Source organism: Gymnoscopelus microlampas (genome assembly GCF_963454915.1).
Source record: "Gymnoscopelus microlampas genome assembly, chromosome: 16".
NCBI classification, from domain to species: domain Eukaryota; kingdom Metazoa; phylum Chordata; class Actinopteri; order Myctophiformes; family Myctophidae; genus Gymnoscopelus; species Gymnoscopelus microlampas.
In genome coordinates this window covers 12629947-12702035 of record NC_139953.1, presented here as the reverse complement: position 1 = coordinate 12702035, position 72089 = coordinate 12629947, and the positions used below count along the sequence as shown (strand labels likewise).

At 40.6% G+C, this 72089-nt stretch overlaps 4 protein-coding genes across 5 annotated transcripts; 2 read left to right on the top strand and 2 right to left on the bottom strand.

Moving 5' to 3' along the window:
• Window positions 1–5620: 5620 nt before the first annotated feature.
• On the top strand, window positions 5621–24845 carry LOC311062844 (kinetochore protein NDC80 homolog; the record flags this gene model as incomplete). The annotated part of the gene is made up of 19 exons (XM_084082063.1): window positions 5621–5662; window positions 6000–6080; window positions 7108–7238; window positions 11542–11637; window positions 13031–13120; window positions 13245–13383; window positions 13678–13850; window positions 14241–14343; window positions 15029–15124; window positions 15476–15569; window positions 15698–15798; window positions 16283–16427; window positions 16841–17046; window positions 17256–17408; window positions 17744–17833; window positions 18215–18307; window positions 18646–18785; window positions 23932–24034; window positions 24726–24845. The coding sequence occupies 19 exons, from the start codon at window positions 5621–5623 to the stop codon at window positions 24843–24845; spliced, it is 2196 nt and encodes a 731-aa protein (XP_083938189.1).
• Window positions 24846–47639: 22794 nt separating this feature from the next.
• faua (FAU ubiquitin like and ribosomal protein S30 fusion a) lies at window positions 47640–50898 on the bottom strand. The gene is made up of 5 exons (XM_084083539.1): window positions 50826–50898; window positions 49340–49421; window positions 48609–48753; window positions 47976–48031; window positions 47640–47880 (listed from the first exon to the last, which is right to left on the bottom strand). Exons 2-5 carry the CDS (start codon window positions 49412–49414, stop codon window positions 47755–47757), a joined length of 402 nt encoding a protein of 133 aa, XP_083939665.1. The 5' UTR covers window positions 49415–49421; window positions 50826–50898; the 3' UTR covers window positions 47640–47754.
• A 1655-nt stretch (window positions 50899–52553) lies between these two features.
• prpf39 (PRP39 pre-mRNA processing factor 39 homolog (yeast)) lies at window positions 52554–63470 on the bottom strand. The gene is made up of 15 exons (XM_084083204.1): window positions 63342–63470; window positions 60960–61550; window positions 60174–60370; window positions 58981–59106; window positions 58341–58459; window positions 57803–57970; window positions 57251–57443; window positions 56695–56802; window positions 55654–55818; window positions 55076–55202; window positions 54372–54640; window positions 53937–54121; window positions 53767–53841; window positions 53376–53484; window positions 52554–53115 (listed from the first exon to the last, which is right to left on the bottom strand). Exons 1-15 carry the CDS (start codon window positions 63352–63354, stop codon window positions 53026–53028), a joined length of 2535 nt encoding a protein of 844 aa, XP_083939330.1. The 5' UTR covers window positions 63355–63470; the 3' UTR covers window positions 52554–53025.
• Window positions 63471–66172: 2702 nt separating this feature from the next.
• On the top strand, window positions 66173–69407 carry LOC311063764 (ADP-ribosylation factor 6-like). Of its 2 annotated transcripts, none has more exons than XM_084083364.1 (2): window positions 66173–66280; window positions 66737–69407. In XM_084083364.1, the coding sequence occupies exon 2, from the start codon at window positions 67539–67541 to the stop codon at window positions 68064–68066; it is 528 nt and encodes a 175-aa protein (XP_083939490.1). In that variant the 5' UTR covers window positions 66173–66280; window positions 66737–67538; the 3' UTR covers window positions 68067–69407. The 2 variants fall into 2 exon arrangements, with proteins under 2 accessions (XP_083939490.1, XP_083939489.1); XM_084083363.1 differs by having other exon boundaries at window positions 66175–66280; window positions 66757–69407.
• The last annotated feature ends 2682 nt before the right edge of the window (window positions 69408–72089 follow it).

Genomic DNA, 72089 nt, shown 5'->3' with positions numbered 1-72089 from the left:
ACCAAGGAGCAGACTCAGCTCCCCGCTCAAGCCCGAACCAAGGAGCTGGTGGTGAACGAACGGACTCTTTGGGAGCCAACCCAAGGCACAGCTAGGAGGGGAAGGAGGCGCACAGGAGACAGCGGAGGTAGCAACACTGCAGAGCTCTGGACCCTGATGCTGTTGGATAGGAGGGAGTGGGGGGTCCGGACTGAGCTCCCTGCTCACGATCCAGTCGAGGAGGCCGTCCAACTCTTTCCGTTCTTCAGCATCAAGCCGGCGGGAGCTGGATCGACGGGAGACTTTGGCCACGCTAGCTGTTGAGTCTGGATGCTTCTTCCTCTTCAGCCTGCCGCTCTCCTTGACTGGCTGGTTCTGTTCCACGCTGGTGGCTTCATCAAGGCCCCTGATCAGCTGCTGCGGCACGGGCAGGGGTGGGCTCTGCAGGGGAGGGCTCTGCAGGGGAGGGCTCTGCAGGGGAGGGCTCTGCAGGGGAGGGCTCTGCAGGAGTGGGCCCCACTCGGGTGGTCTCTGCAGTGTCGGGTCATCCTGGACGGACTTCATCCACTTGTTGAAAGCCCCGAGAAGGATGCGCTGGGCATACTGCGGGTCGACCGTCCAGAAGCCTCCCTTACCTGTGTTGTCTTCTGGTCGAGAGACACTGATGAACCCCTTAACGGTGGACAGGTTGTGCCGGACGCTGTTCTTCCAGGAGTCGGGTTTGGCGTGGTGGCGGAAGTAGGAGAAGTTGTCCACGAACCACTGGTAAACGCAGGAGACCGGGATGTTGCTCTTCCCGCCGTCTTGCATGGCCATGCAGATCATCATGGGGAAGGTGTAAGGCGGTTTCTTGCCAGGGGCGCCGCGGGGCACGATGCCAGGGAGGCTCTGCTGCTTCCAGATGTAGACCGCCGGTGTGGTCCTGGTGGGTGCGGGGTCCGCGGCCAGAGGGGACACCTCAGGAGAACTCACCGGCTGGCGGCAGCTGAAGACAGGAGGTGGCTGGCGGTGGTGTCCGGGGCCTGGCTGGGAGAAGTCACAGGGCAGTGGCCTGACCAGCCACTGCAGACTGGTCAGGCCGTCGTCCACGTTGAAGGAGGAGAAGGAGGCGTTGTCCATGTCCTTAGTCCGGGTGGCGGTCGTCACCACCTCGGACCACTGGGCTGCACGGCACGCCATGGCTCTACTCTGAAAGCTATCTACTCTCTCACACGTCCTTATTCCTTCTTTGTGTGTGTGTATATGTGTATGTGTATGAGTATGTGTATTGTATGTGTGTGTGTGTTTACCAATTGGTGTCCTCTCCTTGTCCTCTGCACTGTGGAGAGAGAGAGAGGGAGAGGGGGAGAGAGAGACACAAAATTAACACATAGCTCACATAAAAGTGTGTGTGTGTGTGTGTGTGTGTGTGTGTGTGTGTGTGTGTGTGTGTGTGTGTGTGTGTGTGTGTGTGTGTGTGTGTGTGTGTGTGTGTGTGTGTGTGTGTGTGAGAGATTCAGTGGTGGATAAGTCCTGTATTCAAAGTACAATAAAAAAGTAATACAATACAAAAGCATTGGCATCAACATATACTTACAGTACCAAAGTAAAAAGTACTTTGGTAGTAATTATGAATGGCCTGTTTCAGAATAAAATCACTCAAAATGTGTCAAACCTTTTCAAAAATAGCTAAAGTATAAAATAGGGCTTAAAGGGGAAATCCACCCATTTTCAATATTTAACTATGTCATTAATATAGCATAAAGGAGTTGTGTGGAAATAAGAAAAAAGTTCCCCCCTTTCTGGTTTCAGGATTGGCGTGCCGTGCAGCCCAGTGGTCCGAGGTGGTGACGACCGCCACCCGGACTAAGGACATGGACAACGCCTCCTTCTCCTCCTTCAACGTGGACGACGGCCTGACCACAATCAATCCTCCAGTTCAAGGCAACACAGAAAGGGGGGAACTTTTTTCTTATTTCCACACAACTCCTTTATGCTATATTAATGACATAGTTAAATATTGAAAATGGGTGGATTTCCCCTTTAAGTAGTTAATTCTTGTATTAATAATCTAAATCTGCAAAGCAACTAGTAAATAAAGCTGTCAAATAATTGCAGTGGAGTATAAACAATACAACAATATCTTCCTCTGAGATGTAGTGGAGTAGAAGTTTCAAGCAGTGGTTCTCAAACCTTTTCATGACATGGGCTGCTGGTTGCACTTAAGGAGGCACAAGAATACTTTATACCCCGCAGGACAGTAGAATCTACTGTATTGCCAAAAAATAACACATCTACAAGCTTGGCAAGCGACCTCGTGATTCATTTGACAGATTTAGAAGCGGGATTCCATCATCCATTCAAATGAACACTTCAAAGTGATGGTCAAGTTAAATGAGCCACAATGATATTGCTGTAGATAGCCTTTTAACTAATTTCACCATATACAATCAAAAATAGGCCATTATAGCTAATCAATAAATATGAAATGACATTTCCCCTTATATATCATTTATTGAACCAGTAAAAATACATTGAGACAAAGTCTCTTTAGCAAGTATGCACTGCCAAGAGCCCCATGCTTCAAACTGACAAACACAGACAGAAGTCCATAAAACACACTTACATACTGACTACCAGTCACTAATGTCACTAAAACACACATGGGCAACATAGAGCCCAACCAGCCCCACATACGCTGGTAATCCAGCTTGACAGCGTGTCGCGGGTTCGACTCCCGTACCCGACGACCTTTGCTGTATGTCTCACCCCATTTCCTGTCAGCCTACTGTCTAAATAAAGGCTTAAAAAAAAATCGCCCAAAATCACCATAACAGTTCTAAAGCTTAACGGTTCAATTTGACAAGCGACAGGATGAAAACACTAGCCATATCTACCATCAAAACTCACGCAACATCACCAACGGTTCAATTTGACAAGCGACAGGACGAAAACACGAGCCATATCTACCGTCAAAACTCACCCAACATCACCAACGGTTCAATTTGACAAGCGACAGGACGAAAACACGAGCCATATCTACCGTCAAAACTCACCCAACATCACCAACGGTTCAATTTGACAAGCGACAGGACGAAAACACGAGCCATATCTACCGTCAAAACTCACCCAACATCACCAACGGTTCAATTTGACAAGCGACAGGACGAAAACACGAGCCATATCTACCGTCAAAACTCACCCAACATCACCAACGGTTCAATTTGACAAGCGACAGGACGAAAACACGAGCCATATCTACCGTCAAAACTCACCCAACATCACCAACGGTTCAATTTGACAAGCGACAGGACGAAAACACGAGCCATATCTACCGTCAAAACTCACCCAACATCACCAACGGTTCAATTTGACAAGCGACAGGACGAAAACACGAGCCATATCTACCATCAAAACTCACCCAACATCACCAACGGTTCAATTTGACAAGCGACAGGACGAAAACACGAGCCATATCTACCATCAAAACTCACACAACATCACCAACGCAACGGTTCAATTTGACAAGCGACAGGACGAAAACACGAGCCATATCTACCATCAAAACTCACCCAACATCACCAACAGTTCAATTTGACAAGCGACAGGATGACTTGAGTGATTTATAACGACAACATGCTAATTTTTCAAATGTAAACATTCGTTATCTATGAGGCTAAAACACAAAACGGCCGTTTAAATGATCCACAATGAGTTCAGTTAGCTTCTGAACATGAAAATTAACTCACTTCACGGCACAACCAAACATTTTGCAATCGATAAACATAAACATGTCATGTTCCACAGAAAATCAACTTACCTCAATTCAAACTCGACGACGTCAGGCTTCCAAAAACGGAAGAAAAAGTAAATCCAAGTTTAAAGTGCAGAAACAGTTGAAAATTAAACGACAAAACGAATCCGTTAAGATGAAAACAGTATGAATGTTGAGATGTTACAATGCACGTTAAGATGAAAACAGATGAAAACAGTAACAGTAAATTCCTCTCAGTGTTGTTTTTATCGGAGCTGATATGTCATGCGACTGATCAAAACAGTGTCTGAACAGAAGTAACGTCTTCTCTCGACTGGATCTCAATGCACCTGCTTCGCGAGTCCTTCCTGCAACGCCATTGGCCCGCGCTTGATTTGACTTTAAACAACGCCTTCTGATTGGCCCCTGAACCGAACGACCAACCTAGCCTGCTCCTTCCGCCGTATTCCACGGTACCGGCGGTTGGCATAATTCATTATTATAACTATATAAACACGTTCCTCCACGGAGTTTTAATTTGTAATTTGTTTAGTTATGTATTTTTAATAATGATAATAATAATGATAATAATAATAATAATAACGACAATAATGATGATAATAATATATATATATATATATATATATATATATATATATATATATATATATATATATATATATATATATATATATATATATATATATATATATATATATATATATATATATATATATATATATATATATATATCATAATATATTATTATTATTATTATTATTATTATTATTATTATTATTATTATTATTATAAGACTTACTTTTATTTCAGTTTTTACTAGTTTTAGCGTTAGTCTTTTTTTGTTTTTCGTTGTAGTATGAGGTAGTTATTTAATAGGGTCGGGATGAGACTCAAAAAGATCAGAATAAATATTGGATTTTGACAAGGACTATTTCTCACTTTTTTGTTGTTGTTTTAGTTAGTTTACTTTGCAAACACACAGACTTTTCTGTTAGTATTTTTTTTTACTAGTTGTGTGCGCGTTCCATGTGCGTGTGCGTGTTTGTGTGTTTGTGTGCGTGCATGTGCATGTGCATGCGTGCGTGTGCGTGTGCATGTGCGTGCGTGCGCATAAATCCGTATGCGTGCATGCGTGTTTGTGTATGCGTGCGTGTGCACGCATGCATGTGCGTGTGCGTGTGTGTATTGTGTTTGTGTTAGAACTCTTGCTATGGCATGCAGTAGGTGTCGCTGCAGGCTGTGAACTGCCTGTTCTCGACCACCAGTCGCACAACAACAACAAACAGCAGAACTGAGGGAAACGCGAGTAATGACAATGACTCTGCTCTAATAATGTCTGTTTTCGCCAGGAGGTTTTATTTTTGTTGTTGTTCTGAATGAAGAAGGTAGGTAGCTAATGTTGTTGATAGATGCTGTTAAACTTATAGATAAAACCTTCATTTCCATTTTCATTCAGTCACATACATGTCTTCAGTAAACTGAGTGAAGCTGTTTGTTTACTTTGTGTGTAAGATTTTGTCAACTCAAATCAATGGTGAGGACATACCAGTGTGTTTGATAGATGAACCAAGGTGATAGCAGTCCTGTTAATGTTGTTAAATATCATGTACTTTCTGTTTCATTCTATATTTAAACGTCTTTATTCAACCTATTGTTGGATTTAACCTTTTATAATCAACTGGTGGTTTGGGGGCAGTTTGGTTTGGTGCAGATTGGAAGGGCAAGGGGCAGTTTAAAGGGGATCATGGATCATTCATTAAATAAACCATCTTGATTACCCAGACAGGTCAACCAACCACACACTAAAGTTGAAAACCAATATAATATGAAACCTATGTATTGACTCATAAAACTGTCCCTGAGCAACAATATACTCAGAAATGTAGCATGGATTACATCATTGAACACTTCAATGTCGTCTACCAGCAGGTCAGAGATTGAGTCACCCATTCCATACATTTCCCAAGTTGTTTGTCTGTTGGCTTTTTGTCCTATAGATTTGTGGTGAAATTATTAAAGTAAAGGTATTTCTTTTTCTATTACTCAACCTGTCACCACCTAAATATCTGCATAGAAACATTCAATCATTCATTGGTCAGTGATCGGATGAACATTAATATTATGAATAATATATCACTTGTCCTTTTCACCAAACAAACCACCTATATAACCAGTGATCACTTCAGAGGAGAAAATGTTACTTCAGGAAGTATGGGAACATGGCTGTAATGTATCAACTAGTCTACTGTATTTATTGTGTCCCTAGGAAGAGTTCTTCTCTCTCTGTGTGGACAAACTGACAGAGATTCCTGCCAGTGATGATCTCAATGTGACCAAGGAGGAGATGGTGTTTGAGGCTGCCATGTTGTGGTTAAACAAGTGTCCTAGTACCCGCAGACATGTTTTGAAAAGGTCAGTCACTTCTCAGTGTTTCACCTGATTTTCTGCAAAGACCACGGAGAAGTCAAGACAATGTGACTGACTGTCCAAGGCCAGCTTAAAGGGATGGTGTTAATGTTCCATGCTGCTCTTTATACTACACATGACCTTGGATCCCACATCCCAGGCTTGGAGTGGAGTGAGATTAGAGGGCTTATAATAACACACATGACCATAACTATTTCTCCACACTAACCGATATCGATTAGATGCACGCACTCTTGCTAGCTGGGCTTAAGAGTTCAAATGTATGCAATTTTTGTTTGGTTTTATTGTAATTTGATGGTCTAAATCAGAGATCGGCAAATATGTTTGGTCTCGGGCACGGCCAGTTTATTTCCCCAAATATGGTGGGCCAGAACATAATCAATGGTCAATTTAAGAACTGTAACTTGCGGCACTCTCGCTCTCGCTCTTGTTACAATGTATAGAGCAGCCTCTGAATTAATATCTTTCCTGAAATTAAAATCTTTAATCCATTTTTTTGTTACCAAATAAATACATTGAGCTTTAAACTGTAGAACAACGTACTATTTTGTTCACTTTTATTGTTTACTTTACCGTGATGTCTAGAAGACAAGGAGTTGATGTCTTGAATACATGGAGGTTTTTCGTTTGTGTAACATTCCTACGGTGAATGAAGAAAATGTGTTATTTTTGCTTTACTTAGATGGTGTGAAAAGACATGAAATGGAACACAGATCTTCTGCCAGAATCAAATGGTTCATCATGTGGTGACCTCTAGCCAACCTGTTGATCCTGGTCTAGTATAAGTTGGACCCGTTTTCTGTCCAAGTAGCTCCTCTGAGGATGACATTGGCTCTCAATTCAGCTTGACATTAGATTTTAATTTTTCTTTTGCTTCAACATCTGGATGACAATTGATGATTTGGGTCACTGTGATTTAATATCAACCTTCAATGTGTTGTGTGTAGGAGATTGTACTTGAGGAGCAGAAATTGACAGCAGAGAAAGAGTCTGTTGAAAACCACCAAAAACTCCTTGTGAACAAGTTTCATAATGGCCGTGATGACGCGGTCCAGAAACTGAAGACCACACAGCAACAGTTGGAGTTTTCTCTCTGTATTTAACTCATTGAGTGCCAGAATTGCCAGATTTTTTTCTGGCTATGTTGTCCCAGTGCCAGAGAAAATGGGCATTATCAAATGGTTTGCGTGTAGAAAATTTAATTTGGCCACTGCAAAATAAGGTGAGCATTTAAACAGGGTGTATAACTGCAAACTCTTGTACCCCCAACCCCCACCCCTTCCAATCAACAGAAATCCATGGACCAAAAGAAAAGACTTCGAGATGTCATGTCGATGAAAGAGAACCACGAAATGTCCCAGCAGATCAAGGACATGATTGACTCCTTCAATGAAAAAGCTAACTCAATCTAGTTGGCACTCCATAGCATAGGAGTTTATTTTAGTACCTGGTGTCAGGTAGGGCACCTACTGGTTTACGTGGTACTGCCTGAACCTCCATAAGTGAAATATCCCCTGGAAAAGCAGGAATGTTGTCTTGGATGGGTAGATATCCTAGGACAGGAAATGTATGGATTGTAGCTTTAATTTCAACAGCTGATTTACTCATGCCTCTAGTTGTTGTATTCTTCTGTTTTGTATTTTTGTCTTAAACAATGTTCAAAATAGAACTAATTAAACATAAAACTAATTAATTCATAGTAAGTTCAGAATACTAGAGTTCTTTTGAACCAGTGGCGTTCCCAGAAAGTACATTTAGGGCAGGCGAGATTTTTTTCTCTACCCCCCCCCCCCCCCCATCACTATAGGCGACGTCGCTCTGCGGAATGGATACGGCAGTGATTGGCTGCGACGAGGAGGTCCGACGGCCACTATTCTCTTTGGATTTTTTTCACTGCCTGTTTTTCAGTCTTTTACTTTATTTTCTAGGGGAGGCTAGATTTTAGTTGGGCAGGCGGCCGCCTGCCCTGCCTCTATGGTGGGTACGCCACTGTTTTGAACAGGTTGTCCTTTGCTCAATCCAACATTTGTTGTCGTTGAAGAGTTCCACCCAGAGTAACTTTTTGTAATATAGCCTAATGTGCAATGCTATCCATTTTGGACATGTGGGCTACTGTAGAAGCAGTGGTGTGTTCTAGTTTTTTTCAGAGGGTATATGATGCGCGTGGTCGTGGGTATACGCTCTCACGTTTTCAATGGATGAAATGGTTATCTGTTAATCTGGACTGTATACGGCGTATAACGGTAGAACACACCACTGTGTAGAAGTGTCCCACGGTCTACTTACTCATACAGTTTGTGTTCAAAAGGCAGTTTCTAGTATTGATTGTTTCCCTCTGGAGTGTTATGCTAATTGCATTCAATTATAAACACATCTCTCATTGTTATATATATATATTTTTACATATCCCTCTTCTGGTTGAATGCATTAGTGACCTGGGGGTTAGGGCATTGGTTCTCTTTTGATACATTTTCTTATCTGGTAACGTTTAATAAGAAAATGGTCAAGGAAAGTGCAGGAATGACAGCAGATGAGTCTAAAACAGAACACCTGACAATCAACTGTTGTATCAGCTGTGTGTATAGTAAAGGATTTGTGTGAAATAATGCACACTTGTGACATCTTGTGGTTGAGAGTTGCAGGGTGAGTTTTTTAAAGCCTTCTACAGTTCTTGGCAGTAATGCTGCATCATCCTGCCTTGACATGAAAACGTTTGAGAAGCAGCATCTCAGCAGCTGGCTCTGGGCAGGCCATAGAGTTAAAAGAGTTAAAAATGGGGCAGGCGCGTTCATTCATGGTTGCCCTTGCCCTTCAATCTAGGCTGTGTAGTTAAACAAAGGGTAAAGTTCAGCAATGATAATGATGTACCATGAATGTTCAAATCATGTACACTTTACGTTATTTTAAAAAAATGTCAAAGCATACATTCATTTTTTAACATTGAGGTCCCCATTTCAATTTTTTCCCTTTTTGTTTACAGTGTGGTTCTCAAAGTGGGGTCCGGGGACCCCCAGGGATCTTTGGTGTGGTTCCAGGGTCCCCAGCAAAAATAAAGCATACTTCAGCTATTCAAAATAGCAGATCTACAAGCTTGCATTATGAGCTTGCAATTTTTGACCAATTTTGGAAGAGCTTAGGGTAAAATGTTTTGAAGATTTTAAGAAGATTCTAAGAAAACAATGTAAATCTTCTCTTCTGCAGGTGGTCCCTGGCACAAAATGTATTCAGATTCAAAATGTAATCTGTGGCCAATAGCCTACATATTCATTTGGGGGTCCTTCCTTGACATGAAAAATTTTGAGAACCAGCATCTCAATAAGCAGCTGCTCTGGGCAGGCACGCAGTAGTGTAAAAAGTACTCAAATGTTTTATTTAAGTAAAAGCATCAATACCACAATGCAGAAATACTGTTACAAGTAAAAGTCCAGTATTCAAAATGTACTTGAGTAAAAGTACAAAAGTATTAGCATCAAAATATACTTAAAATACCGAAAGTAATGAAGCAAATAAAATGTTAAATGTTGAAATTAGCAGATGTACAAGCTCACAATACCTGGTGATGTGAAGCTTGTAGATCTGTTATGCCTATGTATAAAATAGGACTGAAGTGGTTAATGCATGTTTTATAATATAATTTATATCTGCAAAGTATCAAGTAGGCCTAAAGTTTTCAAATAATTGTAGTGTAAAAAGTGCATGTAGTGGAGTAGAAAAGTAGTGGAAATTGAAAATACTCCAGTAATGATTACTCAAATGTGTACTTAAGTACAGTACTTTACACCACTGCAGGCACGTTCATACGGGAGGCATGCGTTAATCCGACAGACCTTTTCTCCGACTATGTGGCATCCGCGTGCGGTTAGGTCTGTCGCACTTCAATCTAGGCGGTGGCACGGTGCATTCAAACACCTGACACTCTCTCAACCAGGGTTTCACTAAACCACGTAAAAAGGAAGAATAGAAGAATACATTATTTGAGTTAAAAGAAATGGACCGGTAAGTAAAGAGTCAATAGCCAATGACAAATGAAATGCTATACGTCGTCGCTGTTAGAGTATTTAAACTAGCTCTAATTAACCGTGGCTTTGTTAGCCATGCTAATAGTAACTGCGTCATGTCGTCGGCCTCCTCATTGCGCGCCTGCTTGAAATGCTAAAATTAAGCTAACATTAGCTATTTTACTGCGTATTGGCATGAAATTGCAGTGTTACTTCCTTCATAACAGTTGTTTATACCATACTAATTAAGGTTGTTTTATAACAGCTGGGGTGCTGCTTAAGGCTCTATCTATGCACAGCAGCCATATTGGAAAGAAATCGGGCCTCTTCATTACTTCGGTGTTACCAATGATTCTAATGAAGGCTAGTCTGTTCCATTGTGGTCAAACAGACCAGTGCTGATATTGTACATGTCGGCTCAGTGGAAACGCTCTGATCCACCAGTGGGTGTCAATGTCAAAGTTGGGTCCAGGGACCCTCATGGTGCCTTGAGGGGGTTTCTAACTTCTAAATGGACCCTCGCGGGTGTGTAACTCTGAGAGTGTACAAATGGGTCCATATTTGACAAGGGTCCATATTTGTACACTCTCAAGAGTTCTGGGGGTCCTTGAAATTAAATGTTTGAGAACCACTGTGCTACACTAAATGGAACAGAGCCTTCTAGTATCATTGGTAAGACCTGTAAAGGAAGTAAGGAAGAGGCCCAATTTCTTTCCTATATGGCTGATGTGCCCTCAACCCAAAATGAGCCTGATGAGCCTGGCATAGAGCCTATTGTGGACGTTGGCTCAATGGAAAGGCTCTGCAACACCAAATGGAACAGAGCCTTTTAGTATCATAGTTGACACATGAAGGATAAGTGACCTTGAACTATTTAAAGCCAACATGGCTGTGAAAAGGGTCTATTGTTCCTTGCACTAAAGTACATCAAACTGTCCATGTCCAGACTTGTAGTGACATGTCAAAGCATCAATTTTGGCCACCGTGTATCCCAGAGATGTTAATGCATTAAGTAGTCCTTATTCATGGCAGCTATACTATACAGACATGAAATAGTATGGTAAACACAGGTGTAATACCAATGATTATGAAGGGTCCATTACATGATTTAGTGTAACAGAGCCTTTGATAAGATTGTACATGTCCGCTGTTGTAAGCCGGCTGACAGACACTACAGTACATATCCTGTGATGGTATCCATTAACAGAAGTCATCTGTTCATGTTACTGGTGATAGATTGTACATAATACTTGATGCCTATGTTTATTTTTCAGTTTTACCTGTACCTATCCTGTGTTTCGTGTTTATTGCTGGTGCTGCTTTGACACCTGAATTTCCTCACGGGGATCAATAAATGTCTAATGATGCCATTATCACTTCCAGTGTAAAGAAGAGACATGCATCTGGCAGCAGACAGTCAGAGATGCCTTTGCGGGTGGCTGATACAACTAGGAGGAGCATGTATGCCACACCCCAGAGGTAGGTTTATTGAGTTAATTCAGTCTAGACTTTTAAAGCCAACTGGGCCTGTAAATGAATCACATCTAAAAGTTATTTGTAAACATAAAACAAAAAGTTTGGAAATTTGTGTTTGGTAGATTATTACCTCTGTTGTAACAATTCTTCTTGGCAATAACTTTTATACCGTTGGAAAGCCTGTTTATTTCCCTTTTAAATAGAGTACCGAAGTCCTGACGCCACTCGCTCATCCCCTGGGTTGTGGAAGTAATTTCTCTATGGAGAATAACATTGGGTTATCTTAGAATCGTCTCATATAAGAATTGTGGTCCAAAAATAAACAAACTGTCTCTGCGATATTGTCAGGGAGGTGGCTCTGTATCGTTTATGATAGTCAGTCACTCATATTTGATAGAGTCTGTTTCTGGGGAAACTAATTCGGTGGAAGTAATATTAGCGTTTTCTCACCGCCAGTTGATGCTTCATATCCATATGAGTCAATTCGCCGGGATCATTTGTTTATTTTTGGAACACAGTGCTTATTTGACATGATATTAAAGACGTCTATGGGAATTAAGAATGGGGGGGGGGGGGAGGGACCGCGACCCAGGTAGGATGCGTAAATTACGCCAGACTTCGCTGCTCTATAGTGCCCCATTTGTAAGGACCATGCATTTATGGGATGAGCAGCACAGCGGAGTGTGTGTTTTTTTTGCCCATGAAACATTTGTCAAATCTTCTCTGCCCTAAACGGCTTATTCTAATGTTGCTGTATACACTCTTGTGTGGTGTTATTTGGTTGGTTGGATGATTGACGTCTATCAGTGCCAAGGAAGAACATAGTCCAGAATTTGGGAGGACAGAGAATGGAATAGCCTGCCAACCAGTCCTGACCTAAATCAATCAGCTTGGTCTTGCTTTTGGTACTAAAGTGACCAACCACAACCATGTTGGCTGACACGTGAAACAGCAGTGTGAGACCATGCTTGTTACCAGCATGAGGAGCAGGTGCCAGGCTGTTGTGTCTGTGTATGGTTCTTCCATATGCCACTGAGGCTCCTGACTGTTTGTGAAATGAATAAATTGTAAAATTGCCAATTCTTGTTTCTTCCTTGTTACTGATAGACTTCAATCATCCAATCCACCAAACGACAGCAAGATTTGTCAGTCTTTTCATGGGCGCAACCATGAAGTTGCTCATAACATCAAATACAAACATTTAATGGCCATATTCATGATGTTGTCAGGCATTCAGCAGGGTGACGCCAGCCTGAAAATATACTAGGATGCCACTGCATATTAACTGCTTTAATTTAAGTGCCATTTTAAAACTGACTTTGCATCAACTGTATACTAGTCAAAATTTCGGATTGTGTGTGATACATGTTTAATTGTTACCATTGTTCATTTACAGTACAAGTGTACAACCCTCCTATGGCAAGCTCAACATGAGCAAACCCCAGTCTGGGACCTCTGAGAGGAAGACCTCCTTCTTTGGTGCTCGGTGTGTAACTCATACAAAACAGGATTTAGAAGATGTCATTATGCAGTCAAAACAGTGGGCTAATGATTCATTTAGGATGTGCACCCAATGTTAAAACGTTAATAGGTGAACTTGATCACTACAGGGCTAGTGGATTGGATGGCAAAAGCAGCTTTGGAGGACGGAACAGCCTGTTTGGCAGTCTTGGAGAGTCTGGGAAAAAGGACCCCAGACCTCTCCACGACAAATCATACGTGCAGCAGTGCGTCAGGAAGTTGTGTGAGGTACTACGAACCCTTCACTACCTCCAGTGGTGGAAGAAGTATTCTGATTTATTATTTTAGCAAATCACAAAAATACTATCACAATTACTCCATTTAGACCTGTTGTAACCTACACGTGTTTATAAGGCCTGTATATTGAACATTTTACTTAAGTAAAAGTACAAAAGTATTGGCATGAAAATACTAGCAGTAAAAGTTTTCAGACTTGTCAAAGTATAAAACAGGCCTCTTAAGTGGTTAATGTATGTTTTGTGTTATCTAATAATGTAACTTGATTTTCTCTTTTATTTCTAGTTCCTCACAGAAAACGGGTACCCAGGAGGAGTGTCCACCAAAACCCTCCAGTCTCCCTCCACCAAGGAGTTCTTCAAAGTGTTTGAGTTCATTTACCAGCTGTTGGACCCAACTTTTAAGATGCCTAAATCCAAAGTGGAGGAGGAGATACCTCGTTTGCTGAGAGACCTCGGGTAATTTAACAATACCGTGATACTTCTACGCATGTATAAAAAGTAAAACATTCTTCTGACAATTGTTGGTGAGGTAAAAGCCTCTTTAATTTTAAACTCTAAACAAGGGTAAATTATTTGCCTGTATACCTCTATTTGTCTTGTTAAAGAGCAAGATCATATATTTTTTAAAACTAATATAGGTGAGGTAACGCTTAATTGGTGGTGATCATAAAGAAGAACCCTACTGATTTTGCCAAGTGACATCCTTTGGCCAAGATTTCCACTTACATTGCATACAAGATACTGTAACTCAAAATCTAATGGGTGGATTGCCATGAAACCTGTTGAGTGTAGATTGAAGACACTCTGCTCTGACCATCTGTTTCTCTTTGTGGTTTAAACTTTAAGGTATGCATTTCCTCCATCTAAGAGCTCCATGTATTCTGTTGGAGCTCCACACACATGGCCTCAGGTGTTGGGCGCTCTCATCTGGCTCATTGACACGGTCAAAGTAAGGCTTGGTAAACCATACATCAGGGATGGGCAACTTTGATGATGGAGAGGGCCACTATATTTCCACTGTCAGGCTGAAACCTCTTATCTCTGTATTTTAACTTTTTTCGTCATTCTATGTCTCACAAAAGTAGCAAAAATAGCCGATCTACAAGCTCAAAACGCATCGCAGTGCGGCGCGTTTTGAGCTTGTAGATCTGCTATTTTTACATTTTTTTTATTGGAATCCTGAATAAAAAATGAAAAAAATGAAAATGAAAAATGACTGTCAATTACACACCCCGTGAAGCCTTGAATTCATTGAGATTTTTATGTTTTTGTCACTTTCCTAATCCAATAATTTGATGAACGGGTCATCAGTCGGTAGGAGACTCAATAGAGATTCTTTGAGTCTCATACCGGAGACTCCGCCGGTCATCAAATTATTGGTTTAGGAAAGGGACAAAAAAACAAAAATCGCCATGAATTCAAGGCTTCATGGAGTGTGTAATTGATAGAAAATATGTTTTTTTTTGGGTGAACTACTCCTGTAAAAATCATCTTGTAATAAAACAGGTGCAATTATCGATTACAATTGGGTTAATTGATGCAAATAACTACACAAGAAAATTGGGTTTCTTATTTAGTGTGGTGCAGTGTCTGTACTAGAATAAATTTAACATTTAAAATATGTTGTATGTCAGATCTACCGCTGTCTTGAGACTGAGGATGACCTGCTGTTCAAAAAAGGTTTTCCTGAAGACGAGACAAAAGTTGAAGAATCGGTTGAGCATAACAAGGTAAGCATTAGTGTAATACAATACACATCACCATTGATTGATTGATTGAATACTTTAAGATTGTTAACAGTACAGTCAAACATAAATGTCAAACACAAATATGTTGAATGCACTTATTGTAAGTCGCTTTGGATAAAAGTGTCTGCTAAATGAATGTAATCCCAGGGGCTTGTTTCCATTGTGGTCCATATATGAAATACATTTGCTAACGTTTTAACAGTTAGATGGATGTTTTTACCAGCTGATATGAGATTGTAGTGTCTTATCACACTCTTTGTTCCCTTTTCTCCTCTGCATGTCTTTCTCTCCGTCTCTGTCTCTGCATGTCTTTCTCTTTCATTGTTACTTTAGATGTGTCTAGAGTTAATAACTGACACATACGCAAAGTTCATGCAGGGAGCAGACGCATTTGAAGAAGAGGATCATGCATTCCTGTCTGAATTGAGTAAGTATTCAGGGAATATTACACATCTGTAAGAAGAAACATGCATTTATTTGAACAGTTATTATAATGAACTTGACCAGCTTGTTGTGCAAAGGTCAGTTCTTGTTTTTTCTGCATGTGTCCCATAGAGAAGGCATACAGTGTGGATGAGGCCCAGCTGGCATCTATGGAGCAAAAATACACATTGCTGAGTGAGCAGGTGGAGCAGCTGGAGAATGAGAAACAGTCGGTTAGTAGCATTGCAATTTTGAATTCACGCACCTTTACGAAGCCACCAGTGCCTTAGAACTTGTACTGTACATCAATACTAAGCCAGGTTTTACATATAGACCCCCATAAATTAAACTGAGGGAACATTCATAGAAATCGCAAACATTTTCAGGAAGGTCAATCTTTAGGGATAATATGAGCTTAGAGATTCAAAACAATTTTTACTTACTTTACTTAATCTATTGAGTGGAAATCCAGCACCACACTTTTCAGTGCAAGAAAAGAGAAAGATAAATCATAACTCACCTCTTCTATTCTCCATCAGGATCCTCTCATGAACAAGTGGCAAGTGCAAGCTGTGACTCCTAACCTTTTTGTGTAGATAATCTCTTTTGGAACATTTGTTTACTGTTTTCCTTTTGTAGAGGGACCGTGGCACCACATTTGTCTGTGCAAGAAAAAAAAGAGATTAATCAGAACATTCGTCACCTTTTCTCCAACAGGATCCTCTCATGAACAAGAAAATCGAGAAGGATAAACTCCAGACGGAACTCCAGACAATGGACGCCTACCATAGTCAGCTTGTGACCTTCAAAACTAGTCTGGAGAGCCAGGACTCCAAATTGGCTGAAGAGCTGAAGGTTGCTGGTAAATGGCCATCAAGAACTTCTATTTTTACCAATAGCCTGTTGCTTGACATTCCACACAGAAACCTTAGATTTTCAGTCATGTTGATAACGGTATGCAGCCTTGTATTTATTAACCACTTAACCCTATATATTTGTATTTCGGCCCCCTCCTTTTTTCCCTCTAGACCAAATCTCTTCGCCAAAATAGCAGATCTAAAAGCTCAAAATGCATTGTGTTGGGGGATTGTAGATCAGCTATATCTGCCAAATGTTCACTACTATGATAATGAGAATATACTGACGATAGGGTTCCTGTGGTAACTGGATGTGTACAAGTTTCTGCATGCAAAAGCACTGTATTCATACTTAAATTAGTCTCCCCCTACTGAAACGGTAAGATGGTCATCCCTTCTTCCCACACTACCTCCACAGGCCACCATCTTGACTCTCTAACACAGGAGCGGGCCAGACTGCAGCACCTGCTGGCTAATCAGAAGTACACTCCGGCTGACATCGAGAGGCTCAACAGGGAAAAGATGGAGCTCCAGCAGAAAATCTCCAGTCTCAGCAAGGCTCAAGAGGAGGCAGAGCAACACGCATGGCACGAAGAGATGGGTCTGGCCAAGATCAAGGAAAGGGTGCGTATACACCGAGTACACACAGTATAAATCCTGAGCGTTCATTTAACTAGATGGTACAAAACCATTTGTAACCATGTGGTTTGGATGTATGGCACAGGATTCACTATCATGATGCACCTTTCTCCTGAAACAATTAAACAGTGGTGCTGCACAACAATGTTAATGGTATTGTTCATCCAAAAATGACAATTACTTCCCCATCACAGGTTGAATGGAAAGTGGCAGAGTACCATAAAATGGCCCGTAAGATAAAGTTGATCCCGGCATCAGCAGAGAATGCCTGTGGACATGATTTTGACATACAGACCACATCCATGTATCAACCTGGTGCTATGGTCCAGTATAAAGCACAGATACAGGTATGTAATCTATGGATATGAATTCATACTTTCATTTGACTATGTGATGGGACATTTATAGGTCAGTGGACTGGGCAGACCGTTATCTTGTCCCTGAACTATCTTAACAAATTGCAGGCTTGTGGCTTGACTGGTATCGGTCTTCACTGATTTCAGCATTAATTCAAGTCATTACAATTTAACCAACTCAGCCCAAGAATACCTTTCTGTCCCAGGGTTTAGGCTGATGAGTGTATGCGTTAGAGAATCGTATTGTATTCCTATCTCATGCTGGCATTTCTTGTGTTAAAGAATTGCTACTTTTTGGTGCATACTGGTGTATGCTTTATGTTTAGTTGCCACTGAAGAAGATGATCACTGACATGGAGAAGGAGAGTGAGCGAATGGCCAACCAGAAGCTCAGTCTACAGGGGATTAATGAGGAGGTAATATGGGGCCAAGTTATTACATTGTGTTTGTTAATCTCTTCCTCACTCCTGTTTTTTTTACTGTTGAAATAATACGATTTGATCTAGATTCGATGCACAGTGTGTATAGTGTATAAATGTTGCATGACTCTGTATGCATGTGTTTTAACCACCTAAGCCTTGCTATTTTATATTTTGTCATATGATGGTGTCATATGGTGACAGCAAAAAAAGCTCACATGATCGCAATGTCTCGCACAATGTGTTGTGTTTGTAGATCAGCTATTTTCGCTGGCCTTGTAACGTGCCAGGTAATCATGTTAAATGTGACTGTAACGGTATTAAATGTGGCTGTAATGTGGCAGCCAGGTATTAATCATGTAAATGTGTTTGTCTCAGATGAATGGCCAAATCATTCACAAGAGGAAGGAGTTGAAGCTGCTGAGAGAGCAGATGTGCAAACTGGATCTACAATTGGAACATGACATGCAGGTAAAGTGTGTATACGTGTAGAGCAGCCTCTGAATTATCTGTCCTGAAACAAACAAAGAGGACACCTGTATTATTGATTATTTTATGGACAGCTTGATTTAGATGGTGTAAAATGACATAAAGCATAAAGCCAGAATCAAACTGGAATTATGAGGTCAACTTTTTTAAAGTATAAGTTGGACCTGTTTTCTGTCCAAGTGGCTCCTCTGAGGGTGACATTGGTTCTCAACCAATTCATTCGATTTTAATGTTTAAAATTTGTAATCTGACTGAAAATTGTTTATGGGTCACACTTTAGAAATCATTGATATCTACCTTCAACAATGTGTTGTGTGTAGGAGATGGTACTTGAGGAGCAGAAATGGACAACAGAGAAGGAGTCTGTTGAAAACCACCTGAAACTCCTTGAGAACAAGTTTCATGATGACGTGATGAGCCATCATGACGCTGTCCAGAAACTGCAGACCACACAGCAACGGTTAGTGTTTCCCTCACTGTCTTTACTGAGCAACCTAATGCATTTAACCACGTCAGCCCTATGAAACTAGATTTATTTTTGAAAACATGCCCAAAATGCAAGGTTGAAGTGGTTAAAGGAAGGAGAGTTTGTGGTGGAGGGGAGATGATCAATGATGAAGGTTTTTGTGCCACCTGTTACTCATCACGTCCTCACAATATTGAATATTGCAGTCTCGTATATGGTGTCTGCGTGGCTCAATGGGTGAATCAGGGGCGTATAATCCAAAGGTTCTGGGTTAAAAGCTCCCAAAGAGCATTTTTCACTTTCCATCTGAATTGTGAAAGGTGAGTTACTAAGTATTACATTCCCGATTGCGTCTTCCATGCTAGCTCAACTGATAAATCAGGGGTTTATAATCCAAAGGTTCTGGGTTCAAAGCTCCTAAAGAGCATTTTTCACTTTCCATCTAAATTGTGAAAGGTGAGTTAAGTATTACATTCCCGAATGTGTCTTCCATGCTAGCATGGCTCAAATGATAAATCAGGGGTTTATAATCCAAAGGTTCTGGGTTCAAAGCTCCCAAAGAGCATTTTTCACTTTCCATCTAAATTGTAAAAGGTGAGTTAACTATTACATTCCCGATTACATCTCCTATGCCAGCGTGGCACAATAGATGAATCGGAGGTTTATAAACCAAAGGTTCAGGGTTCAAAGCTCACCTAATACAAAAGTCAACTCCAACAACTAATACAAAATATCTCAAACAATAATCAATACAAAACTTCAAAGTGCCTCAATAAAAAAACATAAAACAGTGGTAAAAAAAATAACAAATAAGTCAGCTATAATACTAATAATGTCAATGACATACAACAAAAATGGCTTTGCTTATTATGTAAATGTATTAAGCTCCTCCCACTGGAGACGGGCTTTACCCATGCTCCTCCCCCTCCTACCGGAGCTAACAAGAGGGCGTGAAGAGGGAGGCGGGCTGATTCCACGCTCCTCGCCTTAAAAAGAGCAAAGATAGAGATTTACCAGGACCAAGATTCAAACCCCCAACCTTCCACCTGCGAGGCCTCTCCTTTTCTCTTGCGCCACCAGGCTTTTCACACTAATTAGAAACTGGAGGTAATATTTGAAGTTTAAGGGAGAGGTGGCAGGTCAAAAGTTGAAAGTCTACAGCAAACACCTCTCCCCCTGACAGAATGACTGAATCTACTAGATTCACTGATGATCAGGGTTCATTATGACACAACTTTTTTTGAGTTTTAGGTTATTGTTAAAAAACATCTGTTGGAAAGAAAATCACACCCAGTGTGAAGTGGGCGGTGTGTGGTCATCACAAAATGACTCACTTAAAAAAAAAGGATAAATGACTTTTTTTAAGTCCATACTGCTATTCATAGGGCTGCACATGTGTCATGTGTTTCGCTAGCCAATCACAGTCCTGAATTTGCAAAGTCAGCCAATCACATTACAGTTAGTGGTGATGACACTAGCTGTAATGTGATTGGCTGACTTTGCAAAAGTATCGCTTTGCATTAACAATGGAAGGGTTAGGGGTGTAGACTGCGTTGTAGACTATTGGCCAATCACGGTGCAGGATTGGTCAGTGTCCAAAACTCACTTAAAATGCAAAGGATGGTTGGAGAGCAAACAGAGGGATGTTTAATGTTATCAAAACACATATTCCTTATTGTCATATCTTAAAGTAATTTATCAATTTCAGAAGACCAAAACTATCAGTTTTAATGTGTGAACCTGGCTCAGAGTTCAAACAAAATAAGAGCAATACACTTAAACACATAATTGATGAATATAAAGACAAAGGCTACTTAACTAATTGTTTATGAGTGAGTTAGTCTGCAGAATCTGTAGTGGATGTGTGTAAAGCAGTGGTTTTCAAAGTGGGGTCCAGGGGACCCTCATGGTTTCTTGAGGGGGTTCTAAATGTCCCCTTACATTTCTGTAACTCCCGAGAGTGTACAAAATGGAACCAAATGGACCCCTAATGGTCCATTTGTACACTCTCAGAGATATGGGGCTCATTGAAATTAAAATGTCTTAGAAGTAAGGTGTTGGATGATGGATGCAAACCAAAAGACAAACAAGCCGAGGGGAGAATGAGAGACTCCAAAAGTAATGAAGACTGCTGTCACTATGCGAGTCAGGAGGGAGTGCAGGACAGAAGTTTTCTTTTTTTTATTATGGCAAAAACCAGGGAACACAAGGAGCACGAGAAGGACTAGGAAGGCACTTGGCAAGTTTCACTTGTAAAAGCACAAGAAGATGGCCTACATACACCGAATCAAGGCGACTAGATCAAACATTAAGATACTCACAGACAACTACATACAACAAACAGACTGGCAGTGAAGGGCAAACAGCAACACATTGGAGACACAGGCGCTTATGTATGGACAATCAACACACGATTGGCTAGGGCTAAACAAGACACAGGTGAACAACATTTGCAAATGACAGGGTGAGACAAGACAGGTAGCAGCAAACAGGAAACACTCAGACATCACAACAAAACAAAAGGTACACAAGTGTAAATTAAAACCTGAACTAAGAAGATATATTTCTAGAATATGTAAAGAACACAACTGTATTGTAAAACACCAAGTATAACTAAGAAACAAGGAACACAACAAGAAAACACAACAGTTATTGTTAAAAAACAGATCTGTTGGAACATTTTTCTCTGCACCCAGATTTACTCTTTCATTGAGAGCAAACAGAGGGATGTTTAATGTAATCAAAATACAAATCCGTGGTCTGGGCCGCAGTGTGGCGGTCCAGGCACCCTAGGCTGCATTGACAGCGTGTCGCGGGTTCGACTCCCGTTCCCGACGACCTTTGCTGCGTGTCAACCCCCCATCTCTCTCCCCATTTCCTGTCAGCCTACGTTCCCTATCCCTCTCTAATAAAGGCATAAATAAAAGCCAAAAAAAAAAAATACAAATCCGTTGTCATATCTTATAGTCATTAAATAGAGTTGCATCTTCCATATCAGTGTGGCTCAGGAGATATACCAGGGATTTATAAGTTGAAGGTTTAGGCTTTGAAACGCCTTAATATGATTTTTCACTCTCAATCTAAAATTGAAGAGGTTGGTTAAGTATTACATTCTTACGTGAGTTTTCCATGTTAGTGTGGCTCGTGGTATTATTCAGGGTTTTATAAATAAAAGCAGGGTCCCCACGGTCATGAAATTCCTGGAAATATTTTGAAATTAAAAAAAAAAAAATCCAGTACTGGAAAAGGTTTGAAATTGATCAAACATCATCAAAGGTCCTGGAATTTATCAAGGGTCCTGGAAAAATATTTGGCTATGCATTGTTTTTGGCTATTGATTTTGTTAAAACAAAACATTTTCATAAACATGAATAATATTACACGAAATATGTAACATAAGTAGTTTTTCGCCGAACGGGCTGTGTGACGGCAGCCTAATGTATGTCTCAAACTTTATTTTTGCTACACTGCCTATCTTTGGGCATTCTACATAGGAGTAAGAGACACATTATTGCGCCGAATGATTGTTATATAGGCCTGGAAATTGGGCTAAATATTCTGGAAAAGTTTTGGAAAAGTTTTGGAAATTCATTGCTAAAAATGTGTGGGGACCCTGTAAAAGGTTCAGGGATCAAACCTCATGAAGAACATTATCATCGCTCTATGTACATTCTAAAAGGTGGGTTAAATATTATTACATTCTCGGTTGCATCTTCAATGCCAGTGTGGCTCAAACGTTAAATCAGTGGTTTATAAACAGAAAGTTTAAAGGTGTAGTGAAATGAAAAATATGTTTTTCACACTTTTAGAGCATATCCGTGGTCATCATATGGGCATACCTAACAATAGATGCCCAAAAAAATGAAAAAAAAACATTTTTGTGTAATTTTACATCTAAAGTCCCTAAAAAGCCAATCTTAATTACTTCCTGTAAACGAAAACGTGCTGCGTGATGACATAACTCGACCTTCGTGAATATAAATGAATCTTGATTACATGCACCTGTTTGATTCCCATAGCTGCACGTTCTTCAAACACAGCTGATTTTAATTACAGAGATACTCCGTTTTGAATCTCATTGAAGATGAGTGTATTACTCATTTTAAACTTCATCTGCACACTAAAATATGTATCTGAAAACATTATAGGTTAGAAATAAGCCAGGTAGTAGCAAACGTGCTTCACTGGCCGTCTCTCTCTCACTTGTAAACAAACACTAGCCGTGTGCCAGCACGGCTGAAGTGATTGAGATCCAACGTCCCATAGCCTGAAGGGATGGGACCTTCTGATTGGTTTAGAGTCGTTGAGCCGACGTTTCGGGCTGAACCTTCAAAATAAAATGCCCGAAAATGTCACTTCAGTGCGTCTTTAAGGGTCAAAACTCCAGAAGGAAAAAATTCACTCTCCGTCTAAATTCTCAAAGGTGGGTGAAGTAATACATTCTCTATTGCATCTTCCATGCCAGCTAGCATGTGAGATAAATCAGTGATTTATAAACCGTTGGTTAAAGGTTCAAAACTCCTGAAGAACTTTTTCACTCTCCATCTAAACTCAAAAAGGTGGGTTAAGTATCACATTCTTAGTTAATTATTACATTCTCAATTCCATCTTCCATGCTAGCATGGCACATGAGTCAGGAGTACAAACCATGGCTCAAATGATAAATCAGGGGTTAATAATCTAAATATTCTGGGTTCAAAACTCCCAAAGAAAGTTTTTCACTTTCCATCTAAATTGTGAAAGGTGAGTTAACTATTACATTCCAAATTTCATCTCCTTTCGTATTATATTATCCTAATTAAAATTGCCTAATGGGAGGGCGGACGAACCACCGCCACGTCACTCTGACTCAGACATAACCATAAACAAACCCGATAAGCCCTGGAGATCTGGTTGTCCAGTGCCACAGACCACTATGCCCATATATGGTCATGTGCATATATGGGACAGGACTGGTGCAATGTAGGTACTCTAGATATGAGGGCTGCATAGCAGCCCAAACCTCTAGTATTTCAATGGCACAGTTGTGGTTGAGGATGTACTGATACAGTTATGCACAATAATCACTCATCCATGTCTGTCTAAAATGTGGGTGTGTTTAGAATAAAGACATTGACTTATATTCCTATCTGTACCCTAGGCACCAACTGGTGCTGCTTGAGACCAATGAGGAGAGACGAACAGTGTCTAACAACCTGGCCACCATCTTCACCCATGCTGCCGACCACTTGGCCATGTTGGAGGTACAAAATGTGAACTATAGCTAACTTAATGACTTGAAATTCATCTGAAGCTTTAGACTACATGGCATACAGTAGATCTGTTGAATCTATCTAAACCAGTAGACTAGATGGTGCAGATCTGTTCATTACATTACATTACAGTCATTTAGCAGACGCTTTTATCCAAAGCGACTTACAATAAGTGTATTCAACATAGGTAGGGAACGAAAACTACTAATCACCAGAAGTCTTAATTGCATTTTCTGCAAAAACAGGCAACCAAGAGTATACCTAGCGCTAAGGTAAAAGTGCAATATATCAGCTACAGTTCACACAGAGACCCCCAGAGACTGTGGCCGGTTATACATGAAACCACCCTTTCTTTTCCATTCCTAGACTTGAAACTTAGACAAAAAATATTATTTAACATCTACCTTTACAACTTAAGCCATATTCTATACTTTTTCATACAACCTGTCATGCGAGAATAGTCAATCTACAGATCACCTTTAGATCGTCTATATTTTCTATTTTTGAAAATATTTTTGACAATGGCATGCCCAAAATGGGCATTATCAAATGGTTTACATGTAGAAATTTGAATTTGGCCACTGCAAAATAAGGTGAGCATTTAATCAGGGTGTATAACTGCACCTATCTTTGTCTAAGCTAAGTTCTTGTACCCCCAACCCCCACCCCTTCCAATCAACAGAAATCCATGGACCAAAAGAAAAGACTTCGAGATGCCATGTCGATGAAAGAGAACCAGGAAATGTTCCAGCAGATCAAGGACATGATTGACTCCTTCAATGCAAAAGCTAACTCAATCTAGTTGGCACTCCATAGGAGTTTCTTTTAGTACCTGGTGTTAGGTAGGACACCGAAGTGGTACTGCCTGAACCTCCATAAGTGAAATATATCCCCTGGAAAAGCAGGAATGTTGTCTTGGATGGGTAGACGTTGTCTCCCACACTGTATGGATTGTAGCTTTTAATGTTAACAGTTGATTTACTCCTACCTCTAGTAAGTTCAGAATACTAGAGTCCTTTGCTCAATCCAACATTTTTGTCTGTAGTTGAAGAGTTCCACCGAGAGTAACTTTTTGTAATATTGCTTAATTTACAATTCTATCCATTTGACACATGTGGGCTACTGTAGATGTGTCCCACGGTCTACTTATTCATAGTTTGAGTTTAAAAGGCAGTTTCTATTATTGATACATTGTTTCCCTCTGGAGTGTTATGCTAATTGCATTCATTTAAGTATAAACACTCATTGTTTCGTTTTATTTACATATCCATATCTTATTCTGGTTGAATGAGTGGCCTGGAAGTTACGGCATTGGTTCTCAACGTCGGTCTGGGGACCACCAGGAGGTCCAAATGGACCTGTAAGTGGCCATTTGTACACTAATCAATCCTTTAAAGTCAGCAATACCAAAGGTTTTATTTTAAAACAATGCCACAGCCAGACACCAGAGGTAGATGATCAGGGTCCCAAAGATAAAAAAAAAACTGTTCAATTTGTAAATCCAAATTGTTCCATTTGGAAATGTTGGACCTCTGGTGGCCCCAGACCAGACATTATGTCCCAGTATCAGGGATAGAAAGTGAGTTTGTACTGTGTAGTGGAGTGGTCCTCAAACGTTTTTATGTCAAGGACCCCCAAATTGACACTTGTTAGCCCGCGGACCCCCATTTGAAAAGATATGCCAGGGACCCCCGTAAGAGCGTTTTTTTTTACGGCTCTAGCAGTGAATCTCAACCATTTTAATTTCAAGGACCCCCAGTTTGACATGCATTAGACATGCAATGGGGAGACGAAAATGTAATGGACACGTTAGTCAACGAATTAGACCCCCATCTTGTCTCTGCCCTTCATCTCCACACCACAGACAGCCAGATTTAATTTAGGTACAAAATCACTGCTACACACACACACACGCACATGTGTATGTGTGTATTTACTGTATGTACGTACAATCTAATAATCTGGCAAGATAATTCAGCTTTCATGAAACCGATTCATCGCTAATCCTGGCCAAATTAAGCCAGGATATGTGTTAAATCCAGGCTTAACCCCTATTCTGCTTTTGTGAAATAGGCACAGGTCAGATATATTTTACATTTATACCAAGCTCGTGGAAGCAATGTCATTGGGCATCCAGGTGTCAATCAACTCTAGTCAACATAGCAGGTTCTGACAGGGGGTGGGACTAAAAAAAGCAGGAAGGAAGACAGTCTGAGAGTGAGAGAAACAGGTGAAAACAGAGATGTCTGTTAGTGTTAAAATCTGGAAAATGAAGAGCTAGGGATTAATATCAGTGTGGATATATCAGCATGTTTGTGTGTTTGGAGCTGGGTTTTCCCTCAGTATTTCTACCATAACCAGCTGACAATAATAACAAGTTGGGCTGTGGCTGGTCAACTAACACACTAGCCTGGAGGAAAAGAGATTGTGTGAGACATTTCAACATGTTTCTGAGTGAGTATGGACGCTATCTGAGAACTGTAATGACATGGACATTTAGTTAAAGTATAGGACCTTTATAGTCCTAGAAGGCTGTGATACATTTAATTGACACAGGAGGGCATAGGAGTGATGTGTGACTTTGTATATGGAATACATGGAATGAATGTAATATCACAGCCATTGCAGGACTAGGACCTTCAATAGTGTTGTGGTGTTTTGGATAGTGTGCTTCAGGACCTGCTACCAAAGCTGTTACAGTAGAGGCTCTCAGGACTTGTCACTGCATACCAGAGGATCCAAGTGGACACAGACAGGTGCGGTACTGGGTTATCCAGCACACAGACAGACAGGTGGGGTACTGTACTGGGTTCTTCAGCACACAGACAGGTGGGGTACTGGGTTCTTCAGCACACAGACAGACAGGTGGGGCACTGGGTTCTTCAGCACACAGACGGGTGGAGTAGTGGGTTCTCCAGCTCATCTTGTTGGGAAACTGTTTGCAGCAGCTGTCTAAAGTTTTCAGCTCAAACGAACTGAGAGACAGTACTTTCATTGACGATTTCAGATTTCAACTCTGACAAGCCTTCAGGACAAAAATAAATGTGGTTTGTGAAGCTAACTGTTTAAAATGTTCCTTTGGACTGGATGGGTCCTTCATGTTAGAATCATTTAGAAATGAAAGCAGAGTGATCCACTGCTTCTTTCTCTTTTTCATCTGTGATTGATTGATAGGCCTGTCACAATAATGATATAATCGGCGTCATCGTTTCCATGTTGCAAAATGTTCCTATATTTTCAAACGTTTTCAAAAGTAGTGGAACTAGCTGATCTATAAGCTCACAACGCATCGCAATGCGACACGTTGTGAGCTTGTAGATCGGCTATAATCACTACTTTTAAAAAAACATAATTTTTAAGATAAAATTATTAAAATATGGCCTATTTTGGCCATAGTATATTATTTATTTTAATTATTGTTATCATTCATTTTGTCGTATATTTAAGTTATTTGCCATATGCAATTTTTGTTTGCAAAGCCTATAAAAGCTAAACACAAATGTAATTTATATATTCCAGAAAAAAGACAATTAACAATTAAATTGTTAATCGCAATTATTTGTACAGTATGACAATTAATCGTCAAGTGGAATTTCATGATTGTGACAGCCATAGTCACTGATCTAGGATCTGATCCTTATACTTCTTTACTATTGGTTGATTATAACCGTTAAAACACTAAAACAGTTTTTCTTTTTCCACCCCTGTCACTCACAGTGGATGTCTTGTCTTCTCACCACCTCAAGCTGAATCCAAGACCGAGCTTCTCTTCTTCCCAGGTAAGTCCTGCCCCGCACAGGATCTCACTGTTTCCATAGACAACTCCCTGCTGGCTTCTTTTCAAACGGTCAAGAACCTTTGGTGTTGTCCTGGACAGTCAGCTCTCATTCTAGGCACACATTGCAGCGGTCATTCGAAGGATCAGATCCTTCCTCACCCAGAAGTCAGCCCAGTTCCTTATCCAGATCTCAGTCATATCAAAGCTTGACTACTGTAACAACTCGCTCCTTACTGGCCTCCCGGCATGTGCACTTAAGCCCCAGCAAATAAGGCATGCCTGGTTTTGATGAACCAGCAAAAGTTTTTTTCCCCTTCACTCCCTCCAATGGCTCCCAGTTACTGCCCGCTCAGAGTACAAAACACTGATGCTGGCCTACAAAGCAACCAAAGTCATATAGTGGGGGCTGTTAGTGACACGATACTTCACTTTGTGATACAAGCGCCAAATTTTCCACAAAGTTTCTTCTGGACCTACTTTTTCACAAGAGCCCGTTAGCCACCCAAAAAACAACAATATGGCTGCCATTTTCCAAAATGGCTGCCGGCGAAAGACATGCTATGTGGTTTTTTGACCTGGATTGTGATTGGATAATCCAAGTTTGATTATTTTGGCATCAGAATATAGTTTTGACTCCCCCCCACCCCATCCCCCCGTTAGCCACCCAAAAACCCCCAATATGGCTGCCATTTTCCAAAATGGCTGCCGGCAAAAGACATGCTATGTGGTTTTTGACCTGAATTGTCATTGGATAATCCAATTTTGATTATTTTGGCATCAGAATATAGTTTTGACTCCCCCCTACCCCCTCCCCCCGTTAGCCACACCAAAAAAAAACAATATGGCTGCCATTTTCCAAAATGGCTGCCAGCTAAAGACATTTTATGTTTGTTTTTTTACCTGGATTGAAATTATTTTGGCATCAGAATATAGTTTTGACTCCCCCCCGCCCCTCCCCCCATTAGCCAAGCAAAAATATATATATGACTGCCATTTTTTTAAATGGCTGCCGGCGAAAGACATTTCATGTGGTTTTTGACCTGGATCGGGATTGGATAATCCAAATGTTTTCTGAGGGTGTACTGTAAAAAGGTTGTGCAGAATGCGCACCACTGAGTTGAGGGACTAAAGGGACACAGGTGGAGCAGGGGCGTCAATTGGGTATGGCAGGCTATTGCAGCTGCCATACCCTGGCTCCAGGGGAGAAAAAAAAAGAAGGACTTTTTTGATAATAAATCGGGAAAATCAGGCAAAAATAAGAATTAAATAACATAACCCTAACCTAACCCGAATCCTAACCCTAAAACCGAAATAAAGTAACCAAAAACTGGAAAAAAACGAACCCAACCCGCCCAGAACCGCACAAAAATTTCGCCCGCGCGCTTACAGCGCGCGTGCATGAGGTCGCGTGCATGTTGCCATACCCTAGCTTTTGCTGAACTGACGCCACTGAGGTGGAGAAATAAAACTAATCACAAGGTAATGAGACAAGACAGGAAACGTTACGACAAAATAAAACAAACACAACAGTAAAGTAAAAACTAAGTAACCACTTAAAACAGGACAAACTAACACATTCCAAAACAGTATTGTACTGTTATTATACAGCACTGTACTTTACTCTACTGTACTGTTCTGTTATTGTACAGCACAGTACTGTACTGTTTTGTTATTGTATAGCACAGTACTGTACTGTGCTCTACTGTATTGTTATTGAACAGCACTGTACTGTACTGTACTGTACTGTACTGTACTGTACTGTATTGTTGTTGGTTACCAGTTCACGATTTAGTGAAGAATCTAGGCCCTGAAAAATCCATTGGCATCCTTTTCTTTCACACTTTCACTGGATGTGATGTTGTGTCAGCCTTTCGTGGGAAAAGGCAAAAAGACAAACCCGGCAAGTGTGGCCTGATGTGTCTCATGTCTTCCAGAAGCTCATACCCACCAGTAACAGTGCATGACAAGAACAGCACTGGTGATGATGATGCAAGATTTTACCTGTTTGCATGGAAGCAGAGGTCCTATGATGCCATTCCACCTACAAGGGCATCTCTTGCACATCATGTGAAGCATGCCACTTATCAAGTTGCCCCTGTCTGAAGCCAGGTAACTGTATGGCAAATGTCATACAGAGAGCCCTGCCAGCTGGGGATGGCGAGCAGAAGATGACATTTGGCAAGTAGCGTGGATGACACTCTACCAATTGCCCAGATTTGTGAACAACTGACAAAAGCTGGTGCAAGACTGAACGTCGTGGTAGATGCAAGTGCTACCGCTTTGGCGTTCAGTGCACACAGCTGAGTGCCTGCAAATGTGACGATTACAACAATTTGTGATCCAGACATGGTGGGGCGAGGGGGGGGGGGGAAATCATATGTTGATACTAAAATAATCAAAATCCAATCACAATCCAGGTCAAAATACACATAAAATGTATTTCCCCAGCAGCCATTTTGGAAAGTGGCAGCCATATTGTTTTTTTTTTGCATGGCTAACTGGGGGAGGGGGAGTCAAAACTATATTCTGATGCCAAAATAATCAAAATTGGATAATCCAATCACAATCCAGGTAAAAATACACATAAAATGCCTTTTGCCTGAAGCCATTTTGGCAGCCATATTGTTCTTTTTTCGTGTAGCTAACGGGGGGAGGGGGTGGGGGGAGTCAAAACTATATGTTAATACCAAAATAATCTAAATCCAATCACAATCCAGGTCAAAATACACATAAAATGTCTTTCGCCAGCAGCCATTTTGGAAAATGGCAGCCATATTGTTTTTTTTGCGTGGCTAACGGGCTTTTCTGCAAAAGTAGGTCCTTGGCATTGTTCATGCCAAATTTGGCGCTTGTATCACAAAGTGAACTATTGTAACATAAAAATGGATTTAGTGGCCCGCACTAATAGCCCCCCATACCTTCAAAGCCTGATTCAACCCTATAACCCCTCCCACTCACTCAGATCAGCTAACAGAACCTTCGCTAAAACATCCGGAACAACGCTCCACATGTCCCAGACTCTTCTCCCTTCTGGCTCCTAAACTGTGGAACGAACTCCCCATTGCAGTTAGAACTGCAGAATCACTCCCAAACTTCTGCCGTAATCTGAAGACTCACCTCTTCAGTCTCATCCTCAGCCCTTAGCACTTCACTCTCCCCATACACCTTCACTCAGTATTTCCACCATAACCAGCTGACATTAGTAACTACAAAGTGAGCTGTGGCTTCAACTAACACAGTGGTTCTCAACCTGTGGGTCGGGATGATTTTTTGGGGGGTCCCCAGATGACAGTGAAGGGTCAATGTAAGGACTTTTAAGGCCTTTTTAATACCAAAAAAAAGAAAGAAAGAAAAGAAAAAGACCATTACTCCATCAAAATTAATCAACAAACTATACTTTAAAAACTGGTCAAACATTGGCCAAATTGTCAAATAATATAAGAAAGAAGCAAAAAAAATGAAAATAGCCAATCTACAAGCTCACAACGTCTCTCGTTGCGAGGCGTTGTGAGCTTGTAGATCTGCTATTTTCCCAATATTTATCTGTGGAACCGAGTCAAACTCGCGTTGCGAGGCGTTGTGAGCTTGTAGATCTATTATTTTCACAATATTTATCTGTGGAACTGAGTCAAAATAAATGTAATGCCTCAACTTCTACAATTCCAAATGCTTATCAGGGTGGGGGTTCTGTGTTCAAATATTTTGGGCGACTCATCTGTGACGTTAGTAGGTCAAGAGGCCTTGTTTCCGCATTGTATGGTTTTTTATTAGAATCTAATTATGGGTCCCTAGCTGTGGATACTCTATGGAGAAATGATATAGGGAATTTGGAGCCTGATTTTGATTGGGACACAGTTTGGTCTAATATATTGCTGTCTTCTAGGAATCCAGATCATCAACAGATTCATTTAAATTTTGTTCACCGTACATATTTGACTCCCCGTAGATTATGTGCTATGAGGTTTATAAATAGCCCCAACTGCACATTTTGTAATCCAAATGTTATTGGTACCTTTTTTCACATGGTCTGGGAATGTCCAAATGTTTCCTCTTTTTGGAGTATGGTTGCTGCTAAATTGTCATTACTTTTGGGAGCTAATATTACACCTTCTCCATCGGTATTTATATTAAATGATGTGTCCCGGCTACAACTGAACTGCACACATAAGCGCATCTTCTTTGCTGGCTTAACAGCTGCAAAGAAAATGGTAGCTACAAGGTGGAAACCTCCTCATACTCTAACTTTTCGCCAATGGGCTTTAACTTTTTTAGATATTGTTTATTTAGAACTGTCAACGGCAAGGTTGCATGGAGCAAGTGAGAAGAACATTGATATGTGGTCTAACGTTGCAGATAAGACTTGGTTTAAGTGTTGTATAACAGTGTTATGACCTTGCACAGGTATAGGCATGGTGTTTGATCCTTACATTTTGAGACATTGTTGGTCCGGGGAGGGGTGGGTGGGTTTATTTTTATTTTTATTATTATTGTTTCTGTTTTAAGTTGTTTGTATCTTGTTTTTGTTGTTGAAAAATGTATTCATTTAAAAACGTGATTGTACTTTCGATATAATAAAAACAATTGATAACAAAAAATATATATATTTTGGGCGGTCCCCAGTTCAAATATGTTTATTTTGGGGGCACGGCCTGAAAAGGTTGAGAACCACTGGATTAACACACTAGCCTAGAGGTGAAGAGAGTGTGTTAGACCCTTCACATTCTGTCGGTCATTTGTTCTTATGAGTTTGTTACTTAGGCTTGTTTTTCTTGACCACAATGTTAACATTTTAATTTAGATGGCATGTTATTTAGACAGATGCTATAGGTTCAGTGTTTACCTGGTATAGTTTCAAAGTACAGATAAAAATGTGTCGCAGATCAAACTTTCTCATAGATTTCATAGACATGTTTGACAGCACTGTCATCAGTGTTGTGTTGGATTCATGTTAATGTGTTTTTTCAGACATTTAACCACTTAAAGGGATATTTCACTTTCAACAAAAGTTTTGGATATTTTATCGTCTACTCAGGCTTTTGTGAGCCCACCAGACAGTTTTTAAGTTGCTTGATTCAGTATTTAGATATTTGATATTCATTTTATCAGATGCTGTACCACCCTTTACCCTTCCTATACAAACCCATTGTAACTTCAAACTCCATGTTAGATTCATCGAAAATACCCGTCCTTGGTTCTGGTGACTCACCCTGCCCTCCTAAAACGCGAGGGGGCCGTGTTTTTCGGATAAATGTTTTCATTTATTTTATTTTATTTTTTTCATTTTCCCCAAAAAATATTAAAGTAAATGAAAAAAGTAATTGAAAAAACACGGCCCCCTCACGTATTAGGGGGCGGTATGAGTCACCAGAACCAAGGACGGGTGTTTTCGATGAATTTAACATGGTTAAAATGGAGTTTGAAGTTACAATGGGTTTGTATAGGAAGGGTAAAGGGTGGTACAGCATCTGATAAAATGAATATCAAATATCTAAATACTGAATCGAGCAAAAACTGTCTGGGGGGCTCACAAAAGCCTGAGTAGACGATAAAATGACCAAAAGGTTTTTTGAAAGTGAAATAAACCCTCAAAACTTATTTTCAGAACTGTTCTGTTCTGTTCATTTTTCCCTCTACACCAAATCTCTGCGATGCGTTGTGAGTATAGATCGGCTATTTTACGGCAAATATTTCCACCAGAATAGGGATGCTATAGGGTTCAAGTGGTTAACCCATTAAAACCGAGAAAAGCATCTGTGTCATTTTAGATGTTGCTATGTAGCACTGTACCTTAACCACTACAATGTCTCTCTGCATTCTATGTACTGTGTTTACCTTGCTTAATGTAAGTCGCCCTGGATAAGAGTCTGCTAAATGCCTACATTTTAATGTCACTAATCTAGGATTTTATCCTTACTCCTCACTATTGGTTGATTGTGATGATATTTATCAGTGGTGTAGCGTTATGGCCCCAGTGCAGGCTGTTTAGGACATATGTAGTTTTTATAGCTTATGAAGGCTAAAAAAATAAATAAAGTGTGTGTGTGTGCGTGCGCACGCACGCACGCACGCACGCACGCACACACACACACACACACACACACACACACACACACACACACACACACACACACACACACACACACACACACACACACACACACACACTTAATGTTAGTTGTTAACTTCTTTGAACACAGTTGTACATTAGAGGTGCAATCTGAATCACTCGCAAAGGGCCGTAGTGACCCAACATGGCCACTAAACTATAATAATCTAACCCACGGGCCCCAGTGTGACCACTCTGGCTGCTCTGTCTATGGCTGTAGGATCTGATCATTATTCTACTGCTGTAAAAGAGCCCCAGTGAAATGAATGGATTATAAATATCACTGTGTGCATCGGTTTGTGACCTATGACCTTTTTGTTTGACCTCAGTGTGGATCCATTGTTGAGGCGATCAGGATCCTGATGCAGAGAACTCCACCTTCTATAGACCATGTACACCCTGGTTGAATGTTTCCAGAGGGTAAGAATTTAACCCTAACACCACAAGAATATACCCTGACACCACACTAACACCACACCTACCAGAATGTTACCAGAGGGTAAGAATTTAACCCTAATAACACACCCTGCCTGAGTGTTATCAAAGGACAAGAGCCCACAAAACGACACTATTTGAGATTAAAAGCAGGTTCTATACACTCATAATGTTATTTTAGTTGTATGGTTAATTGGACATGTTATTAATTCATTTATTGTTGATTTTGTTTTTCTGTAATAATTATATCTGCTCTCCTCCCTCCCAACACACACACACACACACACACACACACACACACACACACACGCACACGCACACGCACACACACATTTCATTCAATATGCATTTGTGTCAATAAAGAACAGTTAAACAGTTAAAAAACAGAATGTAGTTGATAACTATTTGGCTCAGCATATAATTGTTCATGAATGTGATATGCTGCGTGCCATGAATGATATATATAATGAGTTAAACTCATTTCAGATAATCAGAGAGAAGTTTACGTATGGGTGTAATACCACACTGTCTGACAACCTTATAGCCACTAATTATTTGAATGTTAAGACCTAAATTATTGTAAAAAAACAACAGCTAATGTGTTTGATTAGGAAATAACATAATCCACCATCAGTTGATGCAAGCTGGCAAGCGTGTTATAATTCAAGGTGTGTTTAACTCATTCAGTGCCAGACTTATTTCTGGCTGTGTTTGCCCAGTGCCAGAAAATTCAAAGTAGTCACAGAATATTTATCTCCAGTATGATCGATCCCCTGATGGTTGCTAATCACAGAGGGTTTCACTGTGCTTCCGCAAAAAGGTCTTGGTCAAAGATACATAAATAAATACATAAATACAAAAAAAAGTACACAGGAGCCGAGATACAGGATTTTTAAGTAATAAGTAAACCAAATCTTTGGATCACGTTATATTGGGTTCTGGACGGGTTCTAAAACGGACGTCGGCGACGTCGATGGCACTGGATGAGTTAAAGACCAGTCCACACCAAAGCAACTCCTTGCAATATGCAACTACTTGCAACGACTTGCATATTCCGAGCTTGATCATTCTACGCCACAATCCCAGTTCCCCAGACCATTCCTTGTGTCCCCTGCTGTACCGTGTAGCCATTACAACACATCCAGGAGGAGCAGAGCACAACACAGTAAGAATATGAATCTGTCCAACAAACCACAGCATGGCCGAAGGCCAAGCACAGTGCACAGTGGGGAGAGACGACAACCTATTCATCCAAAGGGTCCTTTTTCAGGACATGTTTAACCTAGAAGCGGATGGGGCAGGGTCACTTTGTTAGCTAACTTAATTACTTTATAAAGTGTTGTACATACGCATGTATGCACTGTGATTAAATGGGATTTTAAGGGGTTGAATATATCCAGCTTTTGTCTTCTTTCCAACTTCTTATCCATGCATATCTCTGACTTACAGGGCAACATCCTGGCCTTTCTGCAGGTGTAAATGAACCAGTAGATGAACCTGATAGAAGAGGGAGTGTATGTCCACAGTGTACAACACACCACCATGAACACTCAGCACGTAAGCTATTATTATTATTATTGTCTGTCTGTATAATAGTTGTGCATATGATGTTTTGCTTTCTGTCTTTATTGCTGTCTGTCTGTTTGTTTTTGTCTCTCTCTCGCTCTGTCGCTCGCTCTGAGATAAAGCAAAGTACCCTGCCAAAAAAAAAAGAGTACCCTGTATGTTACTGTATGTTACGTATAGCACAATAAATGGGTTATTTATTAAGGGGTGCCTACAGTACTCAAGATGCATGTCGGGAACGATGCAAGTTGGGAATGCATGCCCCCCCTATGAAAACCTGTCGTACTTGTTGAACTTGAGTACCCGCTTTACCCGTTGTAACAGTACGATACAACCAATCTACACATATGGAGATACAAGGATCCCTGATGTCATCAGAAACTGCTGACAGTTGATGACCTACATGGGCATAAATGGGATACATCCCTGGGTCATCGGTGACACGCAAGCCAAGTTTAAAGTCAGTCGGTCGGACAGTGCCCAAGTTATAGCCAAGAGAGACAAACACGCACGCACGCACACACGCACGCACACACACAGGAATGTATACATAGATGTACAATGATGAAAAAGGAAATAAAATGGAGATCTAATGAAGTACACAGAGAGTCCAGGGGTTGGTTGTGCTTCCTGTCTAGAGTACGTCTTGATTTGTCCCTGTGCATGTATTGAACCATGTGTGTGTGGCAGAATGTATAAATCTCCGCCAAGATGTCAAAAATGCCTCTGCACCAATGCCACCTCTAATGCAGGGGTTCTCAAAGTGGGGTCCGGGGACCCCCAGGGCCCTAAATACATTTATTTAAAAGACAATGTTTTTTACATTTTTAACACCACATCTGAAAACCTTTTCAGATGGGGGTCCGCTGCCAAATACACATTCATTTAGGGGTACTTGACCTGACAAAGTTTGAGAACCACTGTTCTATGTTTCACAGTGTGCAGGAGTGAGAGAGAATCAGACCCCACCCACCGAGGCTGCTGCCAGTCATCATCACACTCCATGGACAGAAATGTAAGAGGGGCTTACGTGCCAGCGCCCGGCCCGGGCCCCCTGTGCTGGGCAGTGTGCCGATGGTGCAGTGTGTGCCAGTGTGCCCGGCGACAGTTCTGTGAGTAAACACACACCCACTCCCCCAGACACATGATAAAGTACCCATTAGATTGATTTCATCCACAACCTTTCTCTGAAGTCAGTCTTAAGGAAATCCCCCCTCAGTGCAGAAACAAGGCCACCCTCTGAAATGCTGATGGGGCAAAACTTTAATGCATGAGAATATTTTATGAATGAGACAACTTTTGCTCAGTTAAAAAAAATAAGAACGAATCAGTAATAATAAATAATAAGTTGTAGTAACAACATTTCCCAAAAATATACCTGTAGGTTGCCATGTTGCCAAATTTGTCATATATCTGCTCTTGTGACGTTTTTTAAATGAAACATAAATGAAATGAACACTGTTTCTGACAATTTCTAATAACATTCAACCATTTCAAAGTGAGCTAATTGTGCATTAAAAGTCCCATAAGCACTATAAATAGTTGTCTCCCAGGGTCAAATAGCAAAAACGTTATTGTCTCCCATAATTTTTTCCCTCTACAAGCTCACAACGTACACGACGCGTTGTGAACTTGTGACGACACGCCTCTCGACACATTGTGAGCTTGGGGATCGGCTATTTTCACCAAATGTTCACCGCAGAATAGGGACGCTAGGGTTCATTTGGTTAATATCCGGTCATGACATCGAATCCCTTTTCCACTCAGGTTTTACCCCAGTCCTGTGATCAAGATATGGACTCTTACCCAGAGGCCCTGCGTGTGCCCTAGAACAGCAGTGGAGGAGCACCCTCAGGTGTCAGGGGTCGCAAGGAGGCGAGGGGTCATACGAGTTCCCTGAGCACCTCCCTTGACCGGGCCATCCGAGCAGCTAGAGACATGAAGCATACCTCACGACGCATGGCTCGCTCTCTAGCTAGTGGACTGCACTACCAGGAGCTACTGTCCCAGTCCTGCATCTACTAGTCCCATGTTACCGTCTCAAATTTAAAATATATACGTTTCTGACGCTGTCGGTCAGAAACCTCTCCATATTCTAACTTTTTGTGCTTTTTCATAAATCAATGCCCTACTTGATCATACTACAGCGTCACACAAAAGTATCAAAAGTTTGCGTCGCGTTTCAAGCTTTTTTTTGCTATTTTTGAAAAGTAACAGTTTTGGACACGATACATATTGAATGTTTCAAAATAAACAGCCAAATATAAACATCCTAAAGATGGAAGCTTGCACGACAAAGAATTTCACCTACTTTTTTACACTTGTAAACCTGTGATTTTAGCTGAAGTTGACTTGAAGAAAAATATATTGTGGGAGAATATATATTGTCAGTAGCTAAAATATATTTTTGAAAATGGATTTCTAATTACCAAATTATATTTTTTACAATACTTTACACTTGAGTTCCTAAAACAAGCCACTAGAGAAAGTTTATAGTTCCAGAACTAAGAGTTGCCATTTCCAGCGTATAGGATGAAAAAGAATTGGGGGCTGAGCACTGGAGATGGGGACCATAATAATCAGTGGTGGAAAAAGTACTTAAATGTTTTACTTTAAGTAGAAGTACCAATACTGCAATATAGAAATACTCTGTTACAAGTAAAAGTCCAGTATTCAAAATATACTTGAAGTACCAAAAGTAAAAGTACTAAAATATTTGAAAATAGCAGATCTACGAGCTCACAACGCGTCGCATCGCATTTTCAAATAGCCTGGGTATAAAATAGGGCTAAAGTGGTTAATGTATGTTTTATAATGTCATAATTTATCCCTGCAAAGTAACTAGTAACTAAAGTTTTCAAATAATTGTAGTGGAGTAAAAGTACAATATTTGCCTCTGAGATGTAGCGGAGTAAAATTATTGGAAATTGGAAATACTCAAGTAAAGTACAAATACCTCAAAATTGTACTCTTAAGTACAGGAATGTACTTAGTTACTTTCCACCACTGATAATAATGTGCCCATTTTCTAAACATTGTTCATGTAAGGAAAACATCCAATCCGCTTCAGTAATTGCTTGTCTGAATAATTGTAATTCTGTGTCTAGAAACCTAGCACTGCACCAGTCACTCATGTGAAAGATGTTTACTTGCATCTCTTTCAAAGAACGGTTTACAGTGACTGTACGGTCAAAATGAAAAGGTCATCAGAATTTCAAGCCGGAGATGGAGCCGCCATGCAAGGGAAAGATGTTTCGCACAGAAAATAGAAGATGTACAAGCTCACAATGCGTCACAGATGTGAAGCGTTTGTGAGCTTGTAGATTGGCTATTTTAACCATGTGACGCCATTGTACGATATAAATCAGGCATGAAATTGCTTTTAACCTCAGGATGTGCTTTCTTTATTTGGAGGGCGTATTGAACAAACAATATCCCACAGTAGACTCTTACACAATTTTATATTTATGTTTGTCTGTATTGCAGTTGTTACAATAATGAATTACTCTATCATCATTTATTTGTGGATCCTTGCAGTGAAGTAGAATCATCTGTATGGGTTCATTTGTTTTTATCTCAGGATTTTTCTACATCTGTAGCAGATGTTATATTCACCTGTGTATACTGCTGTACATTGCAGTGGTAGAACTGAAGTCAGTTCTTCATACTAGCCTTCTGCACGCATCAACCGTTTTAAATTGATAATGCATCATTTCTGTCATACAGTGCTTGTCTTAAGGGTCAGGCAACAAAGCCGTAGCTTTTTAACAGTGTTTTGTTGAACAGTTTGGATTTAACAGTTGTTTTTTCAAACCAACGATGAAAGAATAAAGAATCGCTGCTATGCTGTGCTGGAAATGAGGCGATGCTGACAGGCCTCAGAATGATTTTGTTCTTAAATTATTGGTAACGTAGTTGTAAATGTTTTTTTTTTTTGTTAATTAAATGTGTGTTTACTCAGTGTTAGTTATTGTACAACACTATTCTTTTTAACACTACAGGTATAATTGGCTGAACATCACTCCTTTGTTGTCCCAGTTGAACTGGGCCACGCCATTTAGACTTACTATGAATCGAAATGTTCACGTATAAATTACATTTTGACAAAATCATAACCTGAATTAAAAGATGATTTAACATAAATTGTTATACATGAATACAGCAAAAGCTAATAAATCAAGCATGTCATCGGAACCTGAACAAATATTAGATTAATTTAATCTAGGATTTAATGTTTATTTTCCTCTAATTTGATTTATTGTTGATCATTGCAAGTAAGAGTGTGTTGTGTTGTGTTGTTTTGTTTTGTATTTCCAAAATGTATATTTTGGGCTTTTTTCTAACCAGATTATTTTCTACCTTTGTACAGTGGTTGATTTTCTTACACTTGTGTTCATGAATATTTTGTAGTTGTTTTGGTTCCTATTGTTCCTTGAGAGCCAAATAAAAAAAATGTTATTTATCTCTGCCAGCTAAAGCCTGGATTATGTTTTCTGAGTAGGCTACTTTTTTGGCACCAGGTTTACAATTCCTGACATAGACACAGAGAGAGAGAGGCGATTTCCTAATTAAGGGGTCTTTTAAGTGAAATTCATAATTAATAATGTGCCTGCCCCATAGATAAGGATGATGATGATGATAACAATGATAGAATATACTTAAACCGATTTCATCTTGGTTGAGTGTCTTGCTCAAGGACATCTCGACACATTGTCAGGGCTGGGATTCCAACCTTTACCCATTCAGCTTTCAGCCAATATGATGATTCTTAAACATTTTCATGTCAAGTCCCCAAATTAATATGTATTTGGCAGAGGACCCCCAAAATCACAAATTGAGCAAATGTCACACTATACTAGATTACATCAATAAAAATATGCCAAGTCTACGGTGGATTTTTATGACATTAGCTCATTAAACATTGATAAACTACATGAACACACTGATTTAAATACATTTGATTACATAAGGCCTGTTGAAGACCCCTAACCTAGTGTAAAAAATATTTAAAATCTGAAATACATTTTACACCCGCCATATCCTCAGACAGATGTAGTGTCATGTAGCCCGGGGGTCGCCGTTACCCGCAGCGGTAAGGGGTGTTTTTTTGGGACGAGCGTTCCGCAAATGTAGATAAGCAAACTCAGAAACAGGCTAACGACTAGCCTCAGTTAACAGGCTGAACCCTCTGAGGCTGCGTAATGCTATCAGTCAAAGATGGTTAATTTATCAAGATACGCATTCTCCAGTTTACCTCCCGTTTCTGCGTGACGTAGGTGGACTCCAACTTGCTTCCGGTCTCCTAAAAAGGCGTGTCCACCAACGTCACGCAGAAACGGGAGGTAAACCGGAGAATGCGTATCTTGATAAATTAACCATCTTTGACTGATAGCATCACGCAGCTTCAGCGGGTTCAGCCTGTTAACTGAGGCTAGTCATTAGCCTGTTTCTGAGTTTGCTTATCTACAATTGCGGAACGCTCGTCCCAAAAAAACACCCCTACAGTTTTGGCCATAATGAGGTTTCCGCCCGACAGACAATATATTTATATTTATATTGCACATGCAAAATTGCTGCTATACGAAAACGTATTGTTACTGCACTGTTTCTTATTTTTATTTTCATTTGTAATAAAATGTCACTGACATCACAAGGTATTCTTCATTATTTGTACGTATGGTCCCAGTATATTATTAATTCATATCAGTCACTGTATTCCAGTGGGACATGGCAGCCTACTGTAAGTCTTAAACAAATATATATAAAACAACCCTAACAGTGGGATAAAATCAATAGAGAGTAAGCACATGCGTCACTTTTCCACCGGGAGATCTGAAATACATTTTACACCCATATCCTCAGACAGATGTAGTGTCTGCTGATGGACACTAGATGGCGTCCAAACAGCAGTTTTTAGTCTTTTAATCAGTCTGTCCAAAAAGAGGGTTAAACACTCAATCAAACATACCCCAAACACACATACACGAAACTTATTTTTAAAAGCTGTTTATTTAAGATGTGACGGATGTCAACACAACAATCTGAAGGGAACAACAAACGCTTCAGTTAAAATAAGGTGACCGTTATTTAAAATGATTAAGCAACAAAAACAGAACAATTGATGGAGTAATAACCAAGAATTAAACATGACTAAATACAATAATTGGTCATCAACCAACTGTAATCACAAAGAGACACAAGACACAATTAAGGGAACATCTTTATGTATCAGCTAACAGTATGGAAACTGTATAAGGCTATAAATATGATTTGTAATCAAACTGAACAATTTATTCAGTTAAATACAAAAATGTACCAGTCTGGTATTCACACTGTCACAAAATAATATATTTAGAGATTAAGCATCATTAGAATAATCTCATTGCGTTTATATACAAATGATAAATTATCAATACAAATAATCAGTTTTCTTCCCCTACATATTCATAATCACACAGGGAAATATGTTTGTCACAGTCAAGTCCTGACAGTAGTACTGTATATCTGTGCTGTCGGGCAGAAACCAGCTGTGTCCAAAATATTAAGTAATTGGTTCGACTCAAGACCCAATAGAGTCTTGAGTCGAACCAATTACTCCTGCGAACGCATTAGATCCAAGTAGACATCAAATTTCTCTTTTGGGCCTTGCGTGCGTTTGACTCAAGACTCTTTTGGGTCTTGAGTCTTGGGACTCAAGACTCAAATCCTGGAAATCAAATCCTGGAAATGGCAAATCAGCATGTGTCTGTCTCCCTGGGGTCTAGTGCTGTAATAGGGATAGACTCCTGTGTTCTTGGCTGTTGCTGACAATAAGCCCACTTGTAAAGTGCATGAGCCAAATGGCTTTAATTAATTTGGTGGAATGACCCATCACGTTCATGTAATGCCAATGTACGAAGGTCAGTGTGCTTGGTTAGCTCTGTTGGAAGAGCTCTTGACTTCAGACTACAAAGGTCATGGGATTGAATCCCAATACAAGATCCTTGGCATCTGAGCAATCTGGCTCCTACGGGTTTACTATCGTTTTTCACCTTTATCATAAAGGTTGCTGGACAATATATAGAGGATGAAATGCATAATTTATTAAATATTATAAAGGTAATATCAAATACATTGTAGAAAATGAGAGACATGACGCTTTATTAGCAAGACAGTCTTTTATTATATCCAGAATACCAGAATACCACAGTATAAACATTAGTTTGAACCAACAAATATTGGCTGGTGCTGCTCAATAGTGGACAAATTCTAAATGAACTTTTAACTCTGTTACACTTAGAGATCAGCTAGTAGCATTTACGATTCAAAGCTCTCACAGAACATTTTCATTGTCCGTCTAAATTCCAAAAGATGGGTTAAGTATTATGTTCTCAGTTGCATCTTTCATGCCACCACGGCCCAAGAGTGAACTCTGCGGTTTGTAAACCGAAGGTTTAAGGTTCCAAACTCCTGAAGCACATTTTCACTGTCCATCTAAATTCTAAAAGGTGGTTTAACTATTACGTTTTCATTCACATTGTCCATATCTGTGTGGCTCAAGAGCTAAGTACAGGGTCTGAAAGCAGAAGGTTTGGGGTTCAAAGCTCCTGAAGCACATTTTCACTGTCCATCTAAATTCTAAAAGGCGGTTTAACTATTACGTGTTCATTCATTTTGTCCATATCTGTGTGGCTCAAGAGATAAGTACAGGGTCTGAAAGCAGAAGGTTTGGAGTTCAAAGCTCCTGAAGAGCATTTTCACTGTCCATCTAAATTCTATATGGTGGGTTAAGTATGACGTTCCCAATAGTAGCTTACATGCCAGCGTGGCTTAAAAGATAAATACGTGGTTCATAAACCCAGGGTTCCTGGTTCAAAGCTCACTCAAAACAACTCAAACAACTAAATAAAAACTGAAAGGGTAAAACAACTAAAATGAAACTGTGGTCAATACAAACTGGTGATGGAAAAAAACATGAAACAATAAAAAAACACTAAAAAACAAAAAATGCCTCAATCAAATTAATGTGAAAAAACGGCGTCCATAAAATCACAAAACTATATAAAAAAGAAAAAAACGTTGCATAATATGTAAATTTATTAAGCTCCTCCCACTGGGGGTGGGTTCTCTCCATGCTCCTCCCGGATTCTTGAGCTCCTCCCCCTGGAGGTGGGCTCCCTCCATGCTCCTCCCTCTCCTACCGGAGCTAAAAGAGGGCGTGAGGAGGGAGGCGGGCTACATCCATGCTTCTCGCCTTAAAAAGACCGAAAATTGAGATCTTCCCTGACCAAGATTCAAACCCACAACCACCCGCTTGTGAAGCCTATGCTTTTCATTTGCACCACTAGGCCTTTCACATTAATTAGGATTTTGACGTTATATTTAAAGTTAAAGCAAGAGGTGATGGGTCAAAAGATGAAAATCTACAGCAAACACCTCTACCCCTGACAGAATGACTGAATCTACTAGATACACCCTCTGATGATCAGGGAAAGGGTTCATTATGACACAACTGAGATTTAGGTTGTTTAAAACCATCTGTTAGAAAACGTTTACTCTGACTGAGTCTGAACCCAGATTTACACTTTCATTGAAAGCAAACAGAGATGTTTTGTAATGTCATACAAACTCATACCCTTTTTGTCATTTATAAATTCCTTAGTTTCAGATGATCAAAACTATAGCAGTTTTGGTTTTAAATCAAGTAGGCTACATTGTTCTCACTTTGGACTGCACATTAAAAAATATGTCTGTAAAGTGTTCAACTATAGTTCCTCAAACAGGGCTGTATTATGACCACAGATCCTCTTTGATTAGTTGAATTAAGTTTAAGAAAATACCACTTTGCACTCATTGCATGCAGCATATCAATGATCAATTATAGGCTGAACTACTTATAGGCTGAGCTACTTCGTGTTGAGGTATTCTAGTGACTCAGGGATAAAAAAATACATAAATTGAATCCAACCACTTAAATGTAATGTATTTATTGCAACAACCAACCAAGAGTGTTGCAAACGGCTGTGTTTGTAACAAAATGAGGAAACTCACACAAACAAAGAACGTTTAAATTATTTATTAAAACCCATGTGGGTAACCGGTGTCCCTCAGGGCTCAATTCTAGTGTATTTTCTGTTCTGTGTTATTGTGGGGAAAGCGGTTGAAAATAGCCGATCGACAAGCTCACAACGTGTCGCAGTGAGCTTGTTGATACGGATACTGGGGTGGTTAACAGTGCTTAAAGGGCAAGACCACTTTGATAGACGTTTGGGTTGTGTAGTTACCTTGCCATGATGCATCTCCAAAGGTGGGCAAGAGATCTAAAATAATTGCTCCATTGATAATTCAAAATAAGCTCCTCATTGAATTACATTGTATGCTGAAACAGCTCTCCAAGTCACTCTTTTAGCACAAACAAACGCAAATAAAGTTGATTCAGACAAAATAAATCACCAAACCCAGTACCATTTGTTTTTTAAATAAAAATGCTAACATCCTGTTGATTTTGCTTCAAATAGTAAAATCAGCAGGAAGTTGACATTTGTATTAAAAGGGTTAGTTCTATATTGACTGGATCAGCTTTGTTTGGGTTTGTTTTATGTTCGTTTATGTGCTAAAAGCATGACTTCGAGAGCTGTTGATGTGGCCATAGCTGAATGGTTAGAGAGCCTGCCCGGCAAGCCATTAAATCCAAGTTTGATCCCACGCCTCAGCAACGTGTCAAAGAATTAGTTCACCCCAAAAATACTTACTTTCTATCAATTACACACTCCATGAAGCCTGGAATTCATGGAGATTTTTTTTGTTTTTGACACATTCCTGAGCACAGACCTATTGGTTGGATGCATGGCGCATATAATAGGCTATCGTATTGTAGATTGATAGGCGATAATTCCAATATTCACAATACACTCCTCATGTTTAAGCCTAACTGAATGGTATATTTATAGACTTGTATATAAATTGTATATATTTTTGGACGACTTGTGCATTTCATTTGTCTGCAATACTTTGCCACACTTTCTCCCTGGATCCATTTATTTGGGCCTGTGTTTCCTTTCTTGCTTATTATACATTTTACTTCCTCATATGATTCCGGGGAGACATCAAATTTCTCTTTTGGGTCTTGAGTCAAGACCCAGGCTCCCGGGGAGACATCAAATTTCTCTTTTCTGTCTTGAGTCCCAAAACTCAAGACCCAAAAGAGAAATTTGATGTCTCCCCGGGAGCCAGGGTCTTCACTCAAGACTCTTTTGGGTCTTGAGTCTTGGGAATCAAGACCTAAAAGAGAAATTTTATGTCTCCCTGGGAGCCAGGACCCAAGCCTCAAGACTCTTGAGCTAAAAAGTTTGTGAACCACTGTGGTTTTCAACCTTTTTCATGCCAAGGACCCCTAAATTGATATACATTTGGCCGCGGACCCCCATCTGAAAATGTTTTGTGCCAGGGACCCCAAGCAAAGATTTGAGTTAAAAATGTTCACTTTAAAAATGTATATATATTTCAAAGATATGCACACATTTTCAAGATTTTTCAAAAATAGCAAATAGCGCAGCACTCGGTGCCGTGCTATGAGCTTGTAGATCTGCTATTTTTGAATAGCCAAATCTAAGTGGTTAAAAATTATTGTGACGCTATCAGTGGCGTACCCACCGTAGAGGCAGGAACTAAAGTCTCGCCTCCCCTAGAAAATTAAGTAAAAGACTGACTGAAAAACAGGCAGTGAAAAAAATCCAAACGTCGGACCATTAGCCCGCCTACTCGTCCATTCATGGGCAGGCAGCTAATCACCACCGTATCCATTCAGCAGAGCAACCCTCGCCTATATAGTGATGCAAATGTATGCCTTTGTCTTCATGGTGTACCAGGAGTGCCAGGGGAGAGGGTCTGGGCCATCACCTGTACTCACCTGGTATAAAAGGGGCTGAGAGCAGCTTGAGCCATTCATTACTAAACTACAACATGAAGAGACCACCACTGAAGAATTGATTGATTATACTTGCATATTGTTTTTATTAACGTTTTTCAGTTTTGTAGTCAGTGTGTGTAGTGTTGTTGTTAACTAGTTTGCCCTGAGATTTTCCCGTGAAGCCTGGCTTTACCATCCTGGCTTGACAAGGTCTAGCTCGACAAAGTCGCTCCTTTTCAGCCTAGCTTTTTAAAAAAGGTTTTAAAAAATAATTACAATTTTACTTGGAGGCCAATCTATGACGTCAGTAATCTATTATGACAGTTCTTTGATGTCAGTGAAATATGTGTGCATATTTATAGTGCAGTACTCACTATCAGAGAACCTGGAGGCTTGAGCATTCAGTCTTGTATAGCAGATACCTTGCCTCTGCTATAATGTCCTCCATAACGCTTCCTAAAACACACATGAGACTGGAAAAAGACAGCAGTGGAAACTTGCTATCCTAATGTTCATGGCACAGTACACTAGCCTAGGACGTTGCACTTTGGAAATCGCTCTAGATAAAACAATCTGCTAAATGCCAAAATAGTGTTTTAATCAGTTTCCAGACAGGACAGTTAAGTCTCATTCAACATTGTCATCTCAAACAATCAACTAAGGTATACAATATTTTGTAACATTGCATTGATACTTTTCAAATAAGGATGTCATTTAAATGCCATGTGTAATTTTTGTATGCTTAAACGGCTTCTGTTACATTAACTTAAAGTGACTCCACCAGTACAACAAAACCAATGCCAAATTGACACACCAAACCAACTTTTTTGTCCAAACTTCAAATCTTTATTCTGTACATGTACAGGAGGATAACATTTAATCCAGTAAAAACTGACTGGATGTGATGGTAAAGCCTCTCCTCTCAGCCATTAGAGCTCTTAAGAGTTGGCGTTGGGGCCCTTCTTCTTGCCGAATGTGGGCACCACATTCACAAAGCGCCTGTTGTACTGGATGCGACGCTTGGCGCGGCCAGTCTTCTTTTTCTTCTTCTCCTGCTTGTCAACCTGGAGGTGGAACAAACATTTAGGTTATTTATCCATTTAAATATGAGACCGGTTAAGACAGGCTTACGTCACAGTGTTAAGAATTGTCCTTTTACCTTGGGCGTCTGTCCCCTCACTTTGCCGGCACGGGCCAGAGAACCATGGACCTTACCTGATGAACAGAAAGAGGAAAAGGTTCAAGACAAAGAGCCAAGTTTGATCACAACAAACTTCACAAGAAAGGCATTTCAAGGCAACACCATCACAGTATCTGTTCACTACTAGACCACTGGTTCTCAAAGTGTGGTCATTTATTTGAAAACAGCCGATCTATATAGTATCTCACAATGGGTTGCGAGATTGTAGATTCCTTTTAAATGTGGAGTGAATGGATACAGCAGCCAGATACATCACTTGCAATAGCCTGAAATGCTACATTTTGAACAGCAATAAGTGAACACAAAGTGTTTGCTATAGTTTCAAGTACAGTGAGTGACCATAAATTTAGATTTTTTTTAATGGACCTTTAATTTCTTTGTACATTACCTTATTCTACCACCTGGATTTAGTCTTGGGATCAATCAAGTGGAATCTAATATGTACAACAGACAATTCTCTAAACACATACAATTCTCTAAACACAGTGGTAAACTGCCTACACTAAAATGTTCTTGCACTCTTGGCATAATCAGTTTGTGTTTAATAAACAGTTTAGGTCTGTGTGGCATCGTTTAGATGAGTATACCGACCTCCCAGCAGCCTGGCGGCTACCTCCAGGGTGCAGTGCTCAGAGATGCCACAGGATGCCAGAAGGCTGTCATCCTCCAGTGGGGAGCCAGCCAGCAACAGCACCTGCTCATCCACCTGGAGACCCTCAAGAGCCTGGACATGGGTCTGAAAAACACAATGGATGCAATAATGTATTACTCTCATTCAACAGTGTTTGAGCAATGGCTTTGTACCCCATTACAAAATAAATGTTAAGAAAAATAAAGTTCTAGCCTCAATTACTGTCATAAACACTACAGACTCCATGGACATCTTACCTTGCCTGAAGACGCTACTCTAACTCATGGATAATATCCCATGTCACGTTTACAATAAAATGATAAAACAGAAAGGTGTTCATTTCCTCATGCTGTTCAACATTTGTTTTATGCATCGGGTGAGAAAGTCTTAGCATGTTCATAGAAAGTTTGATTCAATCTGCATAATTTCATACACGTAACTATACTTATATCTTAGGTGCTAAATGGTTTTCATATGCCATTAATGCTTATGTCTTGTTGGTTATTACTCGAAAGATTTTCCCTTGCCATTCTGGTTAACCACTATTCTCTTGGTATACCTTAAATTAACTTTTTAAATGTTTGTACACGTGTCATCCAACTTGGGGACAAAGGTTGAAAACCACTGTTTAACACTGGTACATTTACAGAGATTAACGTGCACACACTGTCCCTGTGAAAGATCAAATCACCTTAATGTCTCTGACTGTCTCCTCTCCGGTCACCTCAAGGGTGTGAGTGTTCTGGGCACGCAGGAAAAGCTGCATCTTGAAGCTGAAACCAAACAACAATAGTTTCAACCATGTCATGAACCCAGAGGTTTTACCAAAGTAATGATAGCAATGTAAAGACCTGTATTCCAAATGTTACTTTAGTAAAAGTACAGGCAAACTGGCATGAAAAATAAATACTTAAGTAGCAAACGTTACAGCAGTTATTAAGCAGAACCCATAAAATCATATCGATTGTAATTAGCAATTCGTTAATGACAGTGTTAAAAGTTCATCACACTTCAACTGATTTTGATGAATGTGCTACTGAATACATCAGTCAATGGATGTCTGGCATTCATTTAATCAGCGAAGTAACTAGTACCTAAAGCTGTCAAGTAATTGTAAAGTAGACTACTACAATTACTGTCAGAGGAAAAATATTGTACTCTTAACTAAATAGAGTAAAGAGTACAATATACAAAGTAGACTAAAGCGTTCAATATTTTACTCTAAGTAGAGTAAAGAGTACAATATTTTCCTCTGACTGAGATAAGCACGAAGTAGCGTGAATTGGAAATACTCAAGTACAAGTATCGCAAAGCTCTATCTAAGTGCAGTACTTCAGTAACCATGAACGTTATCAAAGACCACCGGCTACCTCTGCGGAAATGTATTAAGTCACGGCGTCACGTCGTCAAAGGTTACCAATACAGTCCCTTCTTATCAGTACATTGATAGTCATTGGGACATTCACGTTCAATGCACCTAAATGCACCTTCCAACGACCGTTAGAGTGACTTTAGAGGCTCTAAATTGAACAGAAAACGCAACTCAACGTGTCTCCACTCTCCAGCTGTCTTAGCTAGTGGCTAGCTAGCAGTGTCGCTAGATTTTGCGAGAGAAATAAGCAACCAGGTCTATGAAAACAAGCCCAAAAGTAGTGACACATGAGCACTTTAAACCTATATATACTGTACACCGGCTATTTGAAAACAGTAGACCTACAAGCTCACAACAAAATCTTGAAATGAAATGTAGAATATTTGAAAACGTTATGAAACATTCCAACACCACAAATAGGGTCATTTGGGTGGTCCATGACGACAAAAATATTTGAGAATCACCGCTTAAAATAATTGCAACATTTGGAAGCAAGGCTTAACAAACAAAGTCCCAAAACCCGCAACCACCAATTTTTACAAGCAATTTTACAGAAAAAGCCCAAAGTCGCTTATAAAGAGCAGACCTGGCAACACCGCTAGCTAGCAACGCTAATCGGTAAACAGCCACATGGGGAAACACACCGTTCAAACATCACACTAATATAACTGCAATATCGCTGGGCCGAGGCGAAGAATGGCCCGGTAATAGTAAACACGGGTATCTTATCCGTACTATCGGGACATTGTACGGTGAAAAGGTTGTATAAAAGTGGTATTTTTCATTAAATGTGCTCGGGCCTCACCGCGTTCGAAGCTAGTCGTTCAGTACTGGGCTCGAAAAGGAATGTTTGGGCGTCGCCACTGCGCATGTGCAGCTTTCTACTTCTTGTTCGTCGGGCCTTTAACGAAATCTTGCATCCTTATGCTGTTGCATTACCGCCACCCTCTGGAGTTTATTACCAACTACACCAGGGATTCGAGAAAGAAAAAAAAAAACGTTTTATTTTCAAGAGTAAGACAGCAATAAATACAACAATATAAAAAAACACTCTGTTACAAGTAAAAGGCCTGTGTTCAAAATGTTACTTGAGTAAAAGTACAAAAGTGTTGGCATCAAAATACACTTAAAGTATCAAAAGTAAAAGTACAAAAGTGTTTGAAATAGCAGATCTACAAGCTCACAATGCGTCACGACATGTTGTGAGCTTGTGGATTTGCCACTTTAAAATAGCCTTTGTATAAAATAGGGCTGAAGTGTGGTTAATGTATGTTTTATAATATAATAATTTATCTGCAAAGTAATTAGTAACTTAAGTTTTCAAATAGTTGTAGTGGAGTTAAAAGTACAATATTTGCCTCTGAGCTGTAGTGGAGTAGAAGTAAAAGTACTGAAAATTGAAAATACTCCAAGTAAAAAAATACTTCAAAATTGTACTTAAGTACAGTACTTGAGTAAATGTACTTAGTTACTTAACACCACTGCATTCCATAACCCTGAGAGGCTGTGAGTGAACCAAATTGGTTTCATTCGGTACACTCCTGTGTTACCAATCTGTAAGCGTACATTTGGAAACCCCTCGAGGAACCCAGGGGGTCACCCTTGCCTGGACCCCACTTTGAGAACCAGCACTAGGACAGTCTGTACACCTACAGTGTCCAGTTTGTCAGATTTTCCCCATCAGTTCTGCCGTTTTAAGTGGTGACCAAATCTGATCAGATATTTCTTGTCTTGCCCACTTCCACCACACTCCATCATGCCCTTTGCTCCTGTTAGTCCAGCTCTTTCCACTGCCTCCATCATGCTCTTTCTTTCTAATGACTTCTGCCTTCCGTAGTGTCACCTAGCCTATCCATTCCATTTTAATCATGCACCTTATAACTGTATATATTGATCCTGTTATTTCACTTGTTCTATTATGTGTTCCTTTCCTCTCTCTATTCTCTTATTCTTTTAACTCTTCCTGTAACTGGAAACTTAAGCTTGCACACAAACAAAAAGCTACTTCACCCTCTTTTACACGTGACAATATAAAGTTGATTCTGAAGTTTTAACAAGGACATATGACAAAGCATGCAAAGTCCAGTTTGGTGATCCCTATAATGTTGAGTTCCATTAAAGTTTGTGTCATATTTGTTAGTTGATCATTACTACCCCCCGCTTTCCTACGTCCTTACTTGTTCCCCTCACTAACCACTCTTCCTTTACTTTATAGCTCAATTTTTCCCCAAAATGAAGCAAAAGAAAATAACAAGTGTACCCTATTCTACTGTGCAGCTGTCTCAGTGGCCATTCTGTACACACTGTTCTCAATTTGATTTCAATGATTAAAATTTCCAGTTAAGGTTTCATGCTGCTTTTCATTTGCCCTACATTAACTGCCCTTTGTACTGTAGCAATTGATGTTGTATGTAGAGTAATCGTTGCAAAAGATCCTTCTTAAAATATTACATTAAAACGTTTCTTCATAATATGGGAACAGGCTACAACAGAAATTAGGAGATTGTGGAACAATTCAAGTAGGAGACATGCATAGGATATCATATCAATCTCTTTATTATGAAATTAAGTCAAAATAAAAAAGAGACACTCTTCAGTTGTGTTTCCTGGAAACAAAACAACCTTGAATTATTAAAAATCTGAAAGCAGAAAAACAGGGGCTCAGAAGTACATCCACGAACACCTCCTTTACAAAGTCATAAATCAAACGTTTCATTTCCTCAAAGAGAGAGAAAAGAGACCAAACCAAGTCACGTCGCTCAAAAAATTTAAAACGTATTTCTGAGGCTCGTTTTCACAGTTGGGAAAATAAACGCTGCCTTCAACAGACACATGCTTTAAAGAACACAAAAAGCAGCCAGTCGATGGTGACAGAGATGATGGTGATGACAAGTAGCCATCAATGTGGGTTAAAACTAAAATATGACATCAGTCAAATCAGAGGATCTGGGTCAGTCTAGGCAGGACAGAGGGGATGAAGCTCCTTTATGTAAGGACTCAGTCCATCATGTAGGGGGTGGTGGGTAGTACTGGTTATAGCCGGCATACTGGTTGTATTGACCCCAGGAGTTCTGTCCCCAATTGTTGTATTGTTGCTGTAAAGGAAGCAGGAGGGGAAGAGTTAGAGCAGTGTTTCCCAAACCATGGGTTTTCTAAATCTTTTGAAAATCTTCGCCTAAAATGACAGGCCCAAAATAGGGACACAAGGTTCGAAGTGCTTAATAAGCAGCCAGTCCTGTTTCTTTCCTACACATCCATCAACAGATTATCATTCATCTATGCAGTGACTCATTGTTCACAAACGCATATCAGTCTAATAAAACAGTATTATCTTAAGTGAAGAGACATGACTGACCTGGTACCAGTTGTAGTTGTATGCAGAGCTGTTGGCCTCAGGCGCAGCTTGTCCTGTGGTTGCAGTGGTGTCGTCCACACGCTGTTTCTTAGCCTCCGGCTCACTGGAGCTGAGCAGAGAGAAGTCTCAAATCAGTCCAATGTGATACAGTACATACAGATCATCAGCCAGTGCAGGACAGGTTTATCAGTCCGGGCCATAGGCAAGAGCTGATGAACCTGCCCATGGTTGATGTAAGGGCAATGACGAATTCAGGGAGATCATTTGTTTATCACAATAAAATAGCTATATTTGTTCACAAAGACAAGGAGAAAACTGCAATTTCAGTTAAAACACTTGGCCCCCTCTTGCGTTTTCTTTTCCGTGTACAAGTTTTGCACTACCAGCTCACCCATTCTCGGCTTTCCTCTTGGTCGACTCAGTTTCTTTCTGAAGTTTCTGGTGATCCTCATATGCTTTCGCTAGTCTGTGTGAGATAGTAAAGGACACAAGTAAACACTTAGGATCTTTCCTTTTTGGGACTATGACCAACATCCCCATTTAGGTGATGAGGGAACTCACATGTTGATATCGCTGCCAAAGTCCTCCAGGAAGTCCACTTTGCGCTGGGAGAAGAGGAGGCGGGACTCCAGAGGTAGCGGGCTGTTGAGGGCGCGGTCGAAACAGGCCAAGATGTCCGCCTCGTTCTGCTGCACGTCTCCACTGTATTCCAGCTCCAGCAGGTTCAGATACAGCTTTGGACTGGTCTGTAAAGAGAAACATCATGATGTGAACAATGAGCAAATAAATAATGCACACGGTAGCCATTTTGTTACCAAACCCTTTTTTCACATACTATGCAACACTACACAAACATTAATGTCGAAAATCAGAACCCCTTTAACTTTGAATTGTGAATGGACTGGAGATCCAAACTTTCCTTTAAGGACCCCCTGTGGTCCCTGTGCCACACCGTTAAAAACGGTAAACATATGATCCCCTACATTTCTGTCTCACCTGGTCTTTCTCGATAGCGTCCAGCAACACCTTCCTGGCTTTGCTCAGACTTCTCTGCACCTTCATGAGCAGTCTAGCCAGCTTCACGGCGTAGAACGACGTCTCGTTGGCGTTCTTCCCGGACGCCATGGCCTCACTCAGCAGGGTCTCCGCCTCCTCCAGGTTGCCATGGCGACGCTCCAAGCTGACCCTCCGCAGCCGAACCATGGCCAGGGACGGGACAGCCTCCTCCAGGTTCTTCAGGATGCCCCGGGCCTCCTCCACATTCCCTGAGGGAGAAGACGACGCTTAGGAACACCGGACAGATTCTATGGCAACGGTTCTCACACTTTTTGATTTCAAGGACCCCCAGTTTGGCATGAGCCACGGACCCCCTATAACACGGAGAGTGTACAGTGTACACTCTTGAGAAACGGTGTTCTAAGGATTGAAATGTCCATCGGTCAGTCAGTCCAACACCTTTGTCCCAAACAAGATATCTCAAACTACTGGCTGGATTGCCATGCAATTAGCTGTGCACCATAAGTTTTTGCAGAGGATGAACTCTATTGCTTTTCGTGATCCCATGGCCCTACATGCACCACTCTTTCCCAAATATTAGTTTACATGAGCAGATGAGCGTCCCATTTCAGGCTCTTTCAGTGTTATTTGGCCTTTTCTGTGTATATGTTGGTCTTGAATGAGGGTGTGTTTGTGTTACCCACCTTGCTGCTCCTCAAAGGCTGCCCACAGCAGGTGGATGGTCGGCTTCTTGGGCAGATGGATGGTGCACGCCTTCTTGTAGACATGTCTCACCCCTTCAATGCTGTAGCCCTCTAGATATTTTGCATACTTGAGAGCGAAAAAGAGAAAAGGGAGTCGGAGGGAGAGCGAGAGGAGGCAGAGAGAAGAACAGAGGAGAAAGGCGAAGAGGGAAGGAGGCAACAAGCATTTAAAACTCAAGGTTCCGGGCGACGGAAAGCTGTGAATTTCTTCATTGACAAGATTCGTTTTTAGAAATTTTCTGTGTAAACCCATCAGCACCTTCATGGAACCAATTAGATAAGTTTCTGTAAGGTAGTGGGAGACGGAGAAGATGCAACGTAGTAGTTGGCAAATGCTGCGGTCAAATCTTGTGTGGCAAGCTGGCCATCCCCTAATACAACAGATACAGTCAAATATCAACGTTACACGCAAAGAGAGAGTGCAGGACGATTTACTGTGTCCATGTGATATCATCGTTGATGAGGGAAGTGCAGGGGAAATCGGTGGGAAGTGTCAGAACGGTTAAAGGTCAAGTTACCTTGATCCAGAACTCTTCATAGAGTGCGCAAGCGATGAGACAGCGTTCAAAGAGAACAACCACACGCTCTGGACTCCCGTTTTCCATCTCAAATTCCAGGTATTCCTTCCAGTTCCTCAGTTGGGTTTTCTCCAGGGATTTGACATGGAAGTAGGGTCTCTTAATCTGAGAGGGAAAAGACATTTTTTAAGTAAGATCTTGTTTAGGTTCAGCCTACGGATGGCGCTTTTTGCCTTCTTTGTTTGGTCAAGATAAGGGTCATCTTATCTGCCATTCCTGTTGGACTTCCTAGTAAATCATAATAACTGACACATTTAAAAGTTAACATGTTTGTTTATCCAGTTCTGATGTACCGTATTTTAAAATCTGACATATTGTCAGATTCAGGGCGCATCACTCAAATAAAAAAAATCTATCTATGGAGCTCCACAGCGCTACGTGGGTGGTGTGAATGGTCCAGTTGGTTAACATGGGCCCCAAAGGGAAACTAGCTGGTGCCAACTGTACAATAAGGCTACATGATGGATTCAAGGCAGGCGAGAGCAGCTGAAACTGTAAATACTGCCTAAAATAATTATTTTCTGCATTTATTAGAAGAGGTGTGACCCCAAGTGGTCTTTACTGGTTCATTACACCGTCTGAATCGAAATCAAATAATATGAAAACTTCACACTTGGGGACTGGCTCCATCAGCTGAACCAACCAAATGGGGCCATATGATGACCCATCCGGGGACCAACAAGCCAAGGGTCTAGCAGTGCTCCTACTAGAAGTCTTTCACTTTCTTAATAAAGCTCCTACTACAAGTCTTTCACTTTCTTAAAAACATATCTATTATTTAACTAATTGTCCATGTCTGAACATTTTGATTTTGTAATTGCATTACGTTTCCTGGTTTTCCAGGAGAGTGAGAACCCTGAGAATAATCTTTAGACAGATAGACCTTTCCCACAAGGGACATTCAGTTGGCAGAGGCAGCACATCTCTTTCTGGGAACTTCAGTTTCAATTACATACATACTTAGGCAGGGATAAATCATACCTGTTCCTCAAAGGTCCAGCGCTTGCTGACTTCATGCTCGTTGTGGTTGAACACCTCCTGTCGAGACTCAGTCACCTTGTGGCGCATATTCTCAATCTCTGTCACCCTCTAAATTGGAACACAAGAAACAAAGCCATGGTCAACACCCCCAGTGTACCGCCTAAATACACTCGTATCTCATTCTCCACTTGGATGTACAATCTGCAAATCCTGCTGCCAAGAATTTACATCACCATGAGCTTGCCAGATACAAGAAGCCTGCGGAGGGGCAGGTATGTATGCACCCTGCATATCAGCCTGCTGTGGCCAGCTCTGGGAGAAGATGCTGGGGTCACTGGGCCACGGTCGATCCCAGCCCAGTTTTAGCCGATTCCCTGACCGGATGCCAACCGTAATCCCCCAGGCATTCATTGGCTTAGCTGCTGACGGAAAAACACCTCTTCAAACCTCAATTGATTTCCCCCCTTCTCTCCATGGAAGAACAGGCAATCACCTGGTTATGCCCTGCTACCGGTATGTTTGAATGCATTTCTTTTTTTGGGAGCTGGAGCTCTACCTTTGCTGGGTCCGGGAGGTCCTCCGTACCAGGCGGCAGCTCCTCCTCAGGGGTGGCTTCTTGGGTGGCTTCTTCTCCGTCCTCGCCAACTACTGCTGCTGTGTTGGCCTTGGACAGCTCCACCCTCAGCTGAACAAACTCCTCCTCAGACAGGAAGTGTTTGGGGTTGTTGTCCTGCACATGGTCTTTTAACCTGATAAGAATAGTAACATTAATGTCAAAGGCATCATAACACAGGACTCAATGCAATAAATATCTTGGCTGGTGGAGAAAAATCTAAATTGATTTGATCCATAAATTAACATTAGCTAACTGATGCCTAAATTCTAACGGCAGCATTTTGATGTCATGTCAACTGACTTTTCCCTTAAAAGTATAAAATGTCCCATTTTGAAAGTAGTTGGGACGTACAAGACCGAATCTTCACGAAAATCACTAAACCAATGCTGTGAGTCACTTGTTAAGAGTATAGTTGTTAAATGTACATTAATTGTTGCTGCTACTGTATGCGTGTTCCTAAATATCTGCTGATGCATATAACGTGCTGCTCACTTCTGAAAGTGCTGTGAATACAGCTGAGTCGGGATGCCCAGGATGCGGTCATAGATGGTGGTGACGTTGGCCAGGTTCCCCAGCTCCGTCTCCCAGTTGGCGTAGGCCTCCCACAGTCGGTCTGAGCGGAAGTCTGTGCCCGCTGCCAGAACTGCGTGTTCATAGGCACTGAAAAGGGCAAAAGTTAAGAGGGTTAAGCATGAGGCAGACCACTCCCATCCCTCGAGTTGTAGGCTTTGTTGTCTCTCATGTTAACCAAAGGGCTGGTAATAAAATGGCTGCATAAAATGTCAACTGTTTTCTTCCTTGCTTCTTCTGCATTGATGTGGAAAATAAAGTTGAATTCCTGAACTTTCAGAACATGCAAAAAGAGTTGCGAGCCCCCAAGGATAAGGGACTATGAGCCTAAATCTATAACAAGCGAAAAGTTACTATAAAAAGTATGAACCAAAAGAATGCATCTGTGCAGAGAGGAGGCAGGGAGAGAGAAAGGCAGGAGACGAGCACCCGATGATACAATGATCATATCTTAACTCACGCTCGTATGCGTCCCTCAGTCTCCGAGTCAGTGGGATCCGAGTTCTCTTTGATGAAGCTCAGGTAGTGCAGCCACAGATCTACACTGAGAGGGATGGCCTGCAAACCCCGTCTGTAAACCTGGTGGTAGATCGACAACAAACAGGACCATCAATGTCTTAAAACAGTCTGCAACTTCGCATTGGTGTGTTGTCAGTTTGTGCTCCTAAATATTTTTGTAGCATATACACATACTTCCTTTTCTTAGCACTCCCAATTCATAAACCACTTATTATTCAGCTAAATAGACAAAAGCAATAAGCTGCTGTCAACCATTTTAAAAGTGCAAAGTGTTTTTATTAATACAGTTTATACTAAGGTAGCCTGTGTGTTTTCAAACATAAATGTCCTAGTGTAGATGTAGCTTAACACGTATACCCTCTGCTTGACAAAGATGAATGGCACTCACTGAGATCTTGCATTTAGAAAGTTGCTCTGGATACAAGTTCCTAAATTGTACATTATAATTGCCTTCACTGAATAACAGCTCCATTACTGGCTATATGAGGACTTCCCAGAACTGCAGTGTGCACCTAGAACACATATTTATAGCATAATCAAAACTTGTATGATGGAAAAATGTTTGATGATCTCATATTTACCTCTTCTGCGACCTGTATGTTGTCATGCTTCTTCTCAATGTCAGAGTACTTCTTCCAGTAGCCGTAGCAGTAGGGATAGCGGAGGAAGAATATATCAAATGCCTTCCTCACAGCAATAAGGTTATTCTAGGGAGAAAAAATAAATAAATCAGAAAACAGTAATACAAAATTGCTTAGGATCCTTTCATGTGATTATATTGTTTGACAGTTTAGGCATTTAGCAGACGTTCTTAATCAAGAGCGACAGTAAGCAAGGACACAAGATAATACACATCAAATGCATAAAAATAGTAATCTAATAAGTATTACGTAGTAAACCAATAATCTAATAAAAACTAATACATACGTAAACCAAGAACCTATCATCAGCCTACATTGAAACTATACACACTATAGGATGCCAGGCCAACAATGACCTGGCATTTGTCTACATAACATGCTATCTAAGTTACATTTTAGCCGTTGCATAATCCTGCAAGGTCGTCAAGGCTATGGCATGTGCTACGGGCTGAGTTTGAGAGATTACATTGTTTGATTATTGGACCCGTTTTATTCAAGAGACCCTGCATTTTTCCTCAGTCTCAAGCCTAGCGACACGTAAAAATGATTTGAAAGTTGAATCGTGGAGGATCATGAAATAACTTATACTCACTGTTTGTTAGGGCCAGATTGTCTTATCATGTTATTCACCCTTGACCTTATATGTTCTTACAATCTGAATATTTTACGAGTCAACACTCCATGGCATGCAAGCCTGTTTATTGTTTTGAGTACGGCCTGGTCCCATGACACAAGCTCCTGTTTTATATATGTGTATAACTATGTTCTCATCCCTGCCTTCTCCAGACAACTGCTTGAATACTGGCTTGCGTGCTTAATGTGCTTTTCCCATGGGCTCACGTTATAAACTTCTATCTTAGAAATACAAAGTGTATTATTTACTATTTTGAGTTGGCTCTCTTTTTTGTCTAGCTTTGTTATGTCAATTTATGTTGCAATTATTTTGCTTTTAAAATATTGTATAACTCATGTAATGTACTGCAACACAACTGACGATTTAAAAAAAAGGCCAGAAAAAAAAGAAAAAGAAATACAAAGCGTCTCCGACTCCATTTCACTCACTCAACATCCTGATTGATACAGAATTCCATGACAGTTAGTCTCAAAGTTAAAAACAGACAAGTCATTCTCACCTCTTGCTCTACATACTGAAGCAGGTAGACCCAACCATTGAAGTCTTCTGGGCTCTCCTCACAGGCCTTGGAGAGCTTTTCAAACTCAGCAGGGACCTCTGGCTCTGCAGGAGCAGCAGGTTCTTGAGGAAGCATGTCCTTTGATGAATCTTCCAGCTCCATGCCATCTTCTGCACTCTCTGAGGCCTGGCTCCCATCTGGGAGGAATGTTAAGTTGTGTTATTATTGTATTGCATTAGTGCTGTATTATTTTCAGACAGTATCATGTATTTTCTATGATATTTAGGCATTTTTGTTGTTGCTTTAAGAGCGTGAAGGAAATAGATAGAGGGGGGACGATATGCAACACAGGTCTCCTGCCAGAATCCAACAAGGGACTACGTGGTCAATGCACCATCCAGTCAGCTGCTGGGCCCATTTTGCTATTAAAGTGCTTGCTACTTGCTAGTTAAGCAGCAGGTTAATGTGTTACAGAGGTCATATTTATCCCCACTTTGTCTCAGGCATAGTCAGGCATATTGATTCTAGTTGTTGTAGTTTCATGTCAAATTGACACATTTTGTTCACAAAACCAATAGTGGGATACACTGCAACATTTAAAGGCCAACTTCACTTATTTATTTCAACTGTATTCTATAATTCTATTGTGAGGACATGTATGGCATGTTTTATGTGGGGCTTTTGCAAGGACATCGAGTTCACCCACAGAACACATGGGAAGTCACATCCTCACAAAATAGAACATCATCTAGCAACGTCATCCTCTAACAACACCAGTTTAGCTACCTTGGATAGAGTCCTCTCCTGCAGCTTCGGGCACTGGGGGTCTCTCCTCGGGCATTGGGGGTCTTTCCTCTGGGACTGGGGTCATCTCCTCGGGCACTGGGATCATCTCCTCCTCGCTCTGCTGCTCCTCGCTCTGTTGTGGAGACTCCAAAGCTTCTTCTGTTGTGAGATCCACCGGCACCGAAGGTGGCTCGGGTGAAGGTGGCTCGGGTTCTTCTGCGGGCTGTGGCGGAAGAGGAGCTGGCGGCAGTGGAGGCTGCTCATCTTGGAAAAGTTGGGCACTAGCAAGCTGGAATTCCTCCACAGCCTTCTCAACTGATCGCAAATCTGGTTGCTGGTCTGCCGGCTGTTCAACCATAGCATCCGAATCCTGGGACACATCGGAGTCGGAGTCGGAGTCCGACTCTGGCAGAATGGTGGTCAGAGTCTCAGGAGGAACCTGGTCCAGTGACCACTCGGCTGCCTGTGTGAGAACAGGGAGGTCGGGAAGAAAGCCGTCCCCAGCAGCACCCTCCATGCCAGGGGAGTCCCCGCTGTCTGGGGAATCCGTGTCCAACATTCCCGTCATGGGTTCGTCTGAGAGGTGCAGGTCTGTCAAAAAAGGCCAGAAATGATGAGAATAGTAAAGTCAGTCCTTACATGTTTGAGACAACATATACACGCATGGAAATTATTTTAAAAAGTTTAACTTTTAAGTCAAAACCGGGTGGGCCTAAATTCCTCTGAAGCTAAAACCTGGTAGAAATGGGGAAACAACAACAATGGTAGTTTAAATCACAGGATAATATTTTAGTCAAAACTAAGATGGAAGTATTAACCATTTATTTGGGCAGCATATTTTATTTTTTATAATTATACAACAGAGATACACATGGGTGATCTTAGTTACCGTTGGCCAAGTAGTCATATTCTAATACATAGAACGTATCCAAAACGGCATTTAGAAATCAAACTGGTTAAACACAAAGAGGTCTTTCTAGGCAAGTCGCAGCTGTCGCAACAAGTCACTTCGCACTTCCTTCATCGTGGATGTGAGACTGGGTGCTAGGTGCTATAGCTATAAATAAGATCTGAGCGAGCTGTTATTTATATACAGGCCTGCGGCCCTGGGCTGGCCCCAAACGTGTGAGGAGGATATAACTAAAAACAATGCTGCATCTTGTAGGTTAGTTTCTTTTAACCGATCACATATCATGTACCCTTCATCCAGTTTGGAATGGTGTCCGGCATTAAAACATTTTAGTATCCGCAGTACGGCGGTGTACTGTAGCTTGAGGACAACAACAGGTCTACAGAATAAAAAAAACGCGTAAACACGCTTGGCTTGTACATCCGTTCTTGTCCTCAAGCGACAGGCTTACAAATATATAATCGGAATGGTGTTCAACATTAAAACAATTGATCATGCGCAGTACGACGGTGTCGCTTGCCGACCAGAACAGATCTACAACAGCAAGCTGAGACTTGTAGATCCTGTTAGACCTGGTAGATCTATTCTTGTCGGCAAGCGACAAGCTTATATAAATATACCTGAAAGACACGTAGACAAGACGCAGAACAGGTATATTTGAACTTCCTTATCGGCTCTCCAACGTGAGGAGGACCTACGTTTGATTCGATTAACATGAGCTAGCGCCGTTCGCACCGCTAGTGTTTTGTACCTCCTTTCGTTTGGTAACGTTCTATAAACCAAAGGTATTTTTGATCACCATCTTAAAACCCAACAGGGGGTTTAATAAGAAGCAAACGTCCTCGTTCCAGTAAATAGTCAGCACCCCGTTGGGTCCTCCACGTTAAGCTAGCGTGCAGTGTTGCCAGGTTTTGTGAGAGAACTAAGCAATCAGGTCTAGGGGGGGAAGAGCCCAAAAGCAGCAATTTAGGCCACATGAGCACATCAAATCTATATGCATCGCATCGGCTACTTATTAATAGCCCATCTACAAGCTTGCGACGCGTTGTGAGCTTGTAGATCTGCCATTTTCAAAAACTCTTGCCAAAACTTCTTGAAACATTCTAACACCACAAATGCTCACTGGGCCCTGGCAAACACAAAACAATTTATGAAAATATTTGAGAACCAATGATTTACATTTTTTTTTAAGTGGAAGCAAGCCTAAATGAGCAACTACACTTTAAATACAAGCCCCACCGTAACCCGGCCGAAACCACCAATATATACAAGCAACTTAACAGAAAAAAGAAGTATAAAGTCGCTTGTAAAAAGCCGACATGGCAACGCTGCTAGCATGCTAGCATTAGCTGCTAGCGTGCTAGCATTAGCTAACCGTTGCGCCTGGTGATAAGCAAACAGTGAAACCATTTCACGCCATTAATAAAAGAAAAGCCAATTGTGGAATGAATGCATTTGTTTCAGAAACGTACCTGTATCTTCCATAAAAATTTCGCTCGAACGAATAATGCGTATTCTTTATTTCAGTTACTTTATATAACCAGCAACAACCCGACCGCAACTCTTCATGCTCTCTACAACTTGAAGGAGGAAGCTTCGTGGTGTGGAGGATGGTGATTTTTTGCCTTTCATTTATCTAGCAGGCATATTCAAAAGTACCTCAACAGCGTTGCCATGTCGGCTTATTACAAGCGACTTTAGGCTTCTTTTTCTGTAAAGTTGCTTGTAAACATTGGTAGTTGCGGTGTTTGGGGTACTTGCTTATTTAGGTCTTGCTTCCAACAATATATATATATATATATATATATATTTAAACTAGTGGTTCTCAAATATTTTCATGACATTATTTTGTGCCAGGGGAGGATTTGTGTTGTTTGAATGTTTCAAAAATATTCAATTTCAAAAGATTCCACATTTTATTGCGAGACATTTTGGAAATAGCCAATCTATAAGCTCACATCGCGACGCATTGTGAGCTCGTAGATCGGCTATTTTAAAAAGTTTTAAAGGGCTTGTGTCGCCTAGTCTTTTGGGCTTGTTTTCCTAGACCTGGTTGCTTATTTCTCTCAAACAATATGGCAACGCTGCACCTCGGAGAGGAGCCTTGAATCGTATAAGAAGAAAATAAATCACCATTATACGACAGCCAACGACTACCAATCTCAGAATGACGATTAATGTATTTTAAGCTATAAAACAACGTTTTAAAAATATATAAGATGATCATATCTTACATGAAGAAATGCCTTACAAAGGACAAACAAGGTCACAGCTTGTACACTATGTCAGGGACAAGGACACACGGATGGCATTCTGGGTGCAGTGTTGGGGGGGGGCGGGGCTCCTTCTAAATGAGGTTACAATCATGTAATAGCAGTGGTGGAAGAAGTACTCAAATGTTTTACTTAAGTAAATGTATCAATACTACAATGCAGAAATAATGCATTGTACAAGTACAAGTCTGGCATTCAAAGTATTGGCATCAAAATTTATTTAAAGTACCAAAAGTAAAAATACTCATTATGCTGAAATCTTCCATTTCATGTTTTCAAAAGGTATAAAATCATTTTCCATTAGCCGATGTCTATAGTGGTTGAAGTGGTTAATGTATGTTTTGTAATAATATTTAAAGTCTACAAAGTAACTAGTAGTTACTAAAGTTGTTCAATAATTGTAGTGGAATAAAGGTACTATATTTAGCTCTGATATGTAATGGAGCGCAAGTAGGCCTACTAGTAAAAATACCTTTTACTACATTTTTTTTACTAAAGTTTAGTTCTTGAGTACATGCACTTAGTTACCTCCCACCACTGTGTAATAGTGATGATTTGTTTAAAACCAAACTATCTATGAATAATATAAATATGTGGTTGGATTTGACATTTGACATTTTTATTATTTTCGTCACAAATTGGCAAGCATTAGGCTACATAATTCACTATTAAATGTGCTTTCTCAAGTCATTTCTGATCTGATTCATGTTTGTGTTACCTTAAATGCTTGTCTTAAATCAAATGTACTTTAAATGTTAAACATGTTTTGTGTTGTTCGTTGGCAGAGTTAACGAAGGGGTTTTAAATGTTACCTCCATGGTTTACATATGGAAACATCCACGTCATAGCTTTATCACTCAGTGGCAGTGGTGTAAAGTAACTAGTTACTGTACTTTTTTTAGGTATTTTTTTTTAGGTATTTTTTTAGTTTATTGTATATTTCCAATTTTCAATACTTTTACTCCACTACATCTCAGAGGCAAATTATTGTACTTTTACTCCACTATGATTATTTGAAAACTCTAGCTATAGTTACTTTGCAGATATACATTATTATATTACATAACATACATTAACCACTTTAGCCCTATTTTATACATAGGAAATAGCCTACAAATAGCTCACAACGTATGCTGCGATGTAAATCTGCTATTTTCAAACATTTTAGTACTTTTACTTTGAGTACATTTTGCTGCCAACACTTTTATATACTTTTACTCAAGTAACATTTTGAACACAGGCCTTTTACTTGTAACAGAGTATTGTTATATTGCAATATTGCTACTTTTACTCAAGTAAAATATCTGAGTAGCCTACTTCTACCACCACAGCTCAGTCAGTGGAGACAGTGGTTGGTTTGAATGAGAATGAGAGTTGAATCAAATGCAGGAGGACATACTTGTCCAAAGCATTGACGCCCAAATGGCGTCCTTTTTTTCAACTGTTCGTTCAATGTGGGGTCGGACGGTCTTTTCATTGAGGCGCACATTGCTACCAAATGTTTAGTGCATATCCCATAGCTTGGAGAGACAGTTGCCCTGTGATTGGCGAGTTGGTTGTCGGGCAACCGCCGATGACGAGGAGACATAAACGGTATTGTAGTCGTTGAACATTGATAGAGCAACTGGTTGTCAGTGAGGTATCGTATGACCTAAATTAAATCATTATTATTTTTTTGTATTGTGATTAGATTCATAATCCAAAGCTTCTTTTATTTTATGTTGATGATGGGTAAAATACAAACTATTCAAATAACTCCCAGGATAAAAAATAAATAAATACTTACATAATAATATCTAATTAATTAGAGCTACCTAACAATATAACTATTTTTTATTATGTATTTTGCAAGTAAAGACTCCTGAGTACTAGTAGATGTTTGGCCAACGCATAGGGCTATCTCGCCTAACAACCAACCAGCCAATCAGATAGCGACCGTCCTTCCAGGCCATGGGATCAGGGAGGAGTGCGCGGAGGAGAAGCCCAGAGGAAGTGGCGGCAGCTCGAGGTCCGCACCTTTTCCGGTAACACAGTTCAACGGCTGGGTGGGAGAGAGAGAGACATACACAGAGACCAGGGAGAGAGAGAGAGAGAGACGAGGGGAGAAACAACCTGGGGACGGGGGGTTGCTGCAGCAGGTATTGTTCATATTTTATCTTTTTTTTTAAATCTTTAAACACCGTGATCGTCACCGAGACATTTATTTTGAGTTTATTATTTTTTTAAACCCGTAGAACTGCGCGCGACCTAAAGTTGTGTTCTGCTGACACCCAGTGTTGCCATGTTTTGTGAGAGAAATAAGCAAGGAAAACACTTCAGTAGGCCACATGAGCACTTTAAACATGTATTGTATACATTGGCTATTTTCAAAAGATCTTAGAATAAAATGTGGAATATTTGGAAGATTTTTCTAACAACACAAATCTGGTATGGGCTCCCTGGCACAAAACATTTTCAGATGGGGTTTAGGGACAAATACATATTAATTTGGGGGTCCCATACTTGACAGAAAAAGAAGCCCAAAGTCGCTTATAATAAGCAGACATGGCAACACTGGCTGACACCCCTCCCTTTTTCTCTCTCTTTTTGAACAGCTCTTCTTCTTGTGTTACAGGAGGGGGAAGAAGAGCGCAAAGTCGGATGAATCAATGACCCTTTTGAAGGCAGGACGTCCCGGGCCGGTGCGGATCATAGGATACCTATACCTACCGGCGTTTAACCGATGATCGGGACAAAATGAACTGAAACCAACCCGGTTGTGTGTGTGTGTTTTTTTTAAGAATCGACTGTGTGTGTCTTCTGGTCCAAGTGTGTGTGTGGACACCCGGCAGTCAAAGAGGAAGTCGTAACTCCGGGGGCTCGTAAAGGGCCTATACAGCGCTGTTATAAGGCTTTTCATACTAACAAAAACATACACATTACATTATATTCGTTTTTTTGCTTGTTTTTTTTTCTTTCTGAAAACGTCTGGATTTCGGGGAAATATTGGGACCTCAAATGTGGATTTTGAAAGGGAGCTCGTGTACTCGAAGGTTGTTTTGAAATATACGCTGTAATAGTTATTTTAGGTCGGGAGAGCCAGTGGATTATGAAAATATTTTCCACACCCTGTCTTGTGTGAAAGGCTTCGTGGTCACGTTTCTCACCCTCCATCACCTTCCATCAATGGAATGCTAACTGATCGATCAGCCATACCTCCGCACAAACTTGTGACAGATCAAACTGCCTTTTGAATACTGACAGCTGTGGCAGGCAGGCAGCCCACCAGCACGATCACGTGGGCAGTTGTATTAACAAAATAGCAGCTTTTCTTTCTTTTTTTACTCTCCAAAGATACGCTTTTATTTATTTTACTTTCTTCTTCCTGTAAGGAACTATTAATGAACAGCCAACAACATGGGGAAGATGCTCTCAAAGATTTTTGGCAACAAGGAGATGAGAATATTGATGCTTGGACTTGATGCTGCCGGCAAGACCACCATCCTGTACAAGCTGAAGCTGGGTCAGTCCGTCACCACTATCCCCACTGTGGGCTTCAACGTGGAGACGGTCACCTACAAGAACGTCAAGTTCAATGTGTGGGACGTGGGAGGCCAGGACAAGATCCGGCCCCTGTGGAGACATTACTACACGGGGACCCAGGGCCTCATATTCGTAGTCGACTGTGCTGACAGGGACAGGATAGACGAGGCGCGCCAGGAGCTCCACCGGATCATCAACGACCGCGAGATGAGGGATGCCATTATTCTGATCTTCGCCAACAAGCAGGACCTCCCCGATGCCATGAAACCCCATGAGATCCAAGAGAAGCTGGGCCTGACGCGGATCAGGGACAGGAATTGGTACGTTCAGCCCGCTTGTGCGACGACAGGGGATGGGCTCTATGAAGGCCTGACTTGGCTTACCTCAAATTACAAATCTTAATGCTCCCACCCAAATGTCCTGGACTATTTTGTAGGCTACAAGTGAAAAGAAGACGAGAGAGGAGAACACAGAAACAAAATCTGAAGCAATTGATGAATAACATGACCTCTCTATTGAGTATATATCTAGGAGAGGTGTGATTATTTCAGTTTTTTTTTCCTTTTGATAATGATGACTTCTCTATAACCCAGATCTTCTTTTAAACAAAAAGACAATTGTTTTTTGGCTGGCTTCCTTTCTAGTTTGCTTTGGCTCTGTAGTATTTCTCTTACACCCTGTATAATCAATACTGTCTAAATACGCCATATCATTTCTTTAAGCTTTTTTTCCCTACTTAATTTGTATAATTGGTTTTGGGGAATTTGGGGCTGTTGGTTAGGGCATACATTTACAGTTTTGCAGTCAATAGATGCTGCCCTGGTTCAGTTTTCATACAGTATTCTCATCATGACCCAGCTTCAAATCCAAAGGATGGGAAAATCCAAGGCCCACTGAGGATATAACCTGTTCATGTTGGAAAGCATGGCCTACATCAGCAGCATATCAATCCCATCGTTCAAACTGCCACCGTAGTTTGTAAGAATGTGTTTTATGGACCCGATTAGACCTCATTAAGCACTGTTTGTCATTGTTGATTGTACACAATTACTGAAATTGAGGGAATGTGTTCGTAATAATTTCCTGTGCAGTGATTCCATCCTTCTTGTCTGCAATGGGAGGTGTGTGTGAAAAGCACTGTGTGTGGAGCAGGCTTATACAGGCACTGTGATAATGGTTATATATTTTGGTTGTTTCAGGGTCAGAATCTTATTGCCTCTATTTCTTTCCAAGAGCTTCCATTTACATTTGAGTGTTTGTAGTTTCCGGCGCTGCCTTTTGGAGGGGCCCTGAGTTACAAAGACCCCAAAAGACAAAACAGTATGACAAGTATTTACACTGCTGAGTCTGCACTTTGGGTGGGGTGGATGGGTTTACCAACTAGGCGGTTGAGGAAACAAACACAAACGCCTTTGCCCTTTTGACTAATGTGCACGCTTGACTATATTCTGACTGACTTTTGGACCTCAGCAAGTGTGTACTAAAGTCCCCAACCCCCACCACCTCCACGGTGCTTCAGTAACTGGGACCTTAATCCTATTCTTATTTTTTTGTGGGTTTTTTTTTGTCCTCCATCAACATCTGCCTGTGCAATTATGTCATGCAGACAGTCCAACAAACCAGTGCTGTTCATAAGTTATAGTCGATAAAGCTTTTCGTTTTATTTTTGTTCTATTTGCTATGCTGAAGAAATAAAAAAAATATATATATCCAGATCCAAAATGGAAGTGGAATGTCATTCAACGAGTCTACTGCTGTCAGAACGTATTTTAGCCATGAAACGTGCAATGTGTGAGAAGAGGAAGTGAGTCTCAACGCTGTAGTGGTTCAAAGTAAAACTTCAGCTTTGCCTGGTTTCCTTTCTGCTTCAGCGTGTGAGTCACTACCTGTGAATAAATGATGAGATCTCTAGTTTCGAGGTAGTGATTGTCAGCTTCGCCTACTTTGCCTAAGGTCTCAGTGTATCACTTTGTCCATTATAGCGGTGTAGTAAAAATAGTAACTTGCCCTTTTTTCTTGACAAAACAAAAAGCCAAACTTTTGAAATGGTTATGTATGTGCTATTATTACAGTGTTCCTTTCATGATCATTTTGACTTAAAATCATGCTGAATGATCGCATAATACTTTTTTGATTGTACAACAACATATAATCAGAAACCAAAATATTCTATGATCAAATGGTTTTCTATGTTGGTAATACGTACTGTAACAAACCAGTACTCAAGTAAAAATGTTCAACCTTTGAGTTTCAAAGGGTCTGATTTGAACTGTAATCGGCACTGCTTTTTCAGTATTAATCCCTGTATAAGAAAATGACACTTAAATGCTGTAACCCACAAAAACAACATACGTTTTAATGGCAAATCTCTGGGTTAGTGGAATGCATGTGGGTTATTGAGAACTTGTTTGGCTCTCTGTGATGACGGTGATCTCACTCTGAATGCTCGTGTGACCAGTGGGGTTAGGATGACTCGCACAATAGGACCCAGCTAGCCTGGCAGTTTGCCCTTGGTGTACAAGTTGCCTGTGGGCACAAATCTCTGATCAGGTTACCATTTGCAAGCAGTGAGAAAGGAAAATGTCCGGCTGACCTGGCCATCTTTAGTTCTTGCGACTGAGACTGATTGTAGAGCGAATTATGGCTGTGTGGTGAGTCCACCACATGAAGTGTCAGGAAATGCTTTAAGATGAGAATACTTGTCACAGAAATTGTTGTTTTAGGAGTGGCTTGGCTGGCAGGGTGTAGCGACAGCAAATATGCAGTTCTACTTTAGCTCGGAACCTCTCCTAAACAAATGAATTAAATTGCAAGGTTTTTAGATCATTTATTAAAGGTGTAAACATCACTGCTGTCATAGGGCAGATGATTTAGTGACAACTTGCGGTAAAGCATAAAATAAGCAGAACTCCAACTCTGTTGTTCCTTGAAATTGTTAACAAGTTCTGTGACCTTATAGAATACATTACACTTAGTCACAATAGGTTTTGTGTTATTAGAAAATGCATGGGTATTAATTGAAATGTGAATTCCCATCACAATTGCTGAAAAGCTCATAGTAGTGTGAGAGATATGTTTTTAACGTGACAGTAGTGACAAGTTACTTAATGTTCAGAACAGTCTCAGCCCCAATATAATCCTGAAAGTGAACATGGTTAAGACTGTCATTGGCTTTTATGAATTTTTAACCAATTAAAAGTATTGACAAGAGCTTCGGAAAAGAGCTTTAACATTCAGACATTCAATCCTGTGAAGGAATGAATGTCTGTTCTTTCATTATGTGGAATGGGTCTGTTTGTCATGGGGTGTTTGTTCTGTGGCTGTTGATTTGGAGTTTGACCTTCTGCAGTGCTGAAGTCACACCAGTCATGTGACATGGTCCAGTCTATGGAGGACAAGTGTACAAGACAAGAATGAATTCCACTACCATTGCCATTCCCCAAACTGTCTCCACTCTCCACTTCCCAGAAGTTCATAAAAACATCCATAGGTTGTCCGTAATCTTCCTTTCACTAACTGTGTGTTAGTCATACATAGACGTCAATTTGCCTTACATGCAAACTATGAAGACCTGATGGCCGGCTCATTTGTTTCAACAGCAGGTTTGTTTCCTTGTTTCTTTCCACTCAAGACCTCTGATCCAGGTGGGAGAAAGAGAAGTGGAAATGCAACAGTGAAATCTATTGGCCTCCTTCCTCTTTTGTGCTCTAATCTCAAAGTGAAACCCAGTGAACAATTTCAAGAGAAACTTGCATCAGTGAGTACTTGCCCTGAGTCGTGCACATCACTGGCCTTTTGTCCAGCTGTCACTACACTGAGCAGATGCTCTGCTCACACATTGTTTGTGTGTGTGTGTGTGTGTGTGTGTGTGTGTGTGTGTGTGTGTGTGTGTGTGTGTGTGTGTGTGTGTGTGTGTGTGTGTGTGTGTGTGTGTGTGTGTGTGTGTGTGTGTGTGTGTGTGTGTGTGAACTGCTGTCATGCTCACCTGTGACTGTGGGTTAAAGGGCACAGTTCAAGAGCTGTCTCAAGTTGATTTGAAACTGCTACTATTTTTGAGATGAAGTTGCAAGAAATTAAAATAAATAATGCAAACTAACCATTATACACTGACAACACCTAGTTGTTTGGTTCAAATATTGTTAGCATTACAAATTGAAACAATCCCTCCATCCTGAGATTATCCATCAGTTTTAATCATCTAGGAATCTGTTGCCTTTTGATAGATATAGATAGATAGGAAGATTCCAAAATACAAAATAATAATAAAAAGGTAAAATAAGTAATTCATAAATAAATAATAATAAAAATAGAAGCCGATAAAGTGTAATCAAGTCTGGCCTGACCATCTACATTAAACCACCTACACTAAATATAGACATAAGTATCATGCATCGTCTATCACCAGTAACATGGGCACAGCTGCCG

What these genes read in the sequence shown, in the direction of transcription:
- faua (XM_084083539.1), bottom strand. Translation starts at nt 49,414, where the DNA reads ATGCAGCTTTTCCTGCGTGCCCAGAACACTCACACCCTTGAGGTGACC. An exon ending in AGACAGTCAGAGACATTAAG is followed by an intron (nt 48,754 to 49,339) that starts GTGATTTGATCT and finishes TGTGTTTTTCAG; the next exon opens with ACCCATGTCCAGGCTCTTGA. An exon ending in AGCCGCCAGGCTGCTGGGAG is followed by an intron (nt 48,032 to 48,608) that starts GTCGGTATACTC and finishes TCTGTTCATCAG; the next exon opens with GTAAGGTCCATGGTTCTCTG.
- prpf39 (XM_084083204.1), bottom strand. An exon ending in TTCAGTATGTAGAGCAAGAG is followed by an intron (nt 59,107 to 60,173) that starts GTGAGAATGACT and finishes TTTTCTCCCTAG; the next exon opens with AATAACCTTATTGCTGTGAG. An exon ending in ACTGAGGGACGCATACGAGC is followed by an intron (nt 57,971 to 58,340) that starts GTGAGTTAAGAT and finishes TGCCCTTTTCAG; the next exon opens with TGCCTATGAACACGCAGTTC.
- LOC311063764 (XM_084083364.1), top strand. Translation starts at nt 67,539, where the DNA reads ATGGGGAAGATGCTCTCAAAGATTTTTGGCAACAAGGAGATGAGAATA.